At 36.6% G+C, this 71160-nt stretch overlaps 6 protein-coding genes and 1 non-coding gene across 9 annotated transcripts; 3 read left to right on the top strand and 4 right to left on the bottom strand.

Annotated features, from left to right (window-relative positions):
* The first annotated feature begins 5906 nt into the window (after positions 1 to 5906).
* LOC110746521 (zinc-finger homeodomain protein 1-like) lies at positions 5907 to 9502 on the top strand. Of its 3 annotated transcripts, none has more exons than XM_088255551.1 (3): positions 5907 to 6987; positions 7989 to 8062; positions 8281 to 9502. In XM_088255551.1, the coding sequence occupies exons 1-2, from the start codon at positions 6159 to 6161 to the stop codon at positions 8018 to 8020; spliced, it is 861 nt and encodes a 286-aa protein (XP_088111677.1). In that variant the 5' UTR covers positions 5907 to 6158; the 3' UTR covers positions 8021 to 8062; positions 8281 to 9502. The 3 variants fall into 3 exon arrangements, with proteins under 3 accessions (XP_088111677.1, XP_088111676.1, XP_088111675.1); XM_088255550.1 differs by having other exon boundaries at positions 8218 to 9502; XM_088255549.1 differs by lacking the exon at positions 8281 to 9502 and having other exon boundaries at positions 7989 to 8183.
* Positions 9503 to 14368: 4866 nt separating this feature from the next.
* LOC110746523 (uncharacterized) lies at positions 14369 to 15659 on the bottom strand. Its single transcript, XM_021946752.2, has 3 exons — positions 15586 to 15659; positions 15421 to 15482; positions 14369 to 15303 (listed from the first exon to the last, which is right to left on the bottom strand). The coding sequence occupies exons 1-3, from the start codon at positions 15623 to 15625 to the stop codon at positions 14842 to 14844; spliced, it is 564 nt and encodes a 187-aa protein (XP_021802444.1). The 5' UTR covers positions 15626 to 15659; the 3' UTR covers positions 14369 to 14841.
* Positions 15660 to 22399: 6740 nt separating this feature from the next.
* Positions 22400 to 28491, top strand: PFK5 (phosphofructokinase 5). The gene is made up of 13 exons (XM_021944571.2): positions 22400 to 22927; positions 23021 to 23111; positions 23458 to 23531; positions 24478 to 24589; positions 24915 to 25010; positions 25177 to 25278; positions 25378 to 25452; positions 25809 to 25949; positions 26111 to 26227; positions 26313 to 26417; positions 26617 to 26697; positions 27704 to 27832; positions 27961 to 28491. Exons 1-13 carry the CDS (start codon positions 22623 to 22625, stop codon positions 28126 to 28128), a joined length of 1596 nt encoding a protein of 531 aa, XP_021800263.2. The 5' UTR covers positions 22400 to 22622; the 3' UTR covers positions 28129 to 28491.
* Positions 28492 to 38044: 9553 nt separating this feature from the next.
* Positions 38045 to 52127, bottom strand: LOC148293669 (uncharacterized). The gene is made up of 5 exons (XM_088254555.1): positions 51590 to 52127; positions 38756 to 39963; positions 38573 to 38674; positions 38211 to 38327; positions 38045 to 38119 (listed from the first exon to the last, which is right to left on the bottom strand). Exons 1-5 carry the CDS (start codon positions 52125 to 52127, stop codon positions 38045 to 38047), a joined length of 2040 nt encoding a protein of 679 aa, XP_088110681.1.
* LOC148293670 (small nucleolar RNA R71) lies at positions 48791 to 48897 on the top strand. The gene has a single exon (XR_015836835.1). It is a non-coding gene; the product is annotated as a small nucleolar RNA R71 (small nucleolar RNA).
* Positions 52128 to 54258: 2131 nt separating the features above from the next.
* LOC110744584 (cyclin-D4-2-like) lies at positions 54259 to 57203 on the bottom strand. The gene is made up of 6 exons (XM_021944569.2): positions 56492 to 57203; positions 55996 to 56082; positions 55775 to 55873; positions 55453 to 55654; positions 55232 to 55353; positions 54259 to 55094 (listed from the first exon to the last, which is right to left on the bottom strand). The coding sequence occupies exons 1-6, from the start codon at positions 56822 to 56824 to the stop codon at positions 54852 to 54854; spliced, it is 1086 nt and encodes a 361-aa protein (XP_021800261.2). The 5' UTR covers positions 56825 to 57203; the 3' UTR covers positions 54259 to 54851.
* A 4874-nt stretch (positions 57204 to 62077) lies between these two features.
* LOC110744585 (general regulatory factor 8) lies at positions 62078 to 67217 on the bottom strand. The gene is made up of 4 exons (XM_021944570.2): positions 66497 to 67217; positions 66286 to 66408; positions 62626 to 62742; positions 62078 to 62266 (listed from the first exon to the last, which is right to left on the bottom strand). Exons 1-4 carry the CDS (start codon positions 66995 to 66997, stop codon positions 62246 to 62248), a joined length of 762 nt encoding a protein of 253 aa, XP_021800262.1. The 5' UTR covers positions 66998 to 67217; the 3' UTR covers positions 62078 to 62245.
* Between the last annotated feature and the right edge of the window lie 3943 nt (positions 67218 to 71160).

Below are 71160 nucleotides of genomic sequence, written 5' to 3'. Positions count from 1 at the left end.
AGTTGGAAAATTAAGTATAAATAAAAAGAAATAATATAAAAGTGAAGTAAAAAAGAAATTAATGTAGGGTAAGGATAGAATAGGAAGAGAAACAATAAAATTGATTAAAAAATATTAAACAAAGAGAGTGTAAGTGGAGAAAAGGGGAGTGGGAAAATCAGCTCCTTTTATTAATATACATACATACAATTTTTTATTTTTTATTTTTTATTTTTAAGAAAGAGAATTCATTCATAGAACCAAATACGTACAAAGAACGACATGATACAGTAACCTCGTTAAAAACTTCCTAGTACAATCTCATAGGACAAATCCCATGGGAGAAAAGAGTATCACACATATCATGGACTAACAAGAGAGTCTGATTCAGGTCACTTTGGACCATAACAATAAAAGAACAAATCAAAAATAAAAACTAACACATAGACCTTTGACGAGAACCACAACTATAGACCAACACAGTAAACCCACATGAGAGGACCGCAGAACATCCAAACTGTCAAAAGAAGCCTTCTATGAGCAAAATCATAGTCCTTTGACACCCACACAAACTGCAAGGCATACCATAGCAGAAACCAGAAGAAAAAAAAGCATGCTGAACACATAAACAACAGTAAAAGGACCTCTGAGAAGCACTCCACTTCAACTCAGAACCGGACAAAGAAAAACTTCTATGACCAAGCATAGTTTTTCGGTAGGCGTAAAGTACAGAAGAGCACCACATCCCAACAACTACCACCAGAGTCGCTGCTGTCACCGCCGTCGTTGAAATAGAGACAAACATCAGACACTAGCTATCACAACTCTCCCAAGGAGAGACACAATCCAACGTCACTGCATAAAAAAACAATAAAAGGACCCTTGAGAAGTACTCCACTTCAACTCAGAACCGGACAAATAAAACCTCCTATGACCAAACATAGTTCTTTGGTCGGCACAGAGTAGAGAAGAGCACCACATCCCTACAACTACCACCAGCGTCGTTGCTGCTGCCTCTGTTGAAACAGAAACAAAACATCAGCCACCAGATATCACAATTCTCCCAAGGAGAGACACAATCCAGCGTCACTACTTTCGCCGTTGTCGAGACAAAGACAACACCAGCCACCTAGAATACTGCAAAAATAATCAAACAAAACAAACAGACAAATAGACCTAGATCTAAACAAATCTAAACTATCTAGGGAGGGGAAAGGGAGGAGAATAAGGGATAAGAGGAAGGGAAAAGATGGGAGAAAAAGAAGGAGAAATTAGGAGAGGAAGGGGAAGATGGGAGGAGGGAAGAAGGGGCAGTGGCCACCTCCCTCCGTAACTTCCTTGTTGTTGGTTGTCGACAAGGAGAAAGGAGACCAGAATACGGCTAGGGTTTTTTAGAGGTTTTTTCTTTTTTAAAATGTGGTCTTAGATACATATATATATATATATATATATATATATATGTCATTTTAAGTTTTCTTTATTGTCATTTTGATTTGACTTTATGTGATATATTTGGAAGTAGGGGTCGAAAAAAGTTTAAATGGGCTAAATTAAATTCATCAAATTAATTTGGTTCTACTTTCGCACTAAAAGCAAGTGTAACATTTGATTTGGTTCAGTTCAATTTGGCCTAATTTGATACCACTTATAATTTTACTTTTTTACACATGATATTTTCTTATTTGTTATCACAATTTTCTATTATGTTTCATCCTGCACTTTGGTATCAGTAAAGTTCCTAAATCATTTGAATATGATGTTACCTCTCTCTTCAAATTTCTCCATCAACCATTATTCAATTTACAACATAATTTTGACCCCAAAAAAAATTACAACATAATGGGTTGGTTTGGTTCGATTAAGCTATGCTATTAGTTTCAGGCCTAAATCAACCCAATTCAAACTATGACATTATGTTGGTTGGATGTGCAATTTAATACCCTAAACAGTAAAGACTTGTCTATTTAAATGAGTTTTGGAGGCAAAAAACCTACTAGTGTAGTGGTTTGGAGCAAATGCTCCCTCCAGGAAAGGTCTGAGTTCGAGTCCTAGAATTCATGTAGTGTGTATGAATTTAGTATGTTATCACTCCTTTCAATAGGAAAAGTCCTTTAAAAAAAATGAGTTTTAAAGATGTTTCATTGAGGTATAAAAAATATGTATCTATACTTGAGGGAAGTTATGTCTTAGGGAGGAAAAGGTTTTAGAGATTCATGTTTCTGAAAAACCACTCGTGAGAAGTTTTGAATTTGTTAGGCGCTCATGGAATTAAGTATGGATTGTCACCCTAGAGTGAAAGGCCTTAAACATGATCACGATTCATTTATGTGAGGTATATTTGGTGACCATAATACGAGGTAGTGATCTGAATTCAAGAATACAGTATTGGGGTAACCAATAAAAGGAATTTGAAATATTTTATCTTTGAAACAAGAGAAACCTCCCAAACATTATGTATTATGTATTCTATAGTTATTTTAATTACTAATAGTATTAAATTAGCATTTCAATCTTATTCTTTGAAATTATGAATGTGTGAATTTGAATGTCTATGCATAAGAGCATTTCCAGCAGTGAGCCTAGTCCAGGGCAAAAGGCCTCCCCAGCTCCCAAAACCTATTCCAGCAGTGAAATCCAGCCCTGGCAAGACGTGGGGTCCATCAAGCTCGGGCAAGGCCCAAGCAAAGATCAGCCCAACCCACTGCATGCGGGTACTGATGCTAGCGAATAAAAAAATTTAAAAATTTAGGAAAATATTATGAAAAAATAGCCAAAAATCTCAGTTTAAAAAAAATAAATAAATACCTAGTAATTATTTATTTATTAATATCATACTTATAAAAAAAATAAAAAATAAAATGAACCCTATATGAACAGTAATTGTCCTTGGGTTACCATGGCAATGGGTGGAAAAAGGAAAAAAAATTGCTAAGGTAGATACCATTCACGTGAACAACAACTGCCCTTACTTGCCCTGAGTCTTTACCATGATAAATAAGTAGAAGTGCTCTAAGGGTAGTTTTAAATTTTTTATATATATATTTATTTTGGTCGATGTATAAGGGTAGTTGATGTCAACTGTTGAATTCCATTTCGGCCATAAAACCCCCAATTTAGAATAATGATATGAAATGACACTTGAAAACTAAAGTGATGAGCATTCTTCTTTTTTGTTTCATTTTCTCTTAAAAGCTAAAAATGTTCAAGTTGTTTCTTGAAGAAGAGGGATTTGACAATACATTCATGAAAATTAGGCAATTGGCGGGCATGCAGTCGGATCAAAGGTCACAGGTACAGGGAGGAGGAAGGTACACAAAAGAGGTGTCAATTTGGTAATGGTCAAAAGCATTTTGATGGATGTGGAGGTATTAGCTGAAACTCAAAGATCAGAACCAGCCAGACCCCCACAAGGAAGGCATTGCTTTGCATTGGGCAGATGAGTTTCTTCAAAGCTCCCCCTACAATAATACAATCAGTGCCATTTCTGATTTTCATGTGATAAGACTGCTAGCCATCACCAATTATACTGGTTTTTATGGTTTTCTCAACCCCGAAAAGGACAACAGCGACTCTCCCAGCCATTATTCGTGCGCCCATTTGCTTTTGCTAGTTTCTTTTTCCTATTTTTTTCATTTTCTCGAAAGTTTTTATTTTAAGAGTTTTCTCATTAACCTTCTTATTTTGGGTTGAAAATTCAATCCAATCCAATCCAATCTAATTCATATTATAATTGAATTCAATTGATTGAGTTCAAGATAAAAACCTATGGCCTTGTTGCATTGATGCTGAGCTCAATTTGTTGAATCTTATTTTTATGTTTGTGTATTTATGCCTTTTTATGAGATGAACTTTAGTTCCGACAAAAAAAAAAGTAAATAAAATTCAAACTTCTTCCTTGATCATACATTATATTCGACTCATGGTTTCTTAAATTAACAATGTTATTATTTTTTTTCTTTTTTCTTTTGTTGAGTTATATATCAGTCATTTGTGATGTGCACTGTGCATGCATGTGTTGTGAATTGGATTTTGATGATTAGGGTTTAACACATTTTAATACTACTACTATAAAGGTGGCAATATCCTAGCTACAAGTGAAATCATTTGCTACTCCACTAATCTCATTATTAATTTCAAAACTTTTGAAAATTACAACCCACTCATCTTAGTATGCACGAATGTTTCACCATCTTTGTCTCTCTGTTGTTCGTCACCATACTATTTCTGCCCTTATTTTTTATTTTCCCAAGTCATGGATGGCGGCAGGCAACTATAACACAACTCACAAGCTCAGCAGTAATCGAATAATACAATGCTCATATAAAGGATCTTTGAGTTCAACTTTGTCATCCAAATATACCAAATCTCAAGCTTGGTTGTTTCTTAAACGAGCCAAGCTCGGATTGACTTGTTTATGTTACGAGTTGAGTTTAGACGAGCTAAATTTAAGCCAAGCTTAATTCAAACTCTAGATCTGTAACGAGACGACTTATAGTCCTATTCTAAGAGCATTTTCAGCGGTGAGTTCAGCCCAAGTCCCCTTAGGCTTCCAAAACTGGCTCCAGTGGTTTGTTATTGCCCTGGAAACACATGGGGTCCACCAAGCCCGGGCAAGATTTGCCTGACCCCTTGCTCGCGGCATGCTGATGCTAGCTTGACATCATCAAAGAAAAAAATTGAAAAAAATTATGAAAAGATACCAAAGACTCATAGTTTTTTATATACAAATACCTAGCAATTTTTTATTTATTAATCTCATACATATAAATAAAATGAATCCCATGTGAATAGTAATTGTTCTTGAGTTGTCATGGCAATAGGTGGAAAAGCAAAACAAAAAAATTACTATGGCATATACTATTCATGTGAACAGTAACTGCACTTACTTGCCCTAGTCCTTTGTCATGACAAATAAGTGGACGTACACTAAGTCATGGAACAACGATTTGACCCCTAAAGTGATCATATTGAGATTGACTTTTTTCTATTAAGAAACTTATAGGGAAAAATGCACCAAATTATTTATTGGCTATTCAACATAAGCTTAAGAAAAAAACCAATACACAAATTCTCAAATAAGGATTTTGCTGTAACACTTTTGGAATAAGTAGGTTAAAAATAGATGTGGGGAAAAAAATATCAAATCTACTTTTTCTGGAATAACTAAAAACTGTAATTTCATCACATTGTCGTTGTTGTGTAGAGAAAAAGAACGATCATGTGTTGGGATGGAAAAAGACATTCTTTTTTAAGACCAACAATATTCTAGTTAGTAAAAAAAAATTAAAATATCCACACAAAAAAAACAAAAACGAAAAAAATAAAGAAGAACAAATGCGTGTCCCACAAACACCAAACTGAAGAGTGAGTATGTTTACAAAAAACCCACCCAATATTCACTTCCTTTTCTGAGACACGAAAAGAAATATTTGAATAAGAAAGATGGAATTTTGACGCCAAAAAGCGCGTCACGCATGTCGGAGACGAGAGCACGTACCCCCAGCTGCCTTAAATGCCGACAATTTATTTTTTCCTAAGTAATGCCGTGTCCTGACACATACTCACACGCACCCAATCACCATCCCCCTCTCTCTATCTCTCCTCTGCCACAGTACGCTATACTTCACGCGCCGCCACCGCCTCTCTTTCTGCCGGGCGCGTGGGGCACTTCCAAAAAAAAAATTTCCCTTGTCTTTTTGGTTCATTTCTCTTTTTCATTTTTTTAATATTTTGTTTTTTGTTTTTTGTTTTCAGACTAGTACTAGTAGCAGTGACAGTCTGACACTCCCAAGCCCATCTCTCTCTACCTCTGAAATTTACCGCGCGGTGAGAAAACTGAGACAGAAGGTGAAAATGACCGGTTTAACCGGGAGTAGCCGGTGGGGGTTGAGAAAACGGGAAAGTATATGAAGGGGGTTTGAAGGTGGACAAAACTCCTTTTGCAGGGAGCTGAGCTAAGTGTTGAGGAGAGTGTGTGAGAGGAGAGATAACACTACAAATTTGCACCTGACACATACACACAAACACTCTCTCTCTACTCTTTCTCTCTCTAAACTCAGTCCTCTTTATCTTCTTCTTCTTCTTCTTTCTTCTTTTTGGGGTTTTCTTTCTGGGTTGATTCTCTGATTCATAAATTTCTGGGGGGTTTTTTCGTTTTTGGTTCCCCTTAATTAATTGATATGGAGTTTGAGGATCAAGAGGAGCACGACGAAGAGATGGAGATGGCGGCCAGTTACGACTCGCTTGGAAACTCAGCGGGTGGCGTCCGGGTCAAAATGTCGAATTCTGGGCCCGAGGGCGTGGCAGCCATAGCGGCGGCGGCGGCGGCGTCTCAGCAGCAGCAGCAACAACAACAGCAACAGCAGCAGAGGAAGGGCGCCGCGAGGTACAGAGAGTGCCTGAAGAACCACGCGGTCGGGATTGGAGGCCACGCGCTCGACGGGTGCGGCGAGTTCATGCCGGCCGGTGCCGAGGGCACGCTCGACGCGCTAAAATGCGCCGCCTGCAACTGCCACCGCAACTTCCACCGCAAGGAGGGCGACTCGGGCGGGCTCGCGCTCATGAACGCCGACCCGTACGGGCAGCTGGTGCCGCTCCACGGGCAGCACAACCACCCGCAGTTCTCGCCGTACTACCGGACGCCAGCAGGGTACCTCCACGTGGCGCCGCACCACAGGCCGCTGGCGCTGCCGTCGACGTCAGGAGGGGGCGGGACCCACAGCAGGGGGGAAGAGCAGGAGGACGACGTGTCGAATCCTAGCGGAGGCGGCGGCGGTGGAGGGGGTTTGGGAATGGGAGGGGGTGTACATGGAACGGCGTCTTCCGGGAAGAAGAGGTTCAGGACGAAGTTTACGGCGGAGCAGAAGGAGAGGATGTTAACTTTGGCGGAGACGCTGGGGTGGAGGATTCAGAAGCAGGACGAGCCGGCGATTCAGCAGTTCTGCAACGAGACTGGAGTGAAGCGTAACGTCCTCAAGGTTTGGATGCATAACAACAAGCACACTCTGGGTAAGAAACCCTAGCTAGCTGATCATGCTTGTTAAGCTAGAAACCAAACAAACCCAGAACAAGGAAGACAATGAACATGAAAAACAACCCAAAACGCACAAGTATATCATCATTCTTGGTCATCTTCATCTCATCATTTCTCTCTCTTTCTCTCTCTCTCTCAGTCGACCGATCTTCTGGATCTTTTGTACTTATTAGTTTAATTAGGACAACACTTGGCTAGCTCTAGCAGTTGTAGTAGGATTTATCAGCTAGAGGTAAATTTCTTCTGGTCAAGGTGGCGAAACTGATCAGGAACAAAAATCATCATCATGTGCCTGCAGCTGACTTTGTTGAGAAATTCTACTGCTTTTCCGGGATTTTAATTAGTGTTTTAATTAGGGTTTCTTTTTATTTTAAATCTTTTTTCTTAAATTTATTGACTAGTGTAGTGATCATCATCCGTGTTATTTGAACACTTGATTTAGATGAGTGTGAAATCTCTCTCATTGTTGTGAATGTGCCGCATTTGATAATTTCATTATTAATTAGTGCATGTAAAATATATTAATCATATATCTTTGCTTAATCATCCTACTAATTTAATGAAATGGGTTGATCAATGTTGGTGAGTTTGCAGTGTTTAGGTGTTGGTTATGATCATCATAGAGTGTAGAGGGAGGACCATTTGTTCGTAGGCTTTGTGTGGTCTTAATAATAAGACTTGTGCGATCCATGCTGCATTTTCCGTTTTCTATATATACCATCTCTTTTTTTTTAGTTTTTTGTTTTACATGTGTTTGTACGTTTCTGTGTCATTCATTTACTTCTCTTCCCTTCAATCCCATGCCTTTTCGTTTTCGTCCACGAATCTCAGACTCTGTTGATTTTATGTTGAGAAGCATTAATTGTATGAGATGCTGTTGTTCAATGATCAGTACTTTTTCTCTTTCCTTTTTTCACTGCTTAATTTAATTTTTTCTCTCTTTCTCTTTGTCTGGATCTTATGCTCTCTTCTGAAGGGCCTTCAAATGATGAACCCAACCCGAGTTGAAAAGGGATGATGATCTTTGGGACCTAGCTTTCATATTCTCTGGTCTGTTTCTTTCTGCTACCAAGTTTTTGTCTTTGCTCTTTCTTGCATTGCAAACACTGCTTTTACTTTTGCAGTCATGAGTGCAGAATATATATAATATATATAATATTATATTAATTGATATCCATGAATTTCTTTCTTTTTGAAAAATTTAGAGTATTTTATGAGGCTGGTTACTTTGATCCATGTAATCATATGATGGAGCTTGTCTGGTGTAGAAGGTAGAACCCAGATGTTTGATATCTCTGATCTGATGGGGTCACCTTGGGAAGGAAAAGAAAGAGCTCAAAGTTATTCAATTATTTGATTTTGTTGTTAAATAATAATAATAATAATTATTATTATTATTATTATTATTATACTATTCATTTTTCTACTGTTTTGTTTTCTCTTGGGAAAGAAGATATATCAGATAGAGAAACAGTAGTTTTTGTTTTCATGGAAACTCAAGTCCAAAATGTTGGAGAGATAGTCGATAGATCCAAAGCTTGGTCTCTATCTGCAGATATATATAAATATATATTTCGTTTTATTAATTTCTCTATCCTTTTCCAAATTTCAACGATCTGCTTCAAAGGGAACATGTGGGCACTCCCAGCAGCAAAAAAAACTCTAAATAAATGTACACAAGAGGGAGGGAGACACAGAGCTTTTGTCTGCAGCTCCCTCAACTGCAGATCTTTTAGGGTAGGTTTATAGCATTCTTTCCAAGAATCTTTCTAAATCTTCCTCTTATTCTCTACTATAAACACACACCCATCTAAGATTATTTAAGTGTAATTATTTCTTTAATTAGTGTTTAACTGTGGTAATTAATTAACAAATCTTACTGGCTCAGCCTGTAAAGTATAGTCATGGTTCAGCTTAATTTTTCAGGAGGACCAAATTCCACTTTTCAGGGTTTGAAATTGTGAGGTGTGGTTGTTCTTGGGTCCTTTTACTTGTTCTATTTCTAGCATTTGATGTTTCAAGTTTACTAGCAAGAAATATATGAAAAAAGAAAGATAAAAACTTTTGTTGGAAGTTTTCTTCTTGTGAGAGTCCAAGCTTACCTAGATGAGATCCTTGAAGATGCTTTACTACTTGTTTTGGTGGAACCCCAACATCAGTTAAAGCTGCATTGTGGTCCATGGACTTATTGGGAAATCTGGTCAAAGTTCAAATTAGCAGATTCAGACAGTTGTAAATCATCCCACATAATCCATCCCCTTATCAATATGCTTCATTTTTCATGGACTGTCTTTTCTTCTCCTTTTCACATTCAAAGTGAAGCCAAGTTGGGAACTTTTGGTCCAAAAGTCATCACATATTAACTGGAAATCTGCTGGGAAAGTAATGTTGTTAACTTTACAATTAATTAAAGATCTAGAGTTGTAATATATGTCTTCAATGCATTAAGTTGTTGCAATGGTTTATTAATTTTTAGGGTTTTAACCGTAATGATCCATGAACTTATATCCGACTCATTGTGAGTTAGTTTGGCCCTCCAACTCTCCCACGTGTTCCAATTTAGTCATTTTGTCAATTTTTCCGACTATTTGAAGTGTAAAACCGTCAATTTAGATAACTAAAAACTAAACAGAAAATGTTACGGAATGACTAAATTAGAATACGTGTGAGAGTTGGAGGACTAAAATGACTTAAAAACGAGTTGGATGACTAAAATAAGACTCAGGAATGAACATTGCAGTTAAAATCCCTAACTTATATATGGCTATTGAGTATTTTGGGATCAAAGTCAAAGATGCAAGGGCTTGCAGAGAGCGAGAGAGAGAATTGAATTCCTACAGATTGGATAAGAATTTCCATGTATTTATTGCACTTTGAGCAACTATATTAGAATTTGAGAATCCTAGCCTGCTTTCTGATTCCCATGTTGTCATTTCTGCTAGACCTCGAAAAAGGGCCGGTGTGCTCATCAAACCCTTTTCTTGCCCGAACACAAAAACAAAAGAGTGACTTAATTCTAAATCTTTGAACATTTTGTGCTGGAATTTTACATCTGCCTACAATTTTAGTAGGCTTTCATATGGCTATAACAATGAGGAGTTTCTCGGGTTTCTCTTTGTAATTTTTTTTTTTTTTTTTTCGCATTAAGAAGAAAAGAAAAGAAAAGAAAAACTTTGTTGCTATGAGCAGTTTGTTTGTAAGATAGATAGATGATTTTACAAGCATCAATTCATAAGCATGGGGGAATGGGTTGCACTTTCGGCTAAGCAATTTTTCTGATCTGACATTCATGCAGACAGACAAGAGTGTGATTAGATTAAAAATGATCAAGCAATATTCTCAACCTTGAAGGAAACTTGTTGTCTTATACAAGGATATAGCTGCTGCTTTAGACTCTTAAATGAAAATCTAGCTAGCTTTATGCCTAAACCCTAGAACTTGGTGGTCATCATCATATCAACTCTGGTTCATGGTCAAAATTAGTAAAGCTGATAACTGACTTGCCAATAATGGTTCTATTAGTTTTGTTGACTGAATTGATCACTCATGGCTCCTTGTTCTATTAGTTTTGTTGACTGAATTGATCACTCTTGGCTCCTTGAACATAAATTGCGACACCTGGCTGGCATATTACATGTTTCAATGTGTACATGCCATCTTGTGCGATTAGACATGGGAATAAACTTACCGAGAAGTTTAGTCGGTGAACCTAACAAAATATATACGTGCATAGAGTAGCATAACTTGCAACTTTATTTTGCAGCTATAGCTAGTTGATAAAATAAAGTCATAGATGAGTCGAGGTGCAGAAATAAGACATTGTCGGAGAAGGTGAAGAGGAGGGAGGGGGGCCTGATAAGATTCTTTTGGATGATCCAACTTTGGAAAGCAAAACCTTGAAGAGGATTGTAAGATTAAAAAAAGTTTGAAAGGAAGTTGGATTTGGAATTGGCACCTGATATATAGATTAGATTAGATTAGATGATACCTTTATGACAGTCAAACGATTAAGACCATTCAATGGTACACCAATTCTAAATCTGGGGGCCTCTGGTCTGGCTGACCAATTAAATTTGTTGTCCCTACTCAATCCAATAACCTCCAAAGAGTTTTGATGTTTTCAACTTTTGGTGTGATTCTACTAGTAATGTCTTGGGGAGATGCCAGGCCCACACCCTCATTGTCTTTGAAAACATAATGTCTACCTACACAATTTATAGGATACCAACTATAGTATTTTGCAGGAAATGCTCTTTTTAATTGAGAATATACAACTAATAATTGGTTTAGTGATACTTTTTTTTTTTCAATTTCAAGTTCGAACCTCAATATTTTATAGGTGTTCTTAGATTTAGGTCTAAAACAATTAGCTGTTATTGGGTTTAGTTCAGGCGTTTTTTATTTTAGATGTAGGCCTTTTGATTTTTATTACTCTTTTTATTGTGTCGATTTTACCCTTTGAGGTAAATAAGGAAAACATTGAAAATCTAAATTTCATGAATTATTTACTTGTAATTGAAGTTCAGAATTTGAATTTTGAATTCTTTCAACGATAATATTTACCTAATGTATGGGTAAAATACAAATTAATCAATGAAAGTAAAGACCCGCATATTATACTAATCGATTAGGCAAGCACCCGCATTAAATTATGTACCTAACATACAGGTAAATAATGTTCTTATTAGCAACGAAAAAAACTTAGGGATAAATCATGTTACTTATAAGTCATGAACATAAATTACAATACTACCTGTAAGTTATGAACATAAATTAGAAGACTAAATATAATTCAGATACAAAAATAGACAAATAAAATTGTATGTTACCTATAAAATACTATTATTCATTGTCTAAAATATGAAAAAACACATATATACCTATGCAATCGGCAATAAGCAATAGGACAGTATACCTACACCATAGGATAATATATCTACAAGAGTATATACTATAGCTCTACCATAGGGCGAACAAAAATAAAAATAATTACCTACAACTTTTCGAAGAAAACAAAAGGGAAAAGGAATCTTGTAACATGGAATGCCATGATCTTGGGTCTCATTCAAAATCATCAGCATGAGGAGGCTTTGGAACTATATGTGGCAATGTACATATTATCAATTGACTGTACAAGATCAACATTCTCTACCATAAGGCATATATAAATGAAGAAAATAAGAAGATGGAGAACGAAGAAGAAGGAAGAAGAAATGGAGAAAGAAGAAGATAGAGATGAAGAATAAGAAACAAAAACGTGCATCTAGTTAATATGCTAAATTCAAGGAGAAATTGTATCTCCAAAATAATAAATAATCCTAAAAGTATGTGCAATAATAAAATCCATGTTAAATAGAAATTTGCAGAAGTCAAGGAAAAAAAATGAAGGTTCGACAGTTACATTCAAAATGTAATTATTCCTTTAATTGTACATAATTAAATCTAATTATTAATGGCCTATAAATCCTCATCTTACCCGTTTTAGACAATATGGATATAGTAGGAACAAAAAATTTAAATACAAAAAAATTAAATACAAAACTTTGAATCAACATGTCAAAGAAGGAATGTAATCTACGTGGCAAACTAGTCAAAGAACTTGTATCAACAAACAATAATTCGAGGACTAGACCCAACTATTGGTTGGATTTTTGGACCTCTATCAACTTTTCTATATTTATATCAAGAAAATAAAAAATACACATAATTAATAATTTAATTTGCGAGTTTGACGCCAACGGGGTCTAATCCAGTGAAAAAAGGCATTGAATTGTAGACCAATGGTCTCAAGTTCGAACCTTCATCGCACCCTTGTGTATGTGTGTTTAACAAGGTCTAGTCCATCATCCCTCTCAATCTCATCTCCACTCTCATTCTCATTCCCATTCTCAATTTTATTTTCCTCTATACTCTAGCACAAAAAATGAAAACTAAAGACTAAAATTGAAAAGGAATTTTCACGGGGCCTTTAATTTATGAAAAGGAATTAATAATTCATTTACTGTTTTGACTTGGTTGATTAATAGGTAGAATTCTATAGCGAGGACCTTATCTAAAGTCCTTAGATGAGACCCTATCTCTTAACCGTTGAATCAAATTAATTAGTCGTTGAATTAAATTGATTAGGTTGATCCAACAGTTAAGAGATAGGTCTTCATACTATAGAATGATTGATTAATAGTGCCTATCTTTGTGGACCATTTTAATGACAGATCCTTTAATAAATTCAACTTCACTCAATTCAACTCAAAGCGGGGGTGGATCCAGGATCTTAAAATGGGGTGGGCTAAATTTACCTTATATACGCACCAAAGAGTAGAACATAAAGGTGCAGCTACTGTAGTGTACCAATTCGTTCTTTTATTTATTTAATTTTTTTTTTCACTTAAAGGGATTATGTGTGAAGAAGTTTATCAGTGAAAGGAAAATTAGCAATAGACTATTCATAATATATATATATATATATATATATATATATAAAGAAGGTGGCAGTAGGCTAAAAAAGGAGCATTTTTGCTCACCACTTTAACCATAGGTGTACCCTCACCACCATCCTCAATGCTTGACACATGTCCATAGGTATAATCATGATTCCATAAATACAAAGCAAAAGTTAACTATGGTTATGTCTATGGACACGTGTCAAGCATTGAGGATGGTGGTGAGGGTACACTTATGGTTAAAGTGGTGAGCAAAAATGCACCCTGCTAAAAAAGAAATAACAAGACGGAAATACTTTTCATTTTAGAGAGAACTTTATAGAGATGTCCTACACAAGAATGTCCTGAAATAGTCAAAGAGAATTCAATTCATTAGTTTGTCTCATCTTCTTTTCCTTGAGTGTATTGTTGGATGAGTGATAAACCTGTGCGTCTTTGAATGTGAGCGTGGCATGATTGTCATTAATAAGCATGAGTAGGCTAAATTAAATTTTAGGCTGATAAAATAACAACTCACCTAGGATATAGCCCAGGTTAGTCCCTTCTAGGGACCGTCCTTGCGTGGAAGCCTATCAAAGCACGCCAGCATTCCACCAAAATTATGGAGTTCATGTATTTATGTGAATGTGAGACAACCCACTAGGGCCACTACTCACTCATGCACACAAAATATTGCTGGGCCACAGCCACAGGCCCTTCATAAAACCTTCACGAATTGATGCCTTCTTGGTGTGAAAATAAGTAGGTCAAATAATATCAACTAGGTTGGTATGATGATCAGTAAATATTGGAAGATATCTTTATCCTCATTTATAAAACAAAAATGTATTTCAAAATATTAAAAATCTTATGGGTTGGGATGAAGATATGGCTTGAATAAGCTGGGTTGAGAGCTATAATTAGAAGGGAGGAAAAATATTAAGTCGGCTAAAAACTGACTAGTCCACCACTATATTATGCATACAATGAATCTATGAATGAATACTCTTGACCACTAGAATTACGAACATCCATTTACTCCTCTCATTGCTTCTCTATCTTCAATTAAAAACAAAAGCAAAGTAGTTTACATTACAAATTTTCTTTTCCTTTTTTTGTTTGTTTTTGTTTTGGAAATTGAGTTTACATAACAAGTAACAGGCCCTTAGAAACACTACAACACAACTAATGTTTTCATATCTCCAAAACATTCCACAACTTATTTATATGTCTTATAAAAAAATCACATATCTCATCAGCACTTCCCAACAGCACTGAAATTATTGTCATGTCAAAGAAACCTCAAGACCCTTAACAAACCAAAACAATCTCTAACTTTCCATCCCAGTTGAGAGAAGCTGTTATCAGTTCAGTACCTACATGCTTTCTTTGTCAAGACCCTTCACAAGTTCATGTGGGCTTCCATTGTTTCTTTGTGAAGGCTACAGGGCCAACATTTGACCTCAGAGTTTTGGCCCAATCAAACTTCTTGGAATTTCTAGCCATCTTCACAAATGGTTGCACATAATTTTCTGATCTTGAACCAGACCAATTAGGACCACTACCCTTTTGATCAGGAGGTGCTGGTTTCTTGGTCTCTTTTATTTCAATCTTGGTTCCTCCTTCCATTTTGATGTTTATATTCACCTCACAAAATGCTTTCTCCATCTTTCTTTCATCTCTAGCAGCAAGAGCAGCAGCATAACTTGATCTTCTTTCCTTTTGGTGTTGATAAAGCCTGTGCAATCTGAGAGCAAGATGGCAGATTCCATCTTTGATTTCTTCCTCTAAGTCTCTCTCTATATCCATCTCGACCTCACTCCGAATCTTCAGCTCTTCTTCTGGGATAAAGGCCCCAGGCTTTTCATTTAACTATACCATAACACAACTACATTACTACATGATGAAATTAAACAATGTACTCAAATTTAACTAGAATAAACGAATTCAATAACAAATAATAAGGGGGATTAGTTCTTTATGTGTCACCAGCCAAGCACCGGTGCTGTTGATTAAATTCGTGGCCTCGTTCGACCGCAACGTTGAAAAATCTGCAAAACCCACAAAAGGGTCACCGAAGTCGGATAAATCCACAAGAAGAGCACATGAAAAACGAAGAATTTGACAGCCAAATAGCATGGAAATCAAAGGAACCTATAAAATCTGAATTGTTGCATTTTCCTTGCTGGTCCATACTTTGTACTTTGTGTCTTGTGCTATTTTACATGTCTTCTTGTGCTTGAAATCAACCCATTTTAAACCCTAGCAGAGCGATTAGGACTGCTGTGAATGGGACCTGTGGTTTAGATATTTGTGGTTGGAATGAAGACGACATAAGTTGGGTTCCCTTAGTGAGAAATGGCCGTTAGAGACCTTATTTTGGCGCCAAATATCTCAGCCCAGATTAAAAATTACTGGAAGGTAATTTGGTTTTGTTGGGGAATAAGAAAAGAGAGATTGTTTCTCAAAATAAAAAACTGCTTAACTTGGAAGGAATCAAATGTTTGGGTTGGTCTTGAAGCATAATCAACACACACACACATGACGGGCCTATGGATAGTAACCCTTCCCTTGGGCTGATGTAAAGGTTTTTCAGTTGAAGTGCCTATGAATATTGCGAAATACTAATTCACTTTTTTTTTCTCTTCATAATATCACTGTTTAAGATACTTATATTGATAGACTTTGAATCTAAACCATTAATTAAGTTGATTATTGTGTAATTATATTCTTAACAACTCATTAACAGTGCGGTAGCTCGGCTCTATTTGGGCAATGGTGTTGATGATGTGATGGTTTTGTATGTTTATGGCTTCTAATGAGCCGATATTTCTGTTTCAATTTCTTTGGCTCATTGTTTCTGGCCACTGTGCTATCATTTTTCTGGGGTGAATTTGCTGCTCAACTTTCTGTAATTGCCCTATCTTTATGAAATGAACCTTCCTTTTTGTCGCTAAAAAACCTAGAACCGTGGACAAAAAAATAACTCATGTATAAGAGATAACTCATCCCTCCCATACCTCTTCAAGAGGCATAAGTTGAACTTGAGATCCAAATGTAGTCAAGCAATTTTAGTGTGAGAAACTTGTAAAGAAAAACAAATGATGGAGTTAATTAACCATGCCAATCTTAGACGAGTAAGATTGGCAGCAAAACAACTTAAATTGGGGGGAGAGATATCTTTTAGCAAAATTAGAATTTTAACAATTGCATATGTGTTTGCATGAATAAAAGTCGAGCATATTCAAGAAATTGTGTTTCCTTATGTCCTAATGCTATCTATAATATTTTCAAGATAAACTTACATGTAATCATAATTTAAATGAAGTTATGTTTATATACTTATGGCTTTGATAGTGACGAAGAGGGTGATGGATCCAAGTAACAAAAGTAATATTGGCTCTAAATTTTTTTTTATAAAAAGTTTGAACTCAAATTAAGTGGTAATTTGGTTGTGTTGGGGAATGAGAAAAGAGAGATTGTTTCTCAAAATAAAAAACTGCTTTACTTGGAAGGAATCAAATGTTGGGTTGGTCTTGAAGCATAATCAACCCACACACATGACGGGCCTATAGATAGTAACCCTTCCTTTGGGCTGATGTAAGTTGAAGTGCCTATGAATGAATTTGCAAAATACTAATCTCCGTTTAAGATACTTATATTGACAGACTATGAATCTGAACCATTCGAATAAAAACAAAATGAATCCGAACCATTAATTAAGTTGATTATTGTGTAATTATATTCTTAACTCATTAACATACACACAAAAATACTTACTTTTATCTGCATATTAATGTGATTAGAATCAACATATCCACAAGTATAGGTGCTATGGTTGCAAATTTTGGCACCTCTAGGGTTGATTTAGCAAGAGCTTCACCAAGGAGGAGACAATGATTTCGATCCTATGGTATATACCATGGTGTTGTTGTGATTGGTTGCTATTTTCTCCTTAGTGCACATGCGGACTCGGGTGTGAAGAAGAAGATGACTCTTGGAAGAATGTTCTTGTGCTGATGTGTTTTTGTTTCTAGGGGAATTTTATTCTTGGTGTAAGATCGATGGGTCTCTATGTGCAGCACTTGTGCGGAGGATGTGAGTCCCCTCCTTGTGGCCATATTGGTGCGGTCTCTAGTCCCGGGACAGTGGCTCTTTTTTGTATTTTATTTTGATTTTGTGTGGGGAAGATTTGTTATACTAGATTGTACTAGTTTTTAGTCTAATATTATATGTGCTTGTGGTACTTTATTTCTACATTTGGCCTTTTCGGCTATTGTATTCTCTGTTTTGTTTCCTTCCCATTTTTGGGGTTTTAATGAACATTAATTGACCCAAAAATATATTAGAACCGTGGACAAAAAGATAACTCGTATATAAGAGATAACTCATCCTTCCCATACCTCTTCAAGAGGCATAAGTTGAACATGAGATCCAAGGCAATTTTAGTGTGAGAAACTTGTAAAGAAAAACAAATGATGGAGTTAGTTACCCATGCCAATCTTAGAAGAGTAAGATTGGGGAGCAAAAGAACTTAAATTAGGGGGAGCGATCGGTTAGCAAATTAGAATTTTAACAATTTCATATGTGGTGGCATGTATAGTCCATCATATTCAAGAAATTATGATTCCTTACGTTCTAATGCAATCTGTCATATTTTCGGGATAAATATACATGTAATCATAATTTAAATGGAGTTATGTTTATATAATTATGGCTTTGGTAGTGACGAAGGGGGTGATGGATCCAATTAACAAATGTCTTTTAGAGGCTGATTCCAACCCTATCATCCATGGAGTCCACTCCATAAATCCTTTTTTTGTTAGGCTTACGTTTACAAGCACGCCAACCCATCTACACAATTATTTGTATGGTTGTTGTCAACTCAAATTAGTCTTATTTTTCTTTTTTAAGTTTGAATTCAAATTAATCTTATAAAAGTATTGATGGCCTCTAAACTATTAAATATAACTTAATCGAATTAACTACATTTATTTGCCTTATTATTGAATCATTTACAAAATTGATTTGGAGGTGTAAATCAAACATCATTTTCTCAAGATTTTCTTACCAACCAAACAGTTTTCGGTTGTGTTGTGTCGATATGGTATTGGCACAGCCCGTTTTAAGTCAATTCAAACCAAATATGTTTTTAAAGAGACATGGAACAAAATGGAAATCAATACGAGCTTGAGCAGTTGAGCTAAGCAGCTTTGGCATCATGTAAGAGACACCAAACAAACCCACATAGTTTGGTATTCACATGGTCAGATTGTCAACCAACGAACCCGAAGTGGGCTCTTTGGAATATTAAATGAGAGAGTAATGAGCCACCTTTTCAGAAAACAGTGGACTTTCTTCGCTTGAATATTGTATTTTTTGGAAATTCGGGTTGAATGTGGTAATTAATTAATAACCCACAAGTTATGAATTTGTCAGCTTTTTCAACTCGGGCGTGCAATGCCGAAGTATAAATAATTTTTACGGCTTGAACTGATATAATTTTTTTAACTAATAATTAAACCTTTTTGTATTTTTATTTTTTTTACCAATTGAGTGTTAATTAGATTGACTTGGACTTGGTGTGCTTCCAAATTATCCTGGACATATTTAAGCCTCATTGTACCTATGTGTGTGTAAATTTCTCTCCTTCTCTTTTTTTTTTTTTGGGTCTGAACCACGAGGTGGTCCTGGATGGGTGACTCCGTACGAGAGCAGGGATCGAACCCCTGACCTCTCTTAAGGAATAAGAGTGCCGAACCACTCACACCAACCACTTTGGTTTCTCCTTCCCTTCTTAACTATGACTAAAATCAAAGCAATAGTTAATTTGGTTTAAAAAATTTCATGTACAATGCAAATGAATACAGTTAGTTTGGGGTAAAAAATCCGGCATGATATTTGTAACTTTCTTATGACCATTCAAATGGTTACTTTAGAGCATCTCCAACCGATATGTCAAATTGCCAACATAGATATGAAATGACAAAAATTGAAGGTTAAAATTGCTCTAATTGAGTAGTTAAATTATATATGAATTTGAATGCTGGAAGAAATATGTCAAAAATAACATATCGAAAAGCTTGATGTCTAATTTTTTTAGTCGTAGACCCCGCTATTATTTACTCTCTTTTAAAACTTTATGCATCATATGTGTCCCATTTGTTTTTAAAAATATAATAAAATAATATGATATTTGGCATTTCGGGTGGAGTTACATTTTTTCCAAAGTGTCGAATTACAACCAAGGTGGTTGGTGTGAGTGGTTCGGCACTCTCATTCCTTAAGAGAGGTCAGGGGTTCGATCCCTGCTCTCGTACGGAGTCACCACTTTGGCCAACACTTTACCCCTTACGGGCCGACTCGGTGTGAGTTGGGATTAGTCTGAGTTGTGGTTAAGGCTTAAAGGTGCCACCCATAATTGGGGCCAATCCAGGACCACCTCATGGTTTAGACAAAAAAAAACAGTGTCGAATTACCACACAAGCCATCAAATTCAAATTTAACATTTTGCATTTGACATCTCATTTGAAAATGCTCTTAGAGTTTAAAGGTCGCATATTAGTATGTTGGTGTGCCTCAAAAGAGGTGTTTTAAAATTTATAAACTCGCAAGCGCACGAATCGAATATAGCATAAGCGTGTAAGAGCGAGATCGTACCCAAGGGATTGCGTGTAAAGATAGAAAACCAATTTCACCCAAGTTAATTTCAATGCCAACCTAGTTGATTCAAATGGTGATTTGTTTGTTTAAAAAGAAAATAAAATAAAGCATAAAACAAATATAGAAATGACAATAAACTGAAATTAAGATTTACATTTATGAGAAAAATAACTAAGGTATTAGGTTTCCACTTTTAACATAAACATGCAACTCTTAATAATTTGATCCACAAAATATTTTCCATTGTAGTTGTTCAAAATAATTAAAGCTCTTTTTAATTTCCTTTAGAAGTATTCTAAGCATAACTTGTACCATTGGCAACAAACTATCAAAAAATAATCTTCATCAAAATTCTATTAATCTTTAGTAATTCTCTTCTCTTTTAAAAGCATGAAAGTTTTTACTACACTATGGGAAAAACATGATTGAACCCATGAAATAGATTATCAAACATTCATCAATTAATTAAAAAGAAAACTACAAATTCCATTTGAACAAATACTACAAATTCACATTAAAACTTAAGTTTGGATCAAACTAATAAAAATTACACACTTATATTAAAAGCTAGCCTATGGAACCATGAGGTATTAGAATCCACACCATCATTCCATAAGATTCTAATTATTTATCTTTCAATTCCCATGGAGTAGCAATCTAGAAATCAATCTAATGCTTTCTCAAGATTTATCAATTAAGCTTGTAATTTAGATCATAAGTAAATTTTCCTTCCCTTCATAAGTACCAATTCTAAGCATAATATGTAAACAAAATTATTTAACTACAAAGGATCAAAGTTTCCTAAGCGTCCTATGTGAAAAAGTTCATTTGAATAACAAAATATCAAAGAAATTTGTAAATTAGAAATATAAACCAAGGATGAATTAATAGATTAATCCAAACTCTTAACTACCACAAATACATGTTATATCTCACAATACATGATAGAAGTGGTGAAAAGAAGTTTAATCTATTAATCATGTGAAGTGAAAATTATAATCATTGAACACCACAATATTTGAGAATTGAAAATAAAAACTAGATCTTTATTTAGTAATGGTGTTTCATCCAACCTCAGTTAGGTAATTTAAATAGACATAATTAATATTTAAAACAAAACAAAGAAACTAAAATACATAAATTAAATGAGAACTAGGAAAGGAAGAACAAGTTTAAAAGAGTTATTAACTCTTGGTTCTTTCCTTTCCATCATTGTTCTCTCTCTTCCTCACTCTTTCTCTCTATCTCTTGCCGTGTGTTTCTTCCTCTATATATCTATGTTTTGATCTTTGCTCAAAACTTGTATTTATAGCCAAAGAAAGGGAGTCTTGAATTATATAATAATCAAGTAGCTTACTTTTCCAAATATCTTTCTCATCTTTAGCCTACTTCCTTTACTTTGGTTTCACAAAGATCTTTGAGTCTTCTTATCAATTGCTCCACTTGCTCATCTCTCGTATCTTCTCATAAAAACTGCAGCAACTTTCCTCAAATTGTAGCTAGATAACAACTCAAGCATCATCATTCTTCTTTGCATTCATTGGTTGCAAGTAGTCAATTTGAACTTCTCCTTCATTGTTTATTCATTCTTTCTTTATTTCTTCAATGATGGAAGCTTGCATGCATGTCCTAGAGCATAGATGAAATTGATTGCTTCTTCTTTTCATTTGGCATTGGTGGAAAACACTTAATATCTACAAATAACCACTCATTAAATATAAAACAAGATTGGAAAGAAAACAATATAAATACTCTAATAGATTTACATAATACAAAAGAAAATACTAACAAATATAAATTTAAGGATAAAACTTGTATTAATTTTGTGCTCATCATATGCATTACCAATGGTATAACAAATGCAAGTTATCCCATTTTTTACTAGCTTCTACTTCAATAATGTGTTTTGACATGAGATGAGTTTTAAAATCTACCTATATTATACCCACTAATTTTTGGTCTAAGGTTACTTCTCTTTCAAAATAAAAAAATCAACCTCTAACACGTCGTAATAAGTGAAAACAGTTAAACAATAGCTAGACTTAAAGCATGCAAGTATGGACTTCACTAAAAATATGGGAGAATTTTCCAAATTTATTGAACAATAATAGGAATAACAACCTAATCACAAAGCTAAATTGCTTATAATACCACATCATACCCTTTTTTATTTTTTATTTTTTATTTTATACAAACGATATTTTATTTTAGTCTAAAAGCAAAAAAACAAAACAAAAAGCCGGCATTTTGAAAACGTTGAAAAGTGCAAGGCGGACGGTAGGTAGGCAAAGAGAGCCAAAAAAAGAAGGCTTTCTCTCCGTTTCTCCATAACCAAGGCCCTACATTCGACAGCTTGGACCAAAGCTTTTCCCAAGTCAGCTCGTACGGCATCCCTCCCTTCCCCGTTGCTTTGTATTTTCTCTTAATTTATTTACTCTCTCTCTCTCTCTCTTTGCGTCTCTCTGCAACTCTTCCAAACACTTGCATTGATTGAAACGAAGCTCTCTGCGTCTCGAAATCTCCGTTTCATGGGCACTCTCTCGCATGCTGCGATCGCCCCCAGACTCGCCGCCCTCCACCACCACCGCGCTTCCCATGGACTTTCGCATCCGAGTTCGCCGTCTCTGAGGCTGCCTACTTCCAATGGAGTTGCCAAGAAGAGCCGCGTCGTCTTCGCTCAGAGCAAGAGCCACAACCAGCACATCGATTTCAGCGATCCTGACTGGAAATCCAAGTTCCAGAGGGATTTCGAGAGGCGCTTCAACATCCCTCACATCACTGACGTCTTCCCCGACGCTGTTCCCATTCCTTCCACCTTCTGCCTCAGGATGAGGTCACTTCACTCTCTCACTCAGTTGCTTTCTTTCTTCTTTAGTTTTGAATTTTTAGTTCTGAGTGCCTGAAATTGCTTGAATTTATGTTGCAGGACTCCGGTGATAGAAGACTTTGCAGGGGGCTACCCATCGGATGAAGAGTGGCATGGTTACATAAACAACAACGACCGCGTACTTCTCAAGGTATGTATAAGTATTACTCTACTATTATTCTTGAATGAATCTCTGTTTCTACAAAATTTCGTAATCTGAACTTGTTGAACCACTATTTAGTGTACCAGTCTTTGTGATAGTCTGTTTGAGTCAATGATTGATTGATGGGTTTACTAGTCTTGAGAAATGATGCGAAACTTATTTTTTTGGGCCTTCGTTTCATTATGAGAGTACCCTTTTTTATTTTTGTTACTTACGTTGAACCCAATTGAATTGTAATAATATGATGGTTTTTTTTGTTCTTTTCTGTTATGTGGTTCCCATGTGAGCAATACTAAAGACTGTTGCTTTGTTGTTTTTTGTTCAATATTTTCAGACTATATACTATTCGTCACCTACATCTGCTGGTGCTGAATGCATTGATCCTAACTGTACGTGGGTGGAGCAATGGTAATTATTTCTCTCTACTCTCTTATAGTTGCTTGTGGATTTCCTACGTGAGCTATTCAGTGGCAATAAGTTGATGGTTTCCAGTAAGGTTATGTTTTAGTTCCTTGGAGGTTTGCCAATCAGACATAGAAACAGATCTGTTTCTGTGAGTACTAGTGGGTGGTTTGGGGACTGCGTGTGGGTTCTCTGCAAGGCCATTTTGACAGGGATTGGTGGTCCTTCTACAGGGTGAAATGTCAAGGGCATGCTTGATGTGGGTTAAATATTTTTTCTTCTCAAACTTTGTTTTGTTTTTGTTTCTGTTGTGGGCGGCAGGGGGTTGAGAGGTAATGGAGATATTTACTAGGATCAAGCTGTCAGTAGAGAGTGATGCTGGAGGGTTGAGAGATAATGGATATATTTACTAGGATCGAGCTGTCAGTAGAGAGAGATTGTGGAAGACTTGTAGAGTGGAGTGGGACTGTGGGAGTGAGAGAGAAGATGATGACTACCAATTAAAATGAATCGTTTGAACTTCAAAGTTTAGACACATGAACTACTTCAAGGAGTGATCCATTGGAATGGCTGTTATCTTGCTCATGTTGCCATGTGTCTTTAGAGGATTTTGAAGCAATTGACGTTATTTTCTTCAATAACGCCTCAATCGACGAGTTAACTGAATGTAGTACTCTTCTTTTTCTACTTTCTTTTAGTGTTCATTAGCTGATAGTCATATCAATTTGCTATATATAATATTCAGCAGGGAGCACACATGTTTCTATGCTTTTCAAAATTTTCTACATTTGGGCTATGATAGGTCTTGAAAGAATTGCAAATTGAATGTAATCATATCATATTAACTCCTTAGGGATCTCTTCTTACGACATGTTGTATTAACTCCTTATGCAATACTGGCTTTTCATTTGGATGACTGATTTCTGATGAATATGGTATTGAAAATTTCCAGGGTTCATCGTGCTGGGCCTCGAGAAAAAATATATTTTAAACCGGAAGAAGTGAAAGCAGCAATTGTAACATGCGGAGGGCTATGCCCTGGTCTTAATGACGTCATCAGACAGGTCAGTTTCATCAAACAGTAATTGTACCTGTATTTTTCTTGTGGTTTTTATCAGAACTGGCCCTGAAGTACTATTTGATGAAATTGGTATATTTAATAATTCATATGATGTATTATAAATTGTAGTTCTTAAATTGCTGATAAAACATGTTTTCCGTTCCCACATTGAAATCAAACACGTGATATGGATGGCCCTGAAGTACTCCTTAACCAAACACATGATCGGAGCTTAGAATCTTCCGTAATTGTTTTCCTTATAAGCTCCTTAAGTATTCATACTTAAGACGTATTGTATTTAACATACTTGAATCATATATGTTCTACAGATTGTCATTACACTTGAAATATATGGGGTAAAAAAGATTGTGGGGATTCCTTATGGTTACCGCGGATTTTCTGACAAAGAATTAGCTGAAATGCCAGTAAGTTGTTTTTTTCCTTGCAAGTAGACGTCTAGTATGAACCATTCAATCAACATATTTTCTTGCAGCCTTGCTATGCTTCTACGATAAATATATGTTTCCTCGTTTACAACAAGAATACATTTATGTTGTAGACTAATGTGTTGAAACCGGATTTGATTATTAGCTATCAAGGAAAGTGGTTCAAAATGTTCATCTTTCTGGAGGAAGCTTGTTAGGAGTTTCACGTGGAGGTCCCAGTGTTAGTGAAATGGTGGACAGGTTGGAGGTGATTATCTGAAAAGCTTCTTTTGAGAAAATTGGTAATAGTGGTCCATCATGATTCCTAGAAGATTTTATGATATATGTATTTGCTTGTTGGTATCAGGAAAGAGGAATCAATATGCTTTTTGTTTTGGGTGGAAATGGCACACATGCTGGAGCTGACGCTATACACACTGAGGTTGGTAAGCTTGAGGATCTGTACTGACCTGGTGCACCATGTCATATGTGGGATCTGGTATTTATTAATTTAAAAATAATAATTTTCTAACATTGCGCTCACAGGACCTGCATAAGATATTAGTTTGGGATAGTCTGTCTGATAATTTACTTTGTTATTAAAACGTCTTAGCCAATGCTGGTAGAGGTTGGGAAAGATGTACTGGAATATTAACATAAATTCTGTGGAGGGATTTTATTGGGTCCCAACTTGTGACAATCTTATAGTCTTTGTAAGTTTGAATGCTTGGTTCTTTCGTTTGCCTTAATCTTCTTAAGTTCTAATTTATTTGTTGTGTTTTCCTATTTTTCTTATAGTGCCGTAAAAGACGGTTAAGAGTGGCTGTAGTTGGTGTGCCAAAAACCATAGACAACGATATTTTGCTAATGGACAAAACTTTTGGTTTTGATACGGCTGTTGAAGAAGCACAACGGGCAATAAGTTCAGCATATATTGAGGTAGAAATGAGTTATGATACTTGTTGTTTCGTATGTTACTTATTCAATATCATTTTTACTGCTCATGCATGGATTTATGTTCATGTAAGGCTTCTGCTCAATTTTTTCCTGGCAGTGATGTCTACATGATAAGCTGATCTTTCTTCTGAATCTTGTAATAGGCACATAGTGCTTACCATGGTGTTGGCATTGTGAAACTGATGGGTCGTAGCAGTGGATTCATAGCAATGCACGCATCCCTGTCTAGTGGACAAATTGACATATGTTTGATACCTGAGGTACTTAGACTGCACTGATGCTATTGATATATGCTATTTACATATTTTTCCAAACACTGATGCTAGTCATATATTTGCATCCAAGGTACCTTTTCAAATGCACGGTCCTCATGGTATTTTGCACCATCTGAAATACCTAATTCAAACAAAGGGATCAGCTGTGGTCTGTGTAGCAGAGGGAGCAGGGCAGGTGAGTCAGAGTCATAACTTCAAGTCTTGTTTTGGCTTGTAGGTGAATGTATATTTAACTCATAAGGATAATGATAATTTCTTCCCTTTGGATTCCATGTGTAAATCATGCAAACTAATTTTTCTATTATTTTTATGGTTGATGCTTTTCTTATCTACCAAGTGAAATTGCTGAGTGCTGTAGGCTTATTTTTATGCAGAATTTACTACAGAAAACCAATGCTACTGATGCATCTGGAAATGTTGTATTTGGGGATATTGGCGTACATATTCAGCAAGAGGTTGGTGATTGTGTTTTAAGGCTATGATGATTTCCATTGCATATGAGAACTTCCAACTCAATTTTAGACTTGTACCATGCTGTCAGGCTTTTTCTTTTTCTCAGTAAGTGCTTCACAGATTTATCGTGTGTGCAATGATTGAGTTAAGGTTTATGCATTAAATAATTGAGAAGATTCCATCATCATTTGACGAGACAATAGTCAATGTGCCGTTTTGCAGGAAATTTGGATAGGGTTATACTATTTAGACTTAACTTTGCTTAAGACTCTCATCAAACAATGACGAAACTCTGCTTGTCGACTCGCCTTAATATTACCAACCATGTTCCACCACTATATTAGACAGGGTGCACAAATTCTCTTTCCTATTTTGTGTACTCCATCTTTCCCTATGTCTGGGAAAGGGAGCCGTATGTTCGATTCAAGTCTCATACCGTAGTCCTGTATCACTAGGGTTCTTTCAGCCATGTTGACAGCCCTGCCCATGTTCAATGGGGTTGAAGATGCAAATTGCTCTTTTGGATTTATTTGAACAATCCTTCAAGCCGTGCATATATTTGTTGGAGTTGACATGTTTTGGGCTTGACAATAAACATAGGCAGTGGTGAGGTGCGAACTACATTCAGATACTGTTAACAAAGTTCTGCAATAGAGATGCATGATGTTAATATGGAAGCCCATGAGGTTTATCAGTTTATATGCTTAAATCTCTTACTCTCGCGAGTCTGAACATGCTTGGTCACCAACACACAACATGTTTATCTTACTCATGGTGGTGATCTTGAGTCACATTAGGACTTTTAATATGCTTGTGTACCAGCCAATAAACTCTTGTCTTCTTGAGTCTTGATCCTACTTTTGTTAGTCATAAAAATTAACAGTTTTTGTTTCTCTTCATATGAATTATCTGACATTCTGATAATTCAATTCCTCTGATTTAATTGTTCGGTTCATTATTTGGTTGAAACATTTGTGGTGTCTATAACCATCTACAATCATCTGCCAGACAAAAAAATATTTTAAAGAAGCCGGTGTTCCTGTTGATGTGAAGTATATAGACCCCACATACATGATCCGTGCATGTCGTGCAAATGCATCAGATGGAATTCTTTGTGCTGTGCTAGGACAAAATGCTGTGAGTCTCTCTCTTTCTCTCCAACACCCACACTTACACACACACACACACAAACAAATAAGTACAAGACCTTATTTTTTTGGTGTCTCCTCTGAACTACATTCAATACGCATGCATGGCTACAACAGGTTCATGGTGCATTCGCTGGGTATAGTGGAATCACAGTCGGCACATGCAACACTCATTATGTATACCTTCCAATTCCTGAGGTCATTTCTCATCCCAGGCTGATAGATCCTAACAGCCGAATGTGGCATCGTTGCTTGACTTCCACAGGCCAGCCAGACTTTGTCTAATTATGTAGGCCTTATTAGCCTCAGTTTTGAGAAGTATAAGTTTCGAAGAGTAAGTTACAGGCAAAAATAATAATAACCAGCGTTAGAAGGAATCTGGTTTGCTCAGGCATGCTGCAGAAGAATAATACAAAAGGATGAAGACATCCCTCCACTAAATTTGTTTAGTGTATAGCATAACTGCTTCAGATCCTCTTAATTATTTTGAAAGTTAAATTAAGCCAAGCAATTGGTGCTTTGGTTTATAATATTTCTGTACATCATTTGTTGTATCCTAGAAATCTGAATGTGGTTACTGATAAGATGAACCAGAGCAACCACACTGGGTTCATATATATAATCTAGTTTCAAAACTTGGGATGCCTATATTGACAAGTCTTCAAGTAGAGTTTTAGTAGCTACCTTCCCTAATCTTGTCTATTTCTAATAGTTTTGTGCTCATTCAACATCATGTTACATCTCTCTTCTTCGTTCGCAGTACTAAGACTGGTGTTGATGGGATTTACAAACAAAGATTCATTGAATATTATAAGTTAATTCTATGCTGTTGCTCTGGTCAAAAGAAAAATGTGCCTCAGCTGCTTTAGAAATGTGCAATTCAAACATTAGCTTATAACTTGGTCCTAGCTGGCTGATGATACCAAATCAATGTGAAATGGACTTGTTTCAATCTGAGGATGAGAAGATCCCCTTCCTGTCTCTGCCTTTGCATAAAAGTTTTGCTAAAATGAGGCATAAACAGAGTTTGAACAGTTGATTTTGCAGAAAAAGAAATAATTGTAGATTAAAAAACAGGCATAAAAATTTGATATGACATTCATGGTGCAGAGTGTAAGTTGTCTATTTGTAAATTATTCAAATTTATGAAACACTGCCAACAGGGTCTAGCCTAGTGGAAAAAGATCGAAACTTCATGACACCTTGATAATGCGTGTGTGAGAGAAATTCTCATCCCCTTGTAGTTTAGACTATTACTTGTATTCAAAAAAATTATGAAAAACTATTTGTGCAAGAATCACATCCCCAAACAAAATGCACCTTTCAGCCGAAAACAGAAAACAAACAAAGGCACAATGGAAAATGAGAAACCTTTCTCTCTCTTGTACAGTTGTATTACATCTTCTAAGCCCTCATGGGTGAAACTGTAACTTCAAGTAAGGAGGTTACTTTTACTTTGACATTAATAAATATTATTACCGTCCAGAGAAGGTATGGACAAGTAAAAAGGGCTGTGATTCTTCTGAGCCTCTGACCAAACCTCACCTCCTCCCACTTACAGTTTCCTTCACGCACTCTCACAAAAGTGTTAGCTCTCGGTTTTGCTCCCTCTGCTTCCCCTACCCTGCTACATTAATTAAATTATATATATTCTTTCTTGGTATCGGTAACACCAATTTCTCGTCCAGTCAACTTTCATTTTCTCGGTCAAACGAAACTCAATTTCCCATTGCCAAACTTCTACAACTCCAAAGCATGTTCAATGGTATGGCCAACTGTCAGTGCCAGGCTTGCTAGAATTGCCTCTTCTTCAATAATACTCTGTGTGTCATTTCTATGCCCATGTTTTCGGTGTTGTTTCTGATTATTGTGCTTGTGGAAAAAACGACTTTAGCCCAACGTTAGAGTATTCAAGGTTTACATAATTACATTACAAAGAGTTAAAATAGAAGTATGAACCGATGTAGGGTTTTAATATAAGTGCAATTTCAATACAGAAAAACATACATAGATCGAATATGAACTTGTATCACTCTTGGAAAAGAAGTCGATCGAAAAACAAAATATTAACATGCCCCCACAAATACGCAACATAGCAACTGAATTTGTTCATTACTACATGTCTCAAAGATAACTTAAATATGAATACACTGTTGAATAACCCTATAACGAGTAAGTGCACTTTTCTTACAATAATAACATCCTTAATATAATTCTATGCATAAACTATTAAATTAATATACGAGCGATATTAGAGAATGAGAAATTTGAATACAACCGGTGTTAAATTATGATATATTTGGTATTTGAGTGAACCATCCAAAATAAAGAGAAGATTACAGCATTCGAGATTGTCGCATAGATGACACAAGAGAAGATATACAAAATGAGATGTGCAATGATATATGAGAGAGGGAATGGAGCACTTGAATTTCTGTGTTATCAGTCAACAAGGTCCCCTGCAGAGCTGAACCTCTACCAACCTGAACCCAGTTTTGCAGTCACTGACCTCTGGCCCCGCAACCACACATGCACACATCAGACACTTGAGAGAGAGAGAGAGAGAGAGATAGAGAATTGTAAGTAAGTATGGTCTTCAAACTGACGTGGCCAAATAATTTGACAAATGGGATGGGACTGGGATTTGTTTAATAATTTCAAGAAATGTGGGTTTGTTGCTACTTCTTCTGCTGCTGCTGGTTCGTCTCATATGCCATGCATATGTGATATTGGGATCCTTGATATCTTGATGTATAGCACACTGTCGCTCTGTCGTTACAAGTGCTTTAATTTTAATATACTTTTTTGTTGTTGTTCTTTTTGGTAAATAACTTTATAACAACACTATTTGACCATGCTTAGCTGTTGCTATTGCTAATTAAACCAGTCAATGTAACTCATTATAATTTATAATCCTTCTTCTTTGTTTATATAAGTGAGTGCCTCGTTGTAAGATGCTTTCATGCTTTGGAAAAAAAAAACTATCAAACAAAATTGTATGTAATTAAACTTATTACGTTTGTTTTACTTAGATAGTTAGATGGGTTTGCTAAGCTCATGATAAAAATTGTAAATGGTTGGATCAATCACCTTCTAACACACCTACCATCTTCAAATCATCTGCAAAACTAATTAATTAGAGAATGAGTTTGTTTATGATGTAATCACCTGAATTTGTCGGGTAAGAAACCTTACTTTTTGTTCTTTAATGAGTCTAGCCACAAGCAACTATTTAGATATCGAACTCATCACAAATGTATATCGTCTTTGTTATTCACATTGGTCAACACTATTCTAAATTCTAACCAAGTGGAGACAAATACACTAGACTAAAGGTTAGTCGGTGTTTGTTGCATATACTTAACTGAACCTTCAAAGTTTAATTTAAAATAATCAAACAAGGGAGGTTTCCATGTAATCAAATTTTCCTTAGTTCTACCCTTTTTTAACTCTTTGCTTAACACTATTATTCGCATTTCAAAAATCAATTAAAGTAACCTTTATTTAAGAAACTAAATTATTAGTAAAATGTTGAGAATTATCAAAAATTAATATAGCATCCCGTATTTTCCACACAAAAAAAGTGAAAAAGATTTCCAAATCTAAAGAAGACCCATTAGTGATAATCCAATGGATAATATCAGTATTTAAGTTGGGATGAAATTTAATAAAATTTCGTAAATGATTCCAAAGATTCAACACACAAGGACAATCTCAAAATAGATAAGACACGAATTTCGATTATGTATCACAAAGAACACACGAAGAGGGAATCAAAGAAAAATGACATAACATTCCCCTAGTATTAAGTCCATGTTGTGACAATAGCGAAGTAAAGATTTTATTTTGTTACCCAAAAAAAAAAAAAGTAAAGATTTTATTTTTATGCGGTAATTTTAATTTCCAAATTCTAATTTTATCCAAATTAGTTTGAACAAAATGTTGTTGTGTTTGAGTAGATGTTTTAACTGGAAAAAAAAAAATTTACCATTTGGGCAAAGGCCACATATAAGAATCCTTGATATGGATCCTAATTCTCCGCATTTAGCATCAATGCATTTAAAAGACCTTAATCGTTAAATTAATCTAATGAATTTTGATTTGTCCACATCAGAATAATTGTATTAGACTAAAACTCACCCTATCCTTGCGAATGGCTTGTTGTAGCTTAAGTGGTTAAAGAGCAATTATCTCTACACTCGATGTCCTAAATTCGATTCCTCCTACGCCAATATTGTTTGTATAAAAAATATAAAAATATATATAAAAAAACTCACCCAATCCTTTTAGTCTGATACCAAGGTGGAAATTGTGAGTTTCATTCTAATACAACTATGCTGATGTGGAGTCATAAAAATCTATTGGATTAATTTTAGGGAGTTTCACTAAAACACCCAAAATAGGGGCTGAAATTATAAAAAAACCCAACACCCAAAACACTTTATAAACACACCCAAAACCCATCATTACACACACTCAAAACTCATTTATAAACACACCCAAAAAATATACAATTGTTGATTTTGGGGTTGATTTTGGGTGTGTTTCTATGTTTAAATAGTGTGTGGGTTTTTTTATAAATACATGTCTAGGATTGGGTTTATTTATAATAATCTATTAATTTTAAGGGTTAAGATCTTTTTAAATGTGTATAAATACATTGATGCTAAATGAGTGTTGTTATTTCCACCTCTTGTCTTATTATATCCTACACACCTTATTTTCAAAAAATTTAAGACAAATGTACCCCTTTGTAAAATGATTTCTAAGGACTTAGGGGAAAAACCTCAACTCACGTAACCCACCTACTCTACCGTTTGACAAAAAGAAAAAAAGAAAAAGAAAAAGCAAACGGCTCCTCAGTTGCTAAAGCATTTATCCAGTCCGTCAAACACAACTCGATCCCATCCAATTCATATCTCAACTACTAATGATTAGCAAAGAGAATTTGCTTGAACTAATAAGTAAAGGGTATTTTAGGAATAATATTGGGCGGAAAGATAGAATTGTGTTTTTTCAAATTTACACGGTGAATAGAGAAATAGGACATGAGTGAAAATAAGAGCACTCATGCTAAATAATGAGACTCACAATCCCCTCATGTATCATTAAGAGGAGTATTAATAGCCTTTATAGACAGCACCGCATCATTAGGTAAAATCGACTAAGTCTTCCTATGTTCCAATTACCAAAAGAAAAAAATCTGTTACTGTTTCATTAAAATTTACATTAATATGATCACCAAGTGAAAGTATGGGAAAAGGAAAAACCCAATTAAAAGTCCACATTTTAATTTGGGATACCTTTTTAGGCAATAGAATTCCCCGATTATAGCTGGACTTCAGAAAAAGAATACTTATTAAAATATTTACTAGAAACCACTTGCACCTACCAATTATCTTTTTGAGTTGAAATTTATTAACTTAATTTAGCAAAAGTATATGCATTAAAAAATTGAAGTTCCTAATTCCTAAAAGAGTGCTGCTAAAAGAACCCTAAAATTAAATGAGTACACCCTATGATCTAAGTACACCCTAATATTTTAATCAAAATGTAAAATTAACTAAGTACACCCTATTTAACTACCAAAAATATCCCTAATACACCCTAATACAATCTATCACACAACACCCTAATACCAATCCTAAACAAGATTTCTCTTTTTACATGAATTCGTGTCCTATTTTCAATAATAAAATGTATACAGAGAGGAGGAGAATGAAGAACAATCAAAGAATGATGCCAAAAAGAAAGTTACGTTGGATTTGACTACCAAGGTCCATCATGAAGAATCATATACCACTACCAAGGAAGTCACCAATGGCTTGGTGGAAAGCTCTGATGAGAAAGAGGAAATACAAAAAGAGATGGAACCGATTCTGGGTTCCATTATATCAGGCGTAGCACCAGCTCATCCGTTAAACAAAATATACGAAAATTGCCAAAACAATGAGGATGAATATGAAGATGTGGTAGACTTAGAAGGAAGTGATTTGGATGCAGCTGATGATTACGAAGAAGGACATGTCGATGATGAGTTTGATAGCAAGCAGCAAATCTCAATTCAAGAAGAGTCTTCCGAATCATTGTTTTCGCTATCGATAGATTCCAGGAAACAAGTTTATGATGCTGAAATAGATGAGAAGGAGGTCAACAGTCCAATGCCAAAGCTCAGTGCCTCTAACCAGGAAGTTAATCGAATAGGATCAAACCAAAATGCTAGGGATCAATCAGTGCTGAAGCCCATTGAAAATCTTACTCAATGGAAGGAGGTCAAAGAGAAAGCAGGATCAGAAAGTGAAATGGAAGTCTACTGCATTTGAGGCAAAATTGGAGAGAGCTTTAGACATGGGTCAATTCAATATATCCTTTTTGGTCATTTTATATTAGGGTAAATTTGTAATTCAATAAATAGTTTGATAGTAGGGTATACTCAGTTAATTTTAGGGTTCGTATAGCAGCACTCTTCCTAAAAAGAGCATTACTATATGGGTATGTTTGGTACGCTTCACTGGACTGGACTGGACTGGACTAGGCTAAATAGCACTCGAAACCCATGTTTGGTAACAGACGGGACTAACTTAAATGAGACTATATAGTCCAATAGTGAAAAAAAGGCCTCACTCGCCCGTCTAATATAGTGAGCCCGAAAAGTGGTTCACTAAATAGCACGTTCCTAAATAGAACACGCTAGTCCGACTCCTCTCTTTAAAAAATATTAGGATTTTATTTGTTTTCTTTTTATTATTGTTTTAAATTTTTAATTGGGATTTTTAACATTTATTTATTTATTAGGTCAAAATCCGTAATTAAATTTAAATATTACAAGAATTATTTTGATATTGCATTTGACCACATTTGTATTTGGAAAATCAAACTATAATAATTGACAAATGCTTGATATTCTTTTTATATTGAAACAAGTTTAATAATTCATGATGTGCTGCTTTCTTTATCGCAAGCAATTATTACCTTGTTAAATTATATTTTTCAGTTTAAAGTCAAAAGTCAAATATACAAAAATTATACACATATATATATATATATTTTAAATTATTTTTTACTTGGTCTTCCATGAAAGACGTAGAATTATATAGAGTGAGTTTAGCTCCTTAGTAATGTTTCGACCAACAAAAAATAGAAGATTTGTAGTAGTCTTGGGGCAAGGCTAAGGAGCAACTAAGATAAATCTTGAGAAGCCAAAAAAAAAATATCAAAATTTTATTCTTCATAAACAATCATAATTTTATTTGTTTTATTGTTTTAAATCTTTGAATTGTGTTTCTTTGTAGCATTTATTTATTTTTAGGTCAAAATTTCAAATTAAATTTAAATATTACAAGAATTATTTTTTAGTCCGACACAGCACCAAACATAGGTCTTCACTATTTTTACAATCCAGCTTCTTAGTCCGACGCAGCACCAAACGTAGGTTAGTACTTAATCCAGCTTAGTCCAATCCGAGCTAATCCAAGACAGTCCCAGGATTTAGTCCAGTCCATGACAGTCCGCCGTACCAAACGACCCCTATAAGGACAAATAAGAGGCACGAAGATAAAATTATTCAGCGCCTCCAAATAAGAATAGGTCGGTACAGTTATTCTCCAATAATGACATTGACCATATCATTCTCCAACAGTGACATGATTAATACTTTGATTTTCTTCTTCAAGGACTTACTTAAAATAAAAATTCACAACTCCTTGCTCAAAGTAATCCTTCATGCTTAGTCGCTCTTGCTCTTTTTATTCTGCATCCAACTCCTCTTGCACCTCCTGACAAGGCTACCTCTTTTTCTCTGTAGTAGTTGAAGTCGTCGTATGACCTTCCTTCCCTGACGACCCATCGGTTTGGTTGTTGACTGTGGTCAAGATCGTCGCCGTCCTATGGCTGATAGAGGAGGGGGGACATCCATAGTTTTTATTGTTCAAGAGTGACATATGTTCCCGTTTAAAATGGACCGGAATAACATTTTTTAACTTCCGCTCCAATTGGAAGATGAAAACTTTTAATTGTTTGTACTAATTAGACAAGGATTATTTATTCAAATGGTCCTCAAACTTGTACCTAATTTACATTTTGGTCTCTAAATTAAATTATTCGTTCAAATGGTCCATCAACTTTATATTATTCGGTCCATTGGTCCCACTATCTAATTTTCTATTAGATTGAACCAAATTTTAGGATAAATATGACTTTTCATAATTATCAAATAAAAACAGGGTTAAAATAAATACAAAATTAGAAAAAACAATTGAAGAAAAAGAGAAAAAAAAAATCATGAGACCCAAACCTAATACCACCTCCCTCTGATTTCTTCTCCCCCATTCCTGCACAAACCCCTCCCCCCTTCTGTTTTCCCCTTCTCTTCGCTCTCTCTCTCTCCAAATTCAAAAACCAACAAATTGGAAAACAAAAAATTAAAAATTCGAACATTGTTTGCATCTGTAGGTTGGTTGCAATGATGATTTTAGGGTTTGTGGGTGAAAAACAGAACGGGGGAAGAGGGGGGAGGGGTTTGTGGGGTAGGGATTGTGTTATGGTGGAATCTGGGAGGGTGGGGAGGCGCTGGGGTTCTGCGTTCATGGGGCCTGGGGTGGAGGGTGGTTGCTGGAGCTTGAGGGTGGTGGCCATGGGGGAATGGGGTGAGAGAGATAGATTATTATTTCATTTTTTAGTATTTATTTATTTTTAATGTACAAAATGACCAATTTGCTCTCATATTTAATGGAAATATTGATAAAATGTAACGGTAAGATCAATGGACCGAATAAGGGTTAATGACCTAAATGGTCCCCAAACTATGGCCTCAGTATCATTTTGGTCCACCAACTAAAAATTTCAATTTAAACGTCCTTCAACTCTTCATAATATACCCAAATGGTCCATCCGTCAAAGTCTGTTTATTATTCCGTGAAATCAAGGGACAAAACCGTCTTTTTAGGTGAGTATCGTCCTGTAAAACGACTAAGCATTCCGTAGGAATGCATTCCCTCCATTTCCATCATAAGCTCCACCTGAAAAAACCCCAAATTAGAACCCTAGGTTCGCAATGTCGGAGATTTCAACGACCTCAAGTGGGACGACTCGGTACTGCGCCTGTGGGACAAAGATTATCCGTCGGACTTCGTGGACAGATTTGAACCCAGGAAGAAGGTTCGATGCTTGTGATAAAAATTGGGTAAGTTATTATTTGGGTTGCAAAAGTTCTTCTTTTCCATTTGTAAATGCTTGATGAGGTCTGAAATTGATCACTGGTTTGATTTGCCAGAATAGCAAAAGAGGTACGCATTTTTTCGAGTGGGTGGATAATGAAACTTGTCCAAGAGGAAAACAAGTGGTCCCTGGTTTGCTTAGAAGACTTAGAGCAATGGAGGAGGAAGGTAGAGCAAAGGAAGAACAATTCAGATATGTGGAAGCAAAAAATAAAGAACTACAGCAGAAATTGAAAGAAATGGTTCAGGAAAAAAAGGTTTTGAAATGGGGTCATGGGCAAAGACAATTGATAATGTGGGTTTCCTTGATTTTGTCTTGGGGTTTGTTTATAACATTTGTGATGGGTGGAAAGTTTTAATTGTTATGAGGTTTGTTCCTTTGAATGTAATGGTGAAACTTTTGTTTCAAGTGTAGAATGAATGTGCATTAGTGTTCTCAAATTTTCTGGAATTGGGATTTGAATATCTGGGATAATGTGGTTTGAATGTAAATGGTGAAGAGCACCAAAGCTTACAAGAGCAACCAAAATGCTCGTGGCAATTTACAAGAGCAACCAAAATGAAAGATGGTAACATTGTTGACCACACATGCAATTTACAAAATGAACATCCATATAAACATTCCAATTCCAATTACAGAGCTCAAGGCCTTAAAACTCAAGACCAGTTAGATCAAGGACACAAAATGCACCTGCCTAGAAAAGTACATAAACCAAAATAGACAACCAATTACACGGTTTGAGCTGTTCTAGCTCAAAACCAATTACACAAAGCATACAAAAGTCTCCTGCCCAAAAAAGTACCTAACCCATAATAGGCAAGCAGTTACAGAGTTCTAGCCTTTCAAAACCAAAACCAATTACATATCCCAAGTCAATTACAGAGTTCTAAAGTCAGAATCAGTCCTTTTGTCACAAAATCCCTCTGGCCAGACAATTACATATCCCAAAATATACAACCAACAGCACACTTGGCAATAATTTCCCCTATTTGGAGGCCATGTTATTATCATGGGAAATGTTGTCCAAATATGGTCCTCCTTGTCTGCTTCTTGTTGCCACCTAAACAATATAGTAATGTCAGGTGTATAATAGGTGAAAAATTGGCAATTAGTGAAATGAGTAACAATTGAACCAAAAGACAAAATCCTACAGTTGGCCGTGAAGATAGTAAGCCTCTTCCTCTAGTTATGCCTATTCCTAAGCCTCTTCCTCTAATTGCATTTAGCTTTGACGATGGTAAACCTCCTTCTCCATTACCTCTTGTCACCTGAAAAAGTGAGTGATCTTTATTATTTTCCAAAGACATAAGCAATACAAAATTGAAGTTTTGAGAAAATAAAACTTACACTTTCTTGTGAATTTGGGTAAATAGGGGCTTGAGCAACATTGCCTCGTCCTCTACTTATGCCTCTCCCTCTTTCTCCATTACCTCTTGCCATCTTAAAAAAATAAAAGATTTCAATTCCCTAGTGACTTTTGCAATTTAAAACCACAAGAGCAACCAAAGCTTACTCTGCTTATGCCTCTCCCTCTGCTTATGCCTCTCCCTCTTACTGTGGTATAACCTGGTTGTGAAGAAGAACCTTGCTCCATTTGAGCTGAAGAAGCATTAACCTGCAAATGTTTAACAAAATTATTTCAATGAAATAACATAGAACTAAACATAGAACTAAACAAGGTGTCTAATAGTCATACCTCTTGGGTTTCATTGTTTTGTCTATCACATGTTGCTCTATTATGGCCTTTTTGACCGCATCCACGACATCTTATTTCAATGAAAACCCTTCTAAGCTTGGCTGGTGGGGCAACATAATTTGGAGGCATAGGGTTTGGTGGGATGGGGGCTGGTATTTCAACCTCACCAGGCTCCTTCGTCCTAACTTTTTTAGGCCTACCTGGTTGTTGCTTATACACTGGAGGTTTAATTGGAGGAAGGCCACATTTACTCCATTGGTCCATTGAAGGGATGGGGTGAATCACTGGTTCATAAGCCTTCATATAAGTCTCCAGCTTATAACAATCATCCACATAAGCAATTGGGTTTTCACATCTTTGAAATATTGCTGAGATTGCATGGGGGCATGGTATTCCACATAAATTCCACCTCCTACAAGAGCATGTCTTTGCTCTAAGGTCTACCACAAATTCTCCACCATAAATGTGGCTCACTTGATACAATTTCTCACCAGCCAATCTAGGAATGCATTGTGATGCACCTAGCTTGTTCTTCTCAATTATCTTGAAGATCCTCGGCCCAACAGAGTATCTCCAATTCTTACATGCAGACCTCCTAATAGCCATCCTAAGCATCACATACACCCTTATCCTCTCTAAGCAACTCAAAATTGTCTTATCCCTTGCATCTAGTATGGCTGCATTGAAACTTTCACATAGATTATTCAACAAAAGATCATATTTACAATGTGACTGGAAGTGAGATCTGCTCCAATTTTTTGCAGGTATCTTCTTCAACCACTTCCAAGCTTCCTCATCCTCATTTTTCATCTTCTCCATTTCTGCCTCCCACCAAGGCACAGTTGTAGCTCTTGCTGCAGCCCATAATATATGTTTCAGAGCAAGACCAATATGTGATGCTCTAAAGTTACTGTACAGGTGTCTCACACACATCCTGTGCTCTGCAGTTGGAAGTACTGTCTCAATGGCAGGTACAAGTCCCTTTTGTTTGTCACTAATCACTACCCAAGCTTTTCCATTTGTAATCCCTAAATCTTCAATAAGAAGATTGAAAAACCAAATCCAAGAGTCTTTACTCTCAATATCAGCCACTGCATAAGCTATTGGGAAATAACCATTGTTCCCATCCACCCTAACAGCCGTCAAGATCTGTCCAGGATAGGGCCCTTTCAAATGGCAGCCATCAACACCAATAACAGGTCTGCAACCTGTTGTTAATATTATGTTAACTCGCAATTGTACGGGGCAATTAGTAGTATAGCAAGACAAGTACGAGGTCGTACCCACGAAGACTGAGAAGTTAAAACTAGTTATGTACTTAGATTACCAAATTCAAGAAAGTAGGAGGTTATGTCTAAAACAGAATTTAAAACAAGAGTGGTTGTGATTGTTGAACAAAAGAAGCAAAATGAAATTGCAAACAAAAACAAGTAAACAAATGTAACAAAGAGTGGTTTTAAGAGTTGGAAAACAGATTTTGAGACTAGGGCATTCGAATCACCATAACAATTCAATTCTGGGTTATAAAGATTCAAGTAACAAGTCTAATTCAGATTCAAAGATTGATTCTAGCTAAAGTATGATTAGGCCATGGTGTTTGGTCCTAACCTTGTGTTCCTAATTCCCTAATTTGATCATTTGTTGTCTAACCTAAAATTAAGCATTAGGAACCCATTAAGCATAGAAGAACATTTTAAACAACCAAGTATGTATCTAATCCCTGTTGTCGAATGTCCATACATACTCTTCCTATTCATAGTTCAATTCGAATTAAAGCATGGTGTATACTCTTAATTCAAACCAAGATAGTTAACAAACAAGTTCTAATGGTGATCAATCATTCAAACAAGCATGTTAACTTATAAGCATAATGAATAAGAACATGAATCATGAATCAAACTTGAAACTCCAAACTTATAAACCCAGAATATTCATGTTAGGTTACATCGAAGCCCTAGTTATGGATTTAGCTACTCATAATGGAAAAGAGACTTGAACAGAAATGAGAAAACATAATGAATACAATAAGAGTAGAAAAACCCTTTTTCTGAAGTTCTTGTGGTGTCCAAGGCTTCTCCAAGTGCTTCTCCACTTCTAATGCTTCTCCAAGAGCTTCCCCACTTCTAGAAAGATGTATGAAGGATATGGAGGTGATTTGGGATGAGTTTGAGTGAGTGGTGATGGCTAAGGAAGATGAAATTCGTAGGGAAATGGAAGAGAGGTTTGCTGGAGTTGTTTTGGTGATTGTTGGAGTGTTTGGGATTTTGAGAGTGTTTGAGGATGGTTGGAGTGAATTGTGGGGGTTGTGAATCTCAGGATTTGTTGTGTCTTGAATGTGGAATGGATGTGGTATTTATAGGGAGAGGGGAGTGACAAATCTGAATTCAATATGGCTAATGCATACAACACTTGCATTATAAAAGATGAATTGGTTGATGCACTTCACTAATGGATCCCACCAGCAGCCCTAGCTCATCTTCATGTCACCATGACCAAGCTTCCAATCAGAAATGATAGCTCATACCTAGCTCACCATGACCAAGCATCCAACCAGCACATGCTGAGGTCAGCATAACCAGCAACTTCAAGGGCTTACAACTTGGGCTTCTATTAATCAAATTAGGACTTTAAGCACTCGCAATTGAAGTTCAGAATGTCTTCTTTCCAGCCATATATCATTTGGGCCAATCCAAGGTCGGAGGAGGAAGTTAAGGCCAAAACAAATTGCTAACTCATTTTGCGCGCTGATAAAATCCATCCTGAGCATGGCTCTGTGTTTGCTAGGTAACAGACTCCATATTTATCCAATGGGGCTGACTTTTGGATATGTTATAGTACACACCCATTGGAACAACTTTCATGACGAATTCTGCCTCATCCGAGCTGTGTAGGTTGCTGAAACAAAGCTTGCAATATGACCTACGGAACTGGACTGGCAGGGGGCTGTAGCCAAAATGAGTTTGTCTTTTAAGCTCTTCTTCCATTCATCCAAATTAGGCCTTAACATGCTTGAATTGCATGAATTATGCTCTCTTGCTCTATTGGCCTACAAAACACACAAAGGGAGGGAAATAACTTAGAATTATAGGAACTAAGCAAAAGAAGTAAGTAAATTGGGCATGTATATGTATGAAATTATGAGCTTAACACACCCCCAAACTTAGATTTTGCTAGTCCTCGAGCAAAACAAAAGAGAAACAAAGATAAAAACAAAACAAGAAGTTAACTAGACCACTTTCGTAGGTAACTCGATTGCATTGAGCGTATGCAACAAGCCTTTAAACCTCTAGGCATCCCTAGTAGGAGGAGTTGTGTCTCCTGAGGGTTTAACAGATACGATACCCACAAACGTTTTTCTAACTCTACAAAACAAAATGGTTAGAAAAACAACTTTGAAATCAACTAATGAAAATGAAAGAAAGTTTTAGTCATACCTCCAACACCATAGAGTTGCCAAGATAGGTCATCAATCAGTGTGTACAAGTGGAAGCTATAGCTCAAAGGCACACAGTTTCAAAGCAAGCACACTCAAACCTTGAATAGAGAACATGCTTCGACTCTAATTCTCACAGATAACACTCAATCACTCAGAACCTATGTTTTAATTCTCTCAAGAAAGCATAAGTGAGTGTATGAAATAGAAGCACAAATTTGGTTAGATCTCATGAAAGGAATTAAATACTAAGAATAGAGATACACACATACTTACCAGCACCCATGAATACATCCTCAAAGATCAGCTAGGTCTTTCACAATGTTGTAATGAAAGGCTAAGGTTTAGGGGAAATGGAAGAATTGGAAGGAAAAACAAATAACTTAAGAACATACCAAGGTTGCATGCTTCATTAATCTGCAAGGCATCATTGATTTAGATTGGCATGGCAGCAAACTTCATGGTATCTCCTGGCATAGACTTTATTTTTCACACTTAGATCAAATCGAAACACTTTCATCTTCGTTGATTTGATCTGCATCTTCATTAACTTCATTGCACAGATTCACATCATCTTTATTTAGGTACATGGCTGCAACTTCCTTGCTTCAAACTTTATCTTGGCACACCTTGGTATATTTCTAAGCTATAGGGTATGGCTACAATAGGTCAAGTATCTCAGATTGAGATACAAAGGTTGGGAAATGATGAGGGTGATAGAAGAAAAGGCTTTAAGTGTTTGGCTTCAAGAGGGTTGATGGAACACACATATAGGTAGGGTGAAAAGAAAGCACATAGAATGGTTATGCACACATAGCCTAGCATCACTTCAATGAGTTCATTCATGAATGAGAGCAAGCACATGATATCTGCAAAAGAGAATCATCCTTAGTATTCAATCAAAATGGAATAATGAGATCAATTAGAGTGAATTGAAGAAAATAAGTATGGATGAGAAATAGAACACTTTAAACCCTCTCAAGAAAGCAATTAGGCTCGATATAGCTCACTAGGGTAGTCTCCACTATTTTCCTTCAAGAATTTGAGCGTGGTACTTTAGCCACCAGAATTCTAAGAGCAAAAGCTTTGTGAAGTGCAAAATTCTGATATGAAAACCTCAAATAGCAGCTCCATAGCATTGATTGTATGACATTCTTTAAAAAAAAAATAAAAAAAATAAAAATAAAAAAAATAAAAAAAATAAAAATAAAAAATTGTGACAAGAGAACGAAAATTGAAAACACAAATGGATAAGAAAATTGAAATTGAAAACCTTCCCCCCCAGACCTGAATTGAACATTGTCCTCAATGTGAAAGCATACAAAAGATGATTGAGAACAAACAAATGATAAAGGGAAAAGTTTAGAAGAAGGTTTAGGAAAAATAAAAAATAAAAAAATGAATATATAAGCAACTCATGGATGACCAGTTAAGGGCCTCAGAAAACACAGCCAGGGGATCCGGGAAGGTTGGAGGGGTCACAATGGTCCCGCTTAAAACCCAAACTTCTTAGACACCGAAGGTGTCGCCTAAAGAACTCCTAGACACTGTATTGACGGAAGTGCTCACTGGAGTTACCATAAGTTAGCTCATATGAAAAATCTTTTTAAATTTTTAAATTTTTAAATTTTTTTTAAATTTTTATAATAAAAAAAACAGAAATTTAAAATAATAACAAGTAAAGAGAAAGGATTGAAATGCTCCCCCTTGATGCGATTAGGTCGATTGCTACCAAGCACCTTCTTCTTGAACACATGGGTTGCCTCCCAAGAAGCGCCTTAGTTACTGTCTTGGCAAGACATTGTGCAATCAGCTAAGTTGATGGTACGAAGGGAAGTTGATCTACCACATGGCCAGTTTGGATGCCAGCTGAAACTCCCTCATAGAATGGCTTTAAACGTTGTCCATTTACTTTGAAAGTCGAGCCATCTTTAGGGTTTTGAATCTCCACAGCTCCATAGGGAGAAACATTGACCACGGTGAATGGGCCTTGCCATCTAGACTTCAATTTTCCTGGAAAGAGACGCAAACGTGAGTTAAACAAAAGAACTGACATACCTTTGGAGAACTCTTTCCGTTGAATGTTTCTGTCATGGTAACTCTTGGTTCGTTCTTTGTAAAGCTTTGCATTCTCATAAGACTCATGTCTAATTTCTTCCAATTCATTCAGCTGAAACTTTCTTGCATGGCCTGCCTTGTCTAGATCAAAATTTAACTTCTTGATGGCCCAAAAAGCATTGTGTTCAAGCTCCATTGGCAGGTGACAAGCTTTCCCAAACACAAGACGATAAGGGCTCATTCCAATGGGAGTCTTATATGCTGTCCTATAAGCCCATAATGCATCATTGAGCTTGGCTGCCCAATCTTTCCTTGTATTGTTCACCACCTTCTCCAGGATGTGCTTAATTTCTCTATTGCTTATTTCCACTTGACCAGAAGTTTGCGGATGATATGGTGTAGAGACTCGATGGGTGATGTTGTACTTCTTCATGAGTGCTTCGAATGGCTTGTTACAGAAGTGGCTGCCTCCATCACTAATGACAGCCCTTGGAGTACCAAACCTTGTGAAAATATTATCCTTCAAGAACTTCAGCACCACCTTATAATCATTGGTTTTGGTGGCTATGGCTTCCACCCATTTAGACACATAATCAACAGCAACAAGTATGTAAGTATAACCAAAGGAAGATGGGAATGGTCCCATGAAATCAATACCCCACACATCGAAGAGCTCCACAACAAGTATGTTATTCAATGACATTTCATTCCTGCGACTTATGTTCCCCATCCTTTGGCACCTATCACACTTAACACAAAAATTAAATGCATCTTTAAATAGAGTGGGCCAAAAGAAACCAGATTGCAGAATTTTAAGTGCTGTTTTCTTAGCTCCAAAGTGACCTCCACAGGCCAATTCGTGGCTATGCCTAAGTATGCTTTCTTGCTCTTCTTCTGGAACACATCTTCTGATGAGTTGATCCGGGCAATGCTTGAATAAGAAAGGTTCATCCCATACATAATGTTTCACCATGGAAAAGAACTTCTTCTTATCCTGAGAAGTTAGATCATTTCTAAGAACACCACAAGCAAGATAATTAACAAAATCAGCATACCATGGCTCTTTGACTTGGGCAGCATATAGTTGTTCATCAGGGAAAGTCTCATTCAAGGGTAGCACAGCTCCTCCTTTTTCTTCAACCACAATTCTGCTCAAATGATCAGCTACCACATTCTCACATCCCTTCTTATCTCGAATCTCCAAATCGAATTCTTGCAGCAAGAGAATCCATCTAATCAAGCGTGGTTTGGCATCCTTCTTAGTGAGCAAGTATCTAAGGGCTGCATGGTCAGAATAAACAATTACTTTAGAACCAACAAGGTAAGAACGAAATTTTTCTAAAGCAAAAACCACAGCAAGCAACTCCTTCTCTGTTGTGGAGTAGTTGATTTGAGCATCATTCAAGGTCCGGCTAGCATAATGAATCACATGGGGCAGCTTGTTCTTCTTTTGACCTAAAACTGCACCAATAGCAAAGTCAGAGGCATCACACATTATTTCAAATGGTAAAGACCAATCCGGAGCTATGATAATAGGGGCTGAAGTTAGCTCCCTCTTCAAGGTAGAAAAAGCTTCCATGCAAGCTTCATTAAACTCAAAAACAGCATCCTTAGCAAGGAGATTACACAATGGCCTTGTAATGCTTGAGAAATTTTTGATGAACCTTCTATAGAATCCAGCATGACCTAGAAAGCTTCTAATTCCTTTAACAGAGGTAGGGGGTGGAAGATTTGAGATGAGGTCGATCTTGGCTTTATCCACTTCGATTCCCTTGCTTGAAATCACATGGCCTAGTACAATGCCTTGTCTCACCATGAAGTGACACTTCTCCCAATTCAAAATCAGATTTGTTTCCTGGCATCTTTTAAGCACTAGAGACAAGTGGTGAAGACAATTATCAAAAGAGGAACCAAAAACTGAAAAATCATCCATAAATACCTCAATGAATCGTTCCACCATATCTGAAAAGATTGACATCATGCATCTTTGGAAAGTTGCTGGGGCATTGCATAAACCGAATGGCATCCTTCTATAAGCAAACGTACCAAATGGGCATGTGAATGTGGTTTTCTCTTGGTCTTCCGGAGCAATGGGAATTTGATTATAACCTGAAAAACCATCAAGAAAACAATAGTAAGCATGGCCAGATAAACGTTCAAGCATTTGATCAATAAAAGGTAAGGGGAAATGATCTTTTCTAGTGGATGTGTTCAACTTCCTGTAATCAATGCAAACTCTCCAACCAGTGACAGTTCGTGTAGGAACTAGCTCATTCTTCTCATTCTTCACAACGGTGATTCCGGACTTCTTTGGAACAACTTGCACAGGGCTCACCCACTTAGAATCTGAAATTGGGTAGATGATTCCTACATCGAGTAGCTTTAAAACTTCAGCTCTAACCACCTCTTTCATGTTGGGATTTAGCCTCCTTTGGGCATCACGAGATGGTTTGCTGTCTTCTTCCATTAAAATCCGGTGCATGCACATGCTTGGACTAATTCCTTTGATGTCTGCTATGGTCCACCTAATGGCTGTTTTATGCTCTTTTAGAACTTTAATTAAGCTCTCTTCTTCATGTGAGGAGAGACCTGCAGCAATTATAACAGGGAGAGTTTCGTTAGCACCCAAATATGTATATTTAAGATTATTGGGAAGAGGTTTAAGTTCTAGCTTTGGTGGGATGACAATGGATGGCTCCAATTTCGTGGATGATGGTCCAAGAGGCTCGATTGGTGGCCTAAAGGATGGTGGGTATGGCGGAAACACTTCTAAGGCAGCCACCACTTCTTGGAACTCCGGTTCACAAAGATCTTCCTCTTCTTGTGTTAAGACAGCTTCTAGAGCATCATTAGACTTTCTCTGCAAAATTTTGGAAGAAACCTCATGATCCACAACATCAATTGAAAAGCAAGAATCAAGAGAGATAGAAGGTTGAGATAGAGCATTAAGCATTTTAAATTCAACAGTTTCACCCAAAACAGTCATGGAGAGAGTGCTATCTTTCACTTTGATGATTGTGTCTGCAGTGGCCATGAATGGCCTGCCTAGGAGAATGGGATCAACACGATCTCCATTTGGATTGTCTTCCATGTCCATCACTACAAAATCAGCAGGGAGAATTAGTGTATTAACTTGAACTAGAATATCTTCTACAATACCTTTTGGATATTTTATAGAATGATCAGCTAGTTCAAGTCGCATTGAAGTCTTCTTCATCCCTTCTAAGCCAAGCTCTTGATAAACTGAATATGGCAAAACATTGATGCTTGCTCCCAAGTCCAACATGGCTCTTCCAACCTTCTTGCCTCCAATGTTAATGGGAATGTCAAAGCTGCCAGGATCATCTAGTTTTGGTGGAAGCTTCCTTTGCAATACAGCACTTACATTCTGGTCGAGCTTTACTCCTTCATTTGGAGCGAAATTGAGCTTGTGAGTTTTCAAGTCCTTGATGAATTTTCCATATGCAGGAATCTGTTCAATAAGATCAAGCAAAGGCAAATTGATATTAACTTTACTCAAAATATCATAAATCTCTTTAAAAGCCTTATCTTGCTTTGCTTTCTTAAGACGGCCTGGAAATGGAATCTGTGGAACATATGGAGCGGGTGGCACGTATCTATCTTCTTGAAGATGTGGTGGCACAAATTTGTCATCCCTTTTATGCAATTGGAATTGATCGGATTTCTGAGAATCTGATTTGGCCTTAGGAGCAGATTGAGAAGTTTTGAGTTGTTCTCCTTCCGTGGCCATGGTCTCCTCCTCTTCATTTTCTACAATCACAACATCATTTGAAAGATTAGAATCATCTTTATTATCAATGATCTTACCTGATCTGAGCACATGAATGGCCTTGGCTTCTGGGTTCTTTGGATTGATCTCAGTTTGGCTTGGCCATTTCCCAGGCACTCTTTGAGTTATTTCAGCAGCTATTTGGCCTAATTGGACTTCCAATTTGGAGATGGCAGCTTGTGTAGTTTGCTGAAAATTGGATTGGTTGATTGCCATCTGCTTCACTATATCTTCCAATGATGATGATGATTGTTGTGGCCTTTGGAATGAAGGGGGATTTGCTTGATTCTGGGTATTTCTCCATGAAAAGTTTGGATGATTCCTCCAACCTGGATTATAACTTTGAGAGTATGGATCATTTCTTGGACCTTGGTTGTAGGAATTTACCAACTTAGCTTGCTCTTGCACAAATTCTGGATATCCAGCCCCAAGTGGACAAGCTGTGGTAGCATGGTCATGAGATTCACAAATGCTACACACTTCCTTTGGAGGGCTTCTTGAGTTTAATGCAAGAAGAGCATCTAGCTTTTGTTCCAGTTTTGAAATCTGCACACTAGAAGCATCATTAGAACCACTAATAACACGTTTACCTCTTGTATCCGTATGTTGGGTCTCCATTGCTATCTCCTCAAAGAGTTCGTACGTTTCTTCTGGAGTTTTGGTTTTAAAAGAACCACCTGCAAAATTGGTGACTATATTATGACTAGAAGGGGTTAGTCCTTTATAAAACATACGCATTTGAAGCTTCAATGGAATCCCATGATGAGGACATTGGTTGAGCAACCCATTGAATTTCTCCCATGCTTCACAAAACGATTCATCATCTTGCTGTGCAAATAACAAGATCTTGTCCCTAAGCATGTCGGTCTTTTGCGTGGAGAAGTATTTTTCCAGGAACTTCTTTTGAATGGCAGACCATGTAGTGAGTGAACCAGGCTTCAAAGAATTCAACCAATACTTCGCCTTATCCTTTAAAGTGTATGGAAACACTCTCATTCGAAGTTGATCTTCTGTCACACCTGTCAAGGGAAAAGAACTCACAACATTAAAAATATCCTTTATATGAGTCAATGGATCTTCATTAGGTAAACCATAAAAGGAAGGCAGCATATTAAGATGAGAAGATTTAAGCTCATAATTTCGAGCTACAGTGGGCAGCAAAATGCTTGAAGGAGATGCTGGAATTGTTGGGATATCAAGTTCTCCCATGAACTCAATGGCAGCCATCATTTCTTCTTCTTCTTGGTCTGAACTTGCTTCCGAATTTGAAAGTGAAGAACCGGGAAGTTCAGTGTGGAGAGCAAGACTTGTAAATGTAGCAAGAGCTTGCTCTTTTGCAGTTGACAACTCCCTTTCTAGACGATTCTGAATTTCAGAGGTCACTCGTCTGGGTTGCAATGATGGTCCTGCGTTCAAAGATCTAGAACGTTGGAACGAAGACCTCACTTGTTCAAGTAATGGATTTTTAGACATAAACTACCTGAAACAGAAAATTAGATTAATTAGAAACACTAAAAAGAATAGGGTAACCTTGGGCACATAACCAGGGAAGAACTTTCGTTCAGTCCCCGGCAACGGCGCCAAAATTTGTTGTTAATATTATGTTAACTCGCAATTGTACGGGGCAATTAGTAGTATAGCAAGACAAGTACGAGGTCGTACCCACGAAGACTGAGAAGTTAAAACTAGTTATGTACTTAGATTACCAAATTCAAGAAAGTAGGAGGTTATGTCTAAAACAGAATTTAAAACAAGAGTGGTTGTGATTGTTGAACAAAAGAAGCAAAATGAAATTGCAAACAAAAACAAGTAAACAAATGTAACAAAGAGTGGTTTTAAGAGTTGGAAAACAGATTTTGAGACTAGGGCATTCGAATCACCATAACAATTCAATTCTGGGTTATAAAGATTCAAGTAACAAGTCTAATTCAGATTCAAAGATTGATTCTAGCTAAAGTATGATTAGGCCATGGTGTTTGGTCCTAACCTTGTGTTCCTAATTCCCTAATTTGATCATTTGTTGTCTAACCTAAAATTAAGCATTAGGAACCCATTAAGCATAGAAGAACATTTTAAACAACCAAGTATGTATCTAATCCCTGTTGTCGAATGTCCATACATACTCTTCCTATTCATAGTTCAATTCGAATTAAAGCATGGTGTATACTCTTAATTCAAACCAAGATAGTTAACAAACAAGTTCTAATGGTGATCAATCATTCAAACAAGCATGTTAACTTATAAGCATAATGAATAAGAACATGAATCATGAATCAAACTTGAAACTCCAAACTTATAAACCCAGAATATTCATGTTAGGTTACATCGAAGCCCTAGTTATGGATTTAGCTACTCATAATGGAAAAGAGACTTGAACAGAAATGAGAAAACATAATGAATACAATAAGAGTAGAAAAACCCTTTTTCTGAAGTTCTTGTGGTGTCCAAGGCTTCTCCAAGTGCTTCTCCACTTCTAATGCTTCTCCAAGAGCTTCCCCACTTCTAGAAAGATGTATGAAGGATATGGAGGTGATTTGGGATGAGTTTGAGTGAGTGGTGATGGCTAAGGAAGATGAAATTCGTAGGGAAATGGAAGAGAGGTTTGCTGGAGTTGTTTTGGTGATTGTTGGAGTGTTTGGGATTTTGAGAGTGTTTGAGGATGGTTGGAGTGAATTGTGGGGGTTGTGAATCTCAGGATTTGTTGTGTCTTGAATGTGGAATGGATGTGGTATTTATAGGGAGAGGGGAGTGACAAATCTGAATTCAATATGGCTAATGCATACAACACTTGCATTATAAAAGATGAATTGGTTGATGCACTTCACTAATGGATCCCACCAGCAGCCCTAGCTCATCTTCATGTCACCATGACCAAGCTTCCAATCAGAAATGATAGCTCATACCTAGCTCACCATGACCAAGCATCCAACCAGCACATGCTGAGGTCAGCATAACCAGCAACTTCAAGGGCTTACAACTTGGGCTTCTCTTAATCAAATTAGGACTTTAAGCACTCGAAATTGAAGTTCAGAATGTCTTCTTTCCAGCCATATATCATTTGGGCCAATCCAAGGTCGGAGGAGGAAGTTAAGGCCAAAACAAATTGCTAACTCATTTTGCGCGCTGATAAAATCCATCCTGAGCATGGCTCTGTGTTTGCTAGGTAACAGACTCCATATTTATCCAATGGGGCTGACTTTTGGATATGTTATAGTACACACCCATTGGAACAACTTTCATGACGAATTCTGCCTCATCCGAGCTGTGTAGGTTGCTGAAACAAAGCTTGCAATATGACCTACGGAACTGGACTGGCAGGGGGCTGTAGCCAAAATGAGTTTGTCTTTTAAGCTCTTCTTCCATTCATCCAAATTAGGCCTTAACATGCTTGAATTGCATGAATTATGCTCTCTTGCTCTATTGGCCTACAAAACACACAAAGGGAGGGAAATAACTTAGAATTATAGGAACTAAGCAAAAGAAGTAAGTAAATTGGGCATGTATATGTATGAAATTATGAGCTTAACACAACCTTGTAAAAATCCCTTCTTACAGCCAGCCAAGCACACATATATCCTTTGAAACACTGTCTCACCCTTCACCATCTGAGTTTTAATCTTCACTGTACTACCCCTGTTTGCTGATTTCAATTGTTCTGCATAATCCCACAACCTAGCATACTGTTCTTTGAAAGCATCCTCATTTAAATCTCTAGCTAGCCTCTTTGCCCTATAAACTTTAAGTTTTGTGACATTTATTTTGTAGTCTTCCAGCACATCTTCTTGAAATGATTTCAGATCTAAGTCTGACTTGCGCTTCAGCTTGTTTGCATATCTGTCACATAGCCATTTTGATGTGGTATGCCTAAGCTTGTCCACTCTTCCACACTGATGTTCTAGGCTCAAAGTTTTTATTGCAAATGTCCCTTCCTCTATATTAATCTTTGATCCATATACCAGGAAAGAACACCCTTTCACACATTTAGCCTGAACTCGTCTGTTGTCTTTTTTTATCAATTTCACCTCCCTACCATGTATAATTGCATGCTCCTTGATAGCCTCTATCAGTAGTTTTTTGTTTGCAAACTTCATTCCCAATCTAAACTCAGGATTTTTCAAATCCACACCTCTTCTATACTACTTAAACTTTGGCAGTTTTCTCTTTTTTCTACCGTTACCATCATCTTCAGTCTCACTTCCAGTGTCAAATTCTGATGTGTTAGCACCATCTGATGACACCTCTCCTGGAGCCCCATGACTAGTCCCCTCATCCACTACATTCTCTCCAACTGTTGGCCTGCCCTCTGCCTCATTTTCACTGAACTCATAATCACTGTCTTTAATTTCTGAATCTTCTTCTTCATCTTCATTTGGCGCCTCTGCCCCTTCATTATCAATTGTCACATGTGCTCCTACATCTTCTGCCCCTGCATCTTCAGTAGGTAATTCTGCCCCTGCATCTTCATTTGGTACATCTTTGATGGCATCTTCATTTGCCACTTTTGTCCCAACTTTCTCAAAAGTCTCCTCATCTCCAACTTCAATATAAGCCACCTCATTCACTTGGTAATTCTGAGTCTCTTCTCCATCACAATTCTCTGCATCTGCATCATACTCATACTCTTGAATCTCACTATAGTATAACACAATAACCTTATTGGATGGTATGTGACCAACCATTTCAACAACTGTTGCATCTGATGTAACAAGCTCCAGTCCACCCACAGCATTTTCACACCTAATTTCCAAATGTTGCTCAACTTGAGAAATGTCAACATCATACCCAAGACCTTTCCCAATTTTCTAGTAAATCTAACAAGGATAGAAAATCCTCTATAATATTGTCCAAATAATAGACCTTACCCTTTTTATAAACCCCATTTTGAAACCAGCCCCCATGATGTAATTTTAGAGTGCACATTCCATTAGTAGCTGCAAAATTGAAACAATAGTATGTTATTCTAAAGTCATAGTTTTGTTGTTAAGCAGACATAGTTTAGTTTTGTTTTGTTGTTATTCTAAAGTCATTGTTTAGTTGGGTGTGAAGCAGACAACCAAGGGACCACAGACGTTTAAAAACACCCCATATTCAACATACGGCAACCACAACCAAAGGACCACAGACATAAAGCTTACACTCTGCAGTCAATGTAGCAAAAGCCAAATCCACATACAAGAAAACGATTCATTTACCCTTACTTTAAACATAAACCAATCAAACAACAGAACACATACACAGAAAAAGATTACTTTTACGCATAAAGACAACATACAACTCATCCATTTCATCCATTTCCAAACAAAATCAACATAAAATGCATTATAGAAGCCCTTACTGTATTTGGGAGTCTTTCCACCCGAACGGAATTCGAACTCCATTATCAGCAACTAGTGAATTTCCAAAAATCTCCAAAATCCCCAAATTTAAACCCTAACCCAAACTCCCAATTTCGAACTCCAAAACTAACACTGAAATTACACACTAACTTCACCAATTCAACGACTCGCACACTACTACAGCATCGACCAATTCTGGAACAAGCCTTAGAATCCCTTTCAGTCGATGGTTTTCGTGGGAAAATGAGAGAAACGAAGAGAAAAATGGAGATATTTTCGTTCTCAACGATAGGGCTTCTCAAAAAGTCAAATATGCCCTTCAAAACTCAGTCACGAGGCCATCACGTGCCCATCGCGTTATGAGAAGTCACGGAATCCGTAACGGATGGACCATTTGGGTATATTATGAAGAGTTGAAGGACGTTTAAATTGAAATTTTTAGTTGGTGGACCAAAATGATACTGAGGCCATAGTTTGGGGACCATTTAAGTCATTAACCCGACCGAATAATATAGAGTTGATGGACCATTTGAACGAATAATTTAGTTTAGGGACCAAAATATAAATCGAGTAGCAGTTTGAGGACCATTTGAGTAAATAATCCAATTAGACAATTTAAGGCTTGAAGTGGAATTTTAAATCATTTTCTCAAGATAAAATAGTATTAACCCTATGCTTAAACCGTCAAACTGTCCAATAGTAATTTGATTTCACCCTTTGTTTTAGTTCAAATCGAATCAAATCACATCGCTTAATAGTTAATTAATTTGGCCAAAAGTTTATGGGTTCAACCTATAATGGGTTTATTTCCAAGATTGCTTATTTTTGGAACTATCTTTCATAATGACTAGAAATACTTGCATGATGGTACAGAGAAAAGCTCAGATTTTGACTGGTCACCACTCAAAACAAATAATGGTGGGCCTCCTATTAGAGCCAATGGGGCATATCCTCCCTCTTCAACACTTAACAGCATCTTATTGTCCAGAAATGGACCACAAATTTACTAATTCACTCATCCAATTAAAAAATAAAACATTGGATCTCCTGCTGGATTTTATTTTTTTGCTTTATATTGTCACTGAAAGGAAAATGTTAAAAACAAAAAGTTGAACATATTTTTCAGCTATATATAGTTCCAGATCCCTTTCTCATTGAACTGGTAGCTACAACAAAAAACTGTATTTTCCCCAATCACCACTGGATCATATCTTTCAAAATGCTGTGCACTTCTGGATCATCAACACTTTTAAAATCTATGGCTGTTGAGTAGTCTGATTATAAACAGCTGGTGACTTTACTTTCATGCTAGAAGCATGAGACCCCTGGATATTTTTTTCCAAATTGCTTTATTCATCCCTCTCTCTCTCACTATCTCTCACCTCTGTGTTACTTACTATAAGGAACCTCCAAAACCACACCAAAACTCCCATTCAACCAAACTGATTGGATAGCCTGTGAAGGAGAAAAATTCACATCTCATGACTTGGAGTCCATTTTAGACGGATTGTCTGGTTTCCTCCTCTTAATGTCTGGACTTTTATGTGAAGAATTTGCACATGACCCAACTGTAAATTCATCACTTTTATAGCTCAAGCATGCAGCATCCAACACCCCAACCGGACTTTGGGGTACAGATGAAGCAGAGGCGCTTCCCCTATTAGCAGAACCACTGATCAATGACAAATCTTTGATCAGTTCAAGACACTTCAACACTCTTACCTGCAAATCCCACAAACAGATGAGCTTCAAGAAATCATTAAATTAATAAAAAGATCATATTAAATCCAGGATACTCTGTTATTAGCTAAAGCAAATTTGTCCTATCATGGTTTGCATCTCTGAAACAACCTTTTTACCTTGTCTACATGCATGAAACAAGAAAAGGCCTTATCAATGTCTACTGCTTGTGTTTCTCCTGAAATACAAATTGCCACTGCTGCAGCAATTTCAGAAGGCCTGAATTCCAAGAAGTCAATACCTGCATTTATTCCCATCCAGCAGTTCATTGAACCCATTAATCCTCAAGAACATCAAACTACAAAATATAACTCATTCACAGTCAGGAAAAAAAAAAAACCTCTTATTGTGCTCAATATGAGTTGTTCTGATCTACAGATAGATGATGTTGACGGATGTTGATCATCACTTATCTTGCTGAGGAAGTAGTCAATGAAAGAGTAGGGAGTACAAGCTTGCATTCTCCACTTTAGAGTGCTCATCACAAGAAGCTCCATTCTTAGTATAGTTTTAGCTTCAAACACAAACTTGGGATCTCCAACCTGTGCACAATCCACACATAAGAACAACAACATTGTAAGTAAATCAGAGATCAACACCGGCTTCCAAAATATTAAATTTGCAAGTCAACCATTGTAAATCAATGCACATGATTTCAATACCTGTAAATCCACAGACTGAGGTACAGTATTCTCCTCCACCTTGGCTGCTATTGATAAACAAGCCACAGCTAGCAATTGCACGGCCCAGGCTTTACCTCTCTGTATGTACAAGAACAGTGAAGTGTGAAATCAAGGACAGAAACACCATAAATGAAAACACATTGTTTGAAATTGAACCGATAACAAAAGAAGCAAACTTTGGGTCCAATTTCTGAACTTACAGGCAATTCATAAAGTGAAAGGAAGCGATCCAAGTAGTTCATAGATAGACAAACACTCAATGGTCCAAAACTGTAATGAGCATGAGCCTGTTGATCACAATAGAAAAAAAGTCAACCTAATTCAGTAATCAAGCAAAAGGGACATCGTCAATCAGAAACAAGGGAAACATAAGTGAGGAAGTAAATGGGCAAACATACAAGGAAAACCAATATCGAATTTTAGAACACAAACGAGATGCCACAGAGAACTAGATTAGGAATTATCGCTCATGATCATTGATCCCCAACAACTTAGATACATTCAGAACATATCGACAACAATCAAACAAGTCACATTGTAAACAAATGTTTTATGATGCTGTTGAAGAACAAAACCCAATTGCAGAAACCTGAATGACAATCGCAAAAACCAGTAAAAAGTCCAAATCATTATAAGAAAAGCAATAACCAATGGAACAAAAAAAGGTAAAACTCAAAGAAAAGTAATAAGACCAACCTTCGAAATCCAATCAAGGGCCTCTCTTCTACTGCTCAAGTCCAAGTCCCCATTGCGCAGTCTCTTGAGGTAATCGTCTCTGGGAAAATGCTCACTCTCCCTCTTAACCATTGAACTAACCCCTTCTTCACTCTGTAACGGAAAATCTATCATAGATTTGGATCTATTATGATTAAAACTGGGGTCTTGATTGTGGGTATTATCGATTTTATGGGGCATTGAAGGGAACAGCCCCAAGTCATCTATGGTATTAGAATTAAGATCATCAAAGCAGGTATCTGAGTTTTCTGCACAAAGAAGGTTTGAGTTGGCACAGTCAAAGCTGTCTGCCATTGGAGCACCTCAAGATGCCTTGGAAAACCCAAGAAAATCTCATCAAATTAGAGTCTGGGTTTTATCAAAGATGGCATTTTCATTGTAAAACAGGACCCAAGAAGAAGAAGAGGGAGTCTATAAAGAAAGTGTTGAGTATGGTATAGATACAAACAAAGAGAGTGAGGAAGAGAGAGAGAGAGAGATAGAGAGATAGAGATAGAAGAGGTGTTTGGGTAGAGACTATATGCAAAGAGAGGAGCTTTATGTAGGAACTGAGCATGTGGGTTTAGGGTAAACGTGAGATTGGGGGAGGGAAGGTTGTGGATTCGTAGAGATACAGAACCAAAAATAAAAAACCAAGCCCACAAAGGAAAACCAAACAATTTGTTCTTTTCATAATTTATTTTTGGTTTGGGAAATCAAAATATAACGAAATAATATAAAAGACAGAATACAAACAAAATACAAACCAAACCTTGTTCAGTTGATGAGGCATAAAGATTAGGCTTTTAGGATTTATTTCGAAGGTGTCTTGGCTTCTGATAATGCATACCTGTCTTTTCTCAAATGTCATGAACTCAAGGTCTTTTAAGGTATTAAAAAAATAAAGATAATAATATTCATGTCATTTCTTTGTATAAGATGCTATTCTAATTACTAATATCTTTTTGACAAGTAATTCAATGGTATAAAGGCATTCCTCACAATCTTTAGTCATTCGTGACAATCTTTAGTCAATACAACTCATGACAAATCTATATACCTATGCGGGAGTGCAGAAATTTAATAACTTACATAAGAGTCGATTTCAAAAATTTAAAGTTGAATAACAGTGTGACGGAATGTGTGAAAATATTAAATGAAGTGCATGAATATGCCTCAATAGGCAAGCAATTAAAAGGTCGGGGGCCTAATGGAATCGGTGTCGAAGACTTGTTAATGAAAAAGTAAGCTTGATTTGCTTCTTTTATTTAGAACATAATGGAGCAAGATTTGAACTCCTATCATAAGTGTGTAAAATAAAGTGTTACTATTGAAACTAGAAGCCGCAATGTGGCTTTTAAGTATTAAAGAGCAGTAATCCTCTTGTTGAGAAACTAGGATAATTTGGTTTGGTTGTGATTTTCATTTTCTGGTAAATTTTTAGTTGTGATTATCTCATATAATTAGCAATGATGTCATTAATGATTCCACAAAATACGGTAGGGAGATTACATATTTAATTTGTGAACATAAAAGCTGTACCCTACGAACAATGCGGTTTAGTTTAATGGGCTCATTAACCCTTACGAATATTTAAAAAAATTTCAAAGGGTGATCCTAGGTCAAATGCTCCAATTCTTTCAAGCCCAATTGTTTACTACTAGTTGAATCTGACCCCATTGCATTTTTGTAAGGACTATGTACCATTTTAATGCCATACCTAAAAGAGTTTACAAGCTTGGTAAGAAACTCAACAATTAAAAAGGAAGACTTGGGGATACTATATGCAAATTCAGAATCGAGTTTAGTATGTTTGCCACCCGAATCGAGGTTTAATAGATATAATTAAACTATTGTTGTACAGTAAATATCAAGTGAATACTGAATAGTTTATCAAAATTTGATATACATAGCGCTGCAGATACACGAGAAAATTATTAAAGAAGTAAGGGGATAAATATAACGGGTCGTCATGAGTTTGTGATGATTAGATAAGTGTAACATTTGCAACCAACTAATAGTTGAGAACTTGAGATCATCTAAAGCTCTTTGAATGTGTATATGACAACTTATTGTAAAATGCAATACGTATTTGGTGGAATAATATTGGGATGAATTTCTCTTTTATTTATTAATTTATTTAATGTTATTTTGGAAGAAGAGGGTAGGCAAAGGAAGCTTAGTGGCAATTGGCAATTGGGAAAGAATGAAATGAAGGGGTAAATATGTAGGTGTAGATGTAAGAGGTGGTTGGTGAAGAATGACCGATGGACAATGGCTTTGTCATTTTCCACCTTAGAGGAAGTCGCGTGCTCTGTGTAATCTCAGCAGATGATCAAAACTAACCGTTTTGGTTCAGAAATCGGCATCATCATGGTACTTTTGGCCTTTCTCACCCTAATTGTATGTTATGCATGCACATGTCCTAAGTCAAATATACCCTCAACTCGGGAGAGAAATTTCCATGTCCCGGTGTCACTGTCTCCCTCTTCATTCCATGTCCCGGTGTCATTGTCTCCCTCTTCTTATCTTTCCCGCGACAATGATTCTAGGGTATGGAAGTATTTATTTATTTTTTCTTTGAGTAAATTAGTTACCTATTAGTTTAAGAAGATGAACAGGGCTACAAATTTCGTATGTGAAGAAGAAAAGTGGGATAGAAATTATAGAAAGATGAAATTGTCATGGCATGTGTTAATAATTTTTTAGAGTATCTATTTATCACCAATAATTCATAATAATTGACATTAAATTAAGCACATTATGCTAGTTATTATCATCACCAATAATTCTTAACAAATGTCAGGAAAAAAAGAATAATTGGAGGTAAATATTAAATACTTTAATGAACTATTGACGTATGACATGAATTAAATGAGTTTTGTGTGGACTTTATTTGGATTGAACTGTAAAATAAAATGGAATCCGTAATAATTAGGTCATAGAATTCCAAAATCAATCATTCACCTTCATATATTTTATCGAAGGTCATTCAAATCAACATTCAAAGTTTCCATTCCAACCATATGTTGTCAAATTAAATTGAATGGAAAAAAAATCTAAAGCTTCCCTACTTAGGATACTCAATCCTGCATTCATAAAAAGTAGGGTTTCAAAACAAAACAAGATCTAAAAGAAACATGATCTTTGAATCTTTCCCTTTTCTAGACTTTACCAACACAAATTTCCAACCCTTTTTTCTTCTCCTAGAGATGCTCTCTATCTCTCTCTCTCTCTCTCTCTCTGTGTTAGCCTTTCCACCACCACCACCACCACCACCCTCCTCTTTTATGGGGTTTTGGCTCCCAAAAATTCTCCAAGACCAAATGTGAAACACTTTTTACTACAAAACATATCCCAAATCACGTGTAATCGTGCTTCACAAAGTTGAATTAAATTAAACAAAAACAGCCTTTTACTTTGACACACTTTAACTGTAATTTGTAAGAGCTTCATGCTTCATGCAAACGGCTAGAGCAAGCAAAGCTTAAAAATCTATTGGACCTGCATGGCAATGGCATGAGAGGACAATGGATATTAATTTGTCCATTCTTTTTGGTCTTTAGGGTTTTTGCAAGTGTTTGAGATTCGAGCACTCTCTCTTTCTCTCTCAAACCCCGAGCCCCCCAAGCATCAAAAGCATCCAGAGCACCAGCCAGAGCTGAGACGCAGACCTAATATATATTAATTATTTATATTTCTATACAATAATAAAATTAAAATGTGTCTCTCTGCTGTAACGGATCTACTTTTGTTCCGTTTGTGATTTGTCCTCTTCTTTCCCTTCCACTAGCAATTTTTATAAATTCTAGACTTTCTTTAATCAGTAATGATGATGTCAAAATTAGCAGTTGTCGATTGTTGTGGAAGATAGTGCATGAATACATTGGGAGAGATTAGGGTTAGAGAGACCAATGCATACTTTCTCATTCCAAGAGGAGTCTGTTTTTTTTTTTTTTTCCTTCACAATTTTAATAACCTTATTATGATGCTGCCACAGAAAATGTTTGATTATTTTAAAAAATTGATCAGTGATGCAGAATTGCAGTATTTTATTGTTATTATGGTTAATAATATACATTTTTGAATGTAATTGGATCTCAACCACGGAGGAAATCTACTGATTAATAGCAAATACCCCCCTATACTTGAAGTCTTTATTCGATTCACCCTTTCTCGATATGAACTGTATATAAAATAAAATAAGATAATGCAAGGAGAAAAGCATCCAACAAGGAATGTATTTTTACGAAATTTCAGTATTACTAGTTAAGGGACATGTTCTCGTCAATTTGAATGACTGATTATGTGAATTCTTATCTGGATATGTGATCCGAAATGAAAGTCTAACCAAATAAAAAAAAATAAAAAATCAAACTATATGATCCAAAATGACAAGTTTTGGGTTCAAATACAGAATAGAAGTCAAATGGTTTAGAAGAGAGTTCCCGCTTGAACTTAACTGGATGTACAAACTACAACGCATGATTGCTTCGAACAGGGAATAATACACTTGGACTAGAACAGGAGCTGCTAGTTAAATTCGGTTATCAAGTTTTGAATGAGATCAACTTTTCCCATCAGGCGCCAATGATTAATCAGCAGCTGGGAGAAGACCAAAAACACCTTGGTTCTTGAGCTGAAATGGTAGATTATTTGCAATGAGCAAGGCCAAGTGAAGTTGGTTTTGGAGTTTTATTGCTTTGAGTGAATGAAAGAACATGTTTTCTTTCTTTGGGACAGACAATGATGGGTGTAGTTTTCAGTTGGCCATTTATGCCTCCTTGATGTTAGAGCTGCTTAGAATTCCTACCAAGGATTGATGAGAAGAGACCTTGGAATTTGTAATTCAATGCCCCACTGTTTGAATCAAAGCTGTGAGCTTGATTATGTTAAAAAGTGACCATTGAGGTGATTATTATTAGCAACATTCAACACAAGACTGGACTCTCATCACCAAACGAGCCCATTTCTCAAATGAAAATCACCCTTGATAGAATGGACTGGTAGCTATGCAAACATCAAGCTTCACTAGAGTGATGAGCAGCATTTTCAGGGTCCTGCAAACTTATCGATGATGCACAACACAACACAGTGTGACTGTAATGAGAGGTTATGGTGAAGGGTTATACTGAGGGGGTCTTAATAGCCTTTCAATCAAATTGCTGGGTTATTATTGGACGGCAGGATTGTACCCCTCAACACACCCCCTCATTACAGAAGCTCCCAACACAATGCGTTGATGAAAAAGCACATAAAGGGTTAGCCCAAGTGGCGAGGGAGGTGGAGAATTGAGTTAGGACCAGGACAACTGTAAAGTTCGATTCTCTCCAATGTAATCCAAAAGAACATAAAATGAACCAATGTAAATAAGAGGGAAAATATTATGAGCAAGATAGGGGGCAAGAATGGGCGAAAGGCAAAAACCTTTGGGTGACAACTTTATGCCTTCAAAATAAGGCAGCTAAACTGATGATAGAGAGTGTCGTTCTGGAATCAGAATGGTCTCAATTCTTTTTTTTCCAATCGTATCATAAGCTAAAAGCGGAGCACGAAAAAAAAAAAAAATACTAGGAATCATCTTACTACTCATTAACCAAACCAAACAAATTAGAAGGAAACATGTCAACATGAGCACATGGTATGCACATAAGGACATAATAGAGTCGTCGGCAGATTACAGAATATTTGTGACATTCAAGCCCACCTCCCTCAAGGAGATTAAGAATCCAGTGCTTAAGCCTCATCCATCTGCTCCTGCAAGAATCCAAACACAGGTATATTTAGGAAAGGCTTTTAGAAGCTAAAATGCAACCTTGCAGATTTATGGCCTGCACATCACACCCATTACTAAATTTGCAAACTAAAAGACCATACACATGCAAGGGAATCAAACCCTTTTTTTTTCTAAGTCATACAGAGCATTATAAATATATTTCCTACTTTATGCATCAAAATTCAACCAGTATATCATGACGTTGGACCCTTGATTTTGAGGTTTCAATTAATATTTTCTGATGATTTTTTGCTTACTTTATGCATCGAAAGTCAAACAGTATATCATCCCCACTACATAAATCGCTGCAAAAATTACTCAATTTGAAAGTAGCACTGACCTGCAAATCTGAAGTCCAAAGAGTGAGGTTGTCCCTCAGCAGTTGCATGATAAGGGTGCTGTCTTTGTATGATTCCTCTCCCAGCGTATCAAGCTCAGCAATAGCTTCCTCAAAAGCCTGCATATAACGCAAGGTAGTTTAAGAAATCTAGAGATTATCATGTCAATCGGAACAGATATGTTATATCAGCTCATGTATGAGGAGTTAACAAAGTATAGACAATAAAACCAACTAGCTCTTAGTCTAGTGGTACTTCTCTTTCCAATGTTGGAAGAGGTCCCGAGTTCAAATCCCCCCTCCTCCATTGATCAAAAGTATAGATAATAAAACCAAGACAAGGTATTAGGTAGCCTCCTTAATGTAAATGACAAAGTGTACTTTGGCTTTAGTTATTGTACCTTCCCTTTAAACTTCTATGGAACTATTAATTAGATCTTTACACTTTCCAGTTATTATTAATTAGACCTTTGCATTTCCCTAACTATTAAATAGGACTCACACTTTCCTATAACTAGTATATGTAACCCAGTTGAGATGAATTGAATAACTCAAAAAACAACAAAACCTTAAATAGAATTAGAGAGTTTAACAACCAAAATCAAATTTCTCTCCATCATTTGTAACTTCCTCTTATTCTGTTTTCCTAATCACCACCTTGCCTCCTGCACCCCGACATTTCCTCTCTCTAGGTTTGGGGATCCCAGCATCCTAACCATTTTTTTCCAGCTTGACAAGGCTATTAATGGGCCCAAACAAACCCCTCATGCCTAGTTTCAGCAATTTAAATCCTTCATCCTATGGTTACACACAGATCCCTCCATATTTGTATTTAAATGTCACTCTCATGTGATGGCCCTATTGCTGCATGTGGATGAAATTGTGATAGCCAGAGACACACCATCTTTGCTTTCCTCCTATATGTCCACTTTATGCAACAAATTTTAAATATTGAATCTTGGCACACTTAATTATTTTCTAGGCCTTGAGTTGTCTTCTTTACATTCAGGCTTTCCATCTCGGGCAACTAGGCAATGTTATGGGAAAGCGCAAACAGGCAGCACTACCTCGAGCACTAAGTTGCAATTTTGCATACTCACCCTTTCAGACACTACTGAATACCATTGTTTAGTTTGCTTACTCCAGTAGCTGACTATGACTTATCCAAACATCACCTTTGCAATTCATCATGCTGCTCAATCTATGAGTGTACTATGAACCCTACATCTTGTTGCTATTGAGCACATTCTACAGTCTCTCAAAGTAACTCTGGATTCTGTATTAGATTTTGACCATCTTCTAGTACCGTTGCTGTTTATGCTTTCTGTAATGTTGATTGGGTTGGTTTTCTCGGTCTTCAACTTCTGGTTTCTAAGTTTTCTTGGGCCCCAACCTGATTTTTTGTATTGCCAAAAGAAGACTACTGTCTCTTGTTCCAGTGCATTGCTCACTTACTCAAGTTTGTGCCAGGATTTTTTGGATTATCCACCTTTTCTCATTAGCTCCATTTGCTTATTTCAAATCCGGTACTGCTCTAGTTTGGTAACCTCAATGCTACAAACATGGTTTCTGGTCTGGTTTTCTAAGCTCGCACCAAGCACATTGAGCTTGATTTATCACTTCATTTGTGACCATATACCTTTCTGACATTAATTGGGTTCAGTTTGTTCCTTTAACCTATCAGGATTTTTATTTCTTCATTAAGGGATTCACAAGCACCTTTATGTACTTTTGCATTCCAAAAACTTGTTCTCTCTAGACCATCGAATTTGTGGGGAATTATTAGGTAGCCTCCTAAATTATCTTTTAGTTGATACCAAATGCATTTTGGCTTAATTCTTGCACTTGCCCTCCAAAGTTTTCTAACTATTAATTAGCTCTTAGCTTTCCTATGACTAGAATATATGCCTCACATGAGATGAAACCCTTACCCAAAGATTTTTGGACGCAGATTTTCAATATCTAAATGTTATGAAACACAACAGACAATTGATCACACTAACATACTATGAAGTCCATGCCATAAATTACGTTTTGCATCTATGTCACATAGATGAACATGCATGGGGTATTGAGGCCAATTGTAATTGCTGTGTAACTATTCTATTCCTAATGAATAAATTCAATCAAGCAACCCTTGCAACCATACAGTCAAAGTCCATTCTTATCTTCACCAAAGCAAAAAAAAAAAGTCCAGTATTACCATTAGTGTTAGCCTCCAGCATAGAAGATGCACTTTGCATGCTATCAAAGTAATAATCATACTATGTTGGTGTAGCAAATATGGAAATACTATAAATAATCACAACCAACTTCTTGCTAATCTTGGTCTCCTAATAGCATATTGCATCTCAGAAGAAGTGAGAAAATCCTACCAAATTAGAAATGCTAATTTATAGTGCCTTATCCAAGAATGTGTGATGTCTTGCAGGCCAGGGTCTTAAATATTGGTCCGGAAAATATACCAGAGGTCCAAAACACGAAAATTTAGTAAAAAACATCAATAGATTATGGATAGCAGTAAAAACTCGAGAGAAGCAACGGAAATTGTTTGAAAAAATGGAAACTTCCAATGAAACTTTAGGAGATGCTTACTATTATGACCAAAACAAAGCAACTTAATTGTATACAGATTTGGACTGATTAGGGTGAACATAATGTGTGCAGATACACACGCTTACTTAGAATGGGTTTACTAGTTACTAAAGTATGACTGAATACACAACATAATAAGTATATGTAATAGGGACTTATATGGTTTATGTATAGATTAAATAACAATAATAAAAGTGTAGACAATAACAAATGGAGTAGATTAAATAACCACAACAATTAAACAAGAGTGATTTATATAGAGTACATATATGCATATAAATTAACAATAACAAATGCACAGACTAAATAACACTTAATAAATATACAAGGACTTACATAGTATACATGCAGATGAACAACTATAACTGTGTAGATTAAACCAAATATTGGTTACTGCAAGGGGTTAGATGGTGACATGATGATCTTACCTATGTACTGCACATTCATCTGCTAGCCTAATATGTTTTGATAATAAATACAATATGGATAACATAAATGATGCAAATGTGCATCAGCACAGGTGGAAGAGGCGCTAACAGGGTCATTACATGGTGGGATGGGTAATCCCTTCATTTCATTTGCCCTCAGAATTTAACACCGTGGAGGAGGCTAGGTTGGAGTGTCATTGAGCACTGCTAAAGATTTATGCAATCAAAAGAATACCTTTTTGCTTTTAAAGAAAAATATTGGCGTCTAAGGACCAAAATATGGAAGAAACAGGCGTTTCCAAGAGTCTACTTCTCAGTCAATTATGTCCAGAACAGCATAAATTTGTAGCACATTGAGTAAAATAAACTACTTCAACATCCTCAAACTAACAGAAAGAGTTTTACAGTAAGCAACACCATTGTAGCTTATGTATTCCAATACTAATTTGCCTCCATACAAATGAAGCTGCCCTAATTTCAAATTAACAAATACCTAGGCAAGCAACCTAAAGATCTTTCGCACCCACATTCAAAATTCAACATACACCAGTGTTTTCTATTCATATGATCATACCATAAGAAGGAAATAATTACAAGTCTTTAAACCAATAACTTCAAGAATTTCAAAGGAAGCCCAAACCTGTTTAGCCATGCTACAAGCTTTCTCTGAGGAATTAAGGATCTCGTAGTAAAACACCGAGAAATTGAGCGCCAGCCCCAACCTTATCGGATGCGTAGGCGCCAAATCAGCCAGCGCAATATCCTTCACACCAATCCAATTAAACCAAATCAAAGTAAATTAAAATTGGTTTTTAAGTGAATTAAATCGAAGGAAAAAGAAATGAAAATACCTGAGCAGCCTTGTAAGCAACCATGGTGTCCTCAGCAGCGGTTTTTCTCTCATCGCCATTTTTAAACTCAGCGAGGTATCGATGATAATCGCCCTTCATCTTCAAGTAGAAGACCTTGGACTCTCCAGTAGAAGCCGATGGAACAAGGTGCTTCTCCAGAAGCTCGAGAATTCCGGCGCAGATGGCCGAGAGCTCAGTCTCGACCTTGGATCTGTACTGCTTGACGAGCGCCACGTGTTCCTCGTTCCGGCGTCCCTCCTCCTTCTGTTCGATCGATGACACTATGCGCCAAGCCGCCCGGAGCGAGCCGATGACGTTCTTGTAGGCGACACTGAGCAGGTTGCGCTCCTCGACCGTCAGCTCAGTCCCGGCGGCGGTGGACCCCACCACCAGCTTCTCCATGAAGCTCACCATCTCCTCGTAGCGCTCGGCTTGCTCGGCGAGCTTGGCCAGGTACACATACTGTTCTCGGCTTAGGGTTTCGGGCACTGCGGAAGCCATTGGAGAAGGAGAAGCAGAGAGAGTTTGAGAGTTGAGAGAGACGGAAAGAGGGATTGAGATTCGTTTGATTTTGAACAAGTTGGGTTGCAAAAGGTGAGATTATTGTTGGGATTTGGCCTAATGCCGAGAGTAATGAAAATTATAATACTCGCTTCTTGGGATCGTTAGCGGACGAGACGGCGTCGTCTGGAGAAGTGGGGTTTTTGAGGTGAGTGGCGAGTACAGTGGTTTAAGGAGTAGGTTGCTTTGTGGTTATCCGATTGGAACATAATTATGAGAAGAGGATAGAACGTTGGAAGATGGTTGGATCTGAAAAAGGTCAAATTTCGGCGACGGTTACTTGGGCTGGGGCCAGGTCGTTGTGTTTTCAATTGGAAGTTTCTTGAGACCCACAAATAGCCCAATGGACTTCTGCCACGGGTTTTTCTGTTACTTTCGTTTGGTTGCAAGCTCAAACTACATATGCACACCGGCCCAAATGCGGAAACAAACCAAACCTACCTAAAAGAAAACCATTAGGGCCCGTTTGGTTGCGGATTGAACTTCTTGGAAATAAACTTTCCATGTCTAATTTCACGTAAGGGTGGGCACGGTACGGGATGACACGGGATGGAGGTCATCCCGGTGTCAATCCCGAATAAGAGAATCGGGACGGTATGACACGGGATGGGGGATTTTCAAAACACGTTCAAACCATACCAACCTCAACCGGGACTGGTATGGTTCGGTATCAAAACTGATATCATTCACCTTAGGCTAAAATTTGAATTTTTTTTAATTCAGTTTTTGAAGCTGCCAAATAACTTCAGTTTTTGCAATAGCTGCCAAATCAATCAAATACACAATGTTTTCATCATACTAAAAAGTAAAAACCTATTCAAACTTCAAGTTCAAGATCAAGCCTAATAAACAAAACTTCAATTTCAATCAATACCATTCCAAATTGCCAAGCTCCAGATGCACATGACAGGCAGGCAGAGAGAGGAGAAGCACGTTTGATGTCAAACAGAGAGAGATGGTTATTAGGGTTCGATTCGACTTCGACACAGAGATGTTTGGTTATTAGGGTTCCACTTAGAGAGAGAGAGAGAGAGAGAGAGAGAGAGAGAGAGAGAGAGAGAGAGAGAGAGGGAGGAGGAGGAGGAGGAGAAGAAGAAGAGGAGATTGAGATTTGAGATGGATCGATTGATGGTGGAGGGGTAAAAAAGCTTCTGGATCTGAAAAATCTTTCCTAAGTTTCGTTCGTTCGTGTGAGAGATATACTAAATCTAAAATTTTGGAAATAATATTTTAATATTTAATATTTAATATTAATTAGTTACTGTACGGTACGGTATGGCACCAAACGGGATCACAAATCTGATACCGGTGTCGTGCCAAACAGTAACGGGATGACACGATTTCATCCCGTTTAAGCATCAACACCAAACGGTTTGGCACGAGTTTGACATGGAATGGCACGGTTTCAGGACGGTATCGGTATTCCGGTTTTGATGCCCAACCCTAATTCCACGTTTGGGAACGTTGGGAAATGAGGACTAGGAAATGCAACTATCTCCCATTCCCATGTTTGGTTAGTGCAATATTACGAATGAAAAGTTATCAAGTTTCCAACAATACCCTTGATTTTTTAATTATTAAAGGTTAATATATTAAGAGTTTTTAAGGTTCAAAAGTGGTATTTATAAATAATAACATGGGTAAGTTAGTCCAAAAAATGCATTAAATGTTTTCCCAAATGGGGGGGAAAGTGTCCCAAGGTAAGCAAGGGTATGAACTTCCCCCGTACATGAGAAGTCCATACTCATGAGTTCAAAATTGCAATCCCAAGAGTGCACTTACTGAACATGGGAATGCAATTTGAAACTCATTCCCAAGCTCCTAAACCTTAAACCAAACAGGTTACTCTTTAACTGTCACACCCCAATTTATTTACTTAATTATTGAGAGTGTGAGGGAAAAGAAAAAAAAAACTAAAATTACAAAATTTAAATAGCAAGAAACATGAGAATTAAACATAAAACTTCTATTTAAACCAAAGTAATTTGCATTGTAATTTTACAAGCAAAATTTCAGGAAAGTACAGACTCTTAACAAAACATCCAAAACTATATGCAACTCATTCTTCTTGTTTCCTTGTCACAACTAAACTTTAGATTCAAAACCTGCAATAAATTCATTAAGGGGTGAGCATTACGAGCTCAGTAGAGGCCCTATATGATTAGTGAGATTTTTAATGTACAATTTATGCAATGTATGAATGAACTTCAATTCTACCCAACCCGTTAATCTATATAATAGGGCAAGCAAATCTACATGTCCCATATCATGCATTTTACCACTGTGATTCCGAATGCCCCATTATATAAACTAACACCCATTTCAATCATCCCATAATTCCCCTTTTGCTAGTCATCTTGTCCATACCATTGATCTCCAAGCCCAAATCACCCAATCGACAATTATACCGCCGATTTCCTAATCTATTGTGCACACGGGCTCACCTGAACTTGGTCCTTACAATGGTTAGACTCAACTACACAAAAGATTCTTCCCATTATCCTCTTTTCCATAATTTCTTTATCAACCCAAAAATTCCAACCACCGCCGACAACATATGAACATGTCAATATTAATCAAATTATAATGATAATTGATAATCATGTAAACATCCAATATCAAGGATAATAATCAAACAATATTACCAAGCATAATATAGTGTTCACAATATTTAATTAAATCAATTTATGCAAAACCTCCCCAAGAAAGAACCCCTACCTCAATTCCAAAGCTATTGCGTAACTCCCAGTTGCAAGTTCAAAACACCTCGAGTTCCTTCAACAAATTTCTTGTTCTACACTTTCTAATATTTTCTTCTTCTTTCTATCATGCATTACTATGCATGCTGTTTAAAACAAGTTAAGGGAATTGGTCCCTATTTATAGTAGTGAAAGGCGGCAACTTGATGGTTTGTGATTGGCGGAGTGTAGGTTTGATGAAGCTTAATGTTGTGCCACCTAATTAGTCTATAGGTTCCTAGACTCCCAAATAACCTTTTGTGTTGGCTTGGTAGAGTGCTTAGTGAGCACTCTCCTATCAAATTTATATATACAGGAATAACTATCATTCTTACACCTCAAGCTTTAATGGGTTTTGAGGACATTACATTGCAACACGTTAGTCTTCAACAATGCTTAATAAGCATAAATGTTTTTCTAACAGTTTTTGTAAAGTAAGTATATATATATAATAATAATAATAATAATAAAAAATAATACTGAAATGAATAAAACCATGCAATAACATTTGATAGGCTATTAGTTAATAGCTATCTTTACGTAACTTACTATACAATTAATATATATATATATATATATATATTATTAATTATATAGTTTTTGGTGATTAATAATTGTAAATATTTAATTTTATGAAATATTAAAAATATGGGGTTTCACATTAACATAATTTTTTTTTATATATATTTATATTTATTTATTGAGTAAGGTCATCTCCAACTCATGAGGCCAAACCCAAATTATAACCCAATTCCTCTCCTAACCCAAGAAAATTAAGGGGCCAAAATTTGGAAAAACCCAAACTTGGAGCCAAATACCAGTCCAACTATTGCCTGGAGTGGCAAACTTTTTGGTGGAGCCCACTCAAGGCTGATGAAGCCCATGTGCAAGGAAGAATCAGTGGGCCCAGCTGCTGCTAATGTGCTGCAGCTATTGTCCTGCCATGTGGCAAGCACCGATGATGTTGCCGTTGGAATCCAACGTTAACAATTCAAACATTTTTTTTAAAAATAATTCCAATAGTACCTTAAATCAATGATCCATATTAAATCTAAGCTATTTTAACGATAAAAAAAAAATCCAACTGTCATAATAATATTTTAAATTAATCGAAATTAGATCCAACTACAAAGCTCATTCCAAACTCTATAAATACCCACCCATTTCTCAAATAATCTACCAAAAACATTTTTTCTATTTTTCTATTTTTTTTCCTTTTGCCAGTTTCATTAATCTCCTTTCATTCTTGTTGAAGATGTCCACAAAATCTCAAAGATGTGTGAATTGGAGGCCCGAAGAAGATGAGGCATTGTGCAAAGGGTGGGTTTACGTAAGTGAAGATGGGGCTATTGGCACCAATCAAGC

Source organism: Prunus avium, chromosome 6, assembly GCF_965620075.1.
Source record: "Prunus avium chromosome 6, drPruAviu1.hap1.1, whole genome shotgun sequence".
NCBI classification, from domain to species: Eukaryota; Viridiplantae; Streptophyta; class Magnoliopsida; order Rosales; family Rosaceae; genus Prunus; species Prunus avium.
Note: the sequence above shows the minus strand (reverse complement) of the source record. Positions and strands in the feature narration are given on the sequence as shown.

Excerpts from the sequence above, each read along its gene's own strand:
- LOC110744584 (XM_021944569.2), bottom strand. The coding sequence starts at position 56,824 with ATGGCAGACAGCTTTGACTGTGCCAACTCAAACCTTCTTTGTGCAGAA. Across the intron at positions 56,083-56,491 it reads CCCTTGATTGGATTTCGAAG|GCTCATGCTCATTACAGTTT; the intron begins GTTGGTCTTATT and ends TGTGATCAACAG. Across the intron at positions 55,095-55,231 it reads GTTTCATGCATGTAGACAAG|GTAAGAGTGTTGAAGTGTCT; the intron begins GTAAAAAGGTTG and ends TGGGATTTGCAG.
- LOC110746521 (XM_088255551.1), top strand. The coding sequence starts at position 6,159 with ATGGAGTTTGAGGATCAAGAGGAGCACGACGAAGAGATGGAGATGGCG. Across the intron at positions 6,988-7,988 it reads TAACAACAAGCACACTCTGG|GGCCTTCAAATGATGAACCC; the intron begins GTAAGAAACCCT and ends TCTCTTCTGAAG.
- PFK5 (XM_021944571.2), top strand. The coding sequence starts at position 22,623 with ATGGGCACTCTCTCGCATGCTGCGATCGCCCCCAGACTCGCCGCCCTC. Across the intron at positions 26,418-26,616 it reads TAGCAGAGGGAGCAGGGCAG|AATTTACTACAGAAAACCAA; the intron begins GTGAGTCAGAGT and ends ATTTTTATGCAG. Across the intron at positions 27,833-27,960 it reads CTGTGCTAGGACAAAATGCT|GTTCATGGTGCATTCGCTGG; the intron begins GTGAGTCTCTCT and ends TGGCTACAACAG.
- LOC110746523 (XM_021946752.2), bottom strand. The coding sequence starts at position 15,625 with ATGGACCAGCAAGGAAAATGCAACAATTCAGATTTTATAG. Across the intron at positions 15,483-15,585 it reads CAACAATTCAGATTTTATAG|ATTTTTCAACGTTGCGGTCG; the intron begins GTTCCTTTGATT and ends TGGGTTTTGCAG. Across the intron at positions 15,304-15,420 it reads ACAGCACCGGTGCTTGGCTG|TTAAATGAAAAGCCTGGGGC; the intron begins GTGACACATAAA and ends GTTATGGTATAG.
- LOC110744585 (XM_021944570.2), bottom strand. The coding sequence starts at position 66,997 with ATGGCTTCCGCAGTGCCCGAAACCCTAAGCCGAGAACAGTATGTGTAC. Across the intron at positions 66,409-66,496 it reads TTGCTTACAAGGCTGCTCAG|GATATTGCGCTGGCTGATTT; the intron begins GTATTTTCATTT and ends ATTGGTGTGAAG. Across the intron at positions 62,267-62,625 it reads TTTGGACTTCAGATTTGCAG|GAGCAGATGGATGAGGCTTA; the intron begins GTCAGTGCTACT and ends GGATTCTTGCAG.
- LOC148293669 (XM_088254555.1), bottom strand. The coding sequence starts at position 52,127 with ATGAAGTTTGCAAACAAAAAACTACTGATAGAGGCTATCAAGGAGCAT. Across the intron at positions 38,328-38,572 it reads GAGGGAGAGGCATAAGCAGA|GTGACAAGAGGTAATGGAGA; the intron begins GTAAGCTTTGGT and ends TCACTTTTTCAG. Across the intron at positions 38,120-38,210 it reads TACTATCTTCACGGCCAACT|GTGGCAACAAGAAGCAGACA; the intron begins GTAGGATTTTGT and ends TATATTGTTTAG.